Below are 72,089 nucleotides of genomic sequence, written 5' to 3'. Positions count from 1 at the left end.
CGACGGTCTGTTTATTTTAACATGTCAAATTCACGAAATAGACTTCACCAATTTCAGTGAATTGACTAACTCAATTGTTTTTTTAATTGTTGTTAAAGACCCACTCCAAATCCAGATGAAGAGGTACTAAATTTTACAATCTTTTATTGATCTTTAGAGTATCATCTGTCCTTAATACAACACTTATATTTTGAAGCATTTGATGAAGAGTCTCGCACAGTAAAAAGCTGATAGAGGAATGATTGAAAAGATTTCTATGTATGACACTCTACTTTTCTCGAGTTCTTCTTCTTTTGATTTATTTTGTATTTGTGAGGTACTTTTGTACGTGATTAGATAATTCTTGATATTTTTGTTTGGCATTTTTACGATGCAGATGATTGGACAACATTCTTTAATGTCGTTGTAAGGTTTCTAGTACTATTGATGTGTATATTTAAACAACTCGTAATTATAAGTCAATATTAATTATTATTATACTCATAACTTGATATATTTTTAATGTATTTTCATAATAGGATTATAAGGAGAAGCTTAGTGAGCTCTAAAAAACACTAAGTGAGGCAAAGGAGAAAACAAGGTTGAAGAGTCATTCACTCTATTTTTAAATATTCTAAAAAATGTTGCTCTTTTATAACGATTTGTTCCCTTGGACCTGACATTTCTTATGAACCACAAATGGAGAATATCAACACAGTGGAAGAACTTGATGTATATAAGGAGTATCTTCTGGGTGCTATGGAACGGGTTCAACGATCCAAAGTGAGCCTAGTCAAAACTAATACATTTTTTACTTCTATTTCATAAGGCTAGAGACTCCGAATAAACTTAAAGCTCAATGCATGACTCACATGATCATGATGTATACTCTCTTACCAGGCTAACTAAGAATTTCTCAAGAGAAATAGAAATGTCATGGTAAGATTTTTTATTATGTCATATTTTTTTCAAACATCTAGTATGGAAAGTAACTATTAACATTATGATTTCTAGATGACTTCAGTCAACGCTGAGGATATGGCTGCTGCATGTAATAATTAATATCGTTGAATGATATATATATATATATATATATATATTTATCAGTCTCAAACAAGTTTAATGTTGTTTGTCTAAATTTGTAGGAACCAGTAGGGGATGGAAGATTTGATAAAACAAATTGGATCATAGTGCAGACGTAGTTACAGCTGTCCGAACACCTGCAGCAGGAATTATGTTATATTAGTTTATATGTTAAAAACATAGCAGAATCATGAATAACTTGCACCAAGCAAGCAAGCAAAAGTGCAATTAATGTTGCATATGCCTATTATTAATGCAACTTTAATAGTTTATTGTATGATATCAAAACATACATATTGTGTTTTGAATTATAAAACTCAATAATAATTTGAAGTTTCACTGCTCATCAATTGAAGCTTTATATAAAGATATTAATGTTGGAAAACTATATGCACATCAGAAATATATTTTCATCTTTACTGCTTACATGAATAATAGATAAACAATACCTTTATGCTAGATCACATAATGATGCTAGAACACATGAACATACTGAAATTTAATTCGATAAATACCTCTTGCAGCGTGAACAGATACCTTCATGTGAATCCCCAAGATAGAACCTTCAAGCGAATCTACAAGGTAGCTATGATGTTCTACAGTGATTTCAAGTCACATCCGCATTCTCTCAATACTTGGGTGGACAAATATCAAACATAAAATTAATTATCTATCTAAGTATTGAAGAATCCCTTATTATAGAGATTTCTTATCCATGAAAATTTACACGTTAGTTTTCTTTTTATAAGAAAACTAACGCCTCTCCCCTTTTCCCTTTAGAATTAGGATTCTAAGTTCTAGTTAAATATGGGCACTATAGGGACCACAAAATTAATTATTATGGCTTCCTATTATGGAAATAATTTCAAATAATTAATTTGAATTATTTTTACCATAATAAATTGCACATCATTCCACTAGAAATTCGTAATTGCACTCCTCTATTTCGTAATTCCCTATTAAACACTTATTTATTTTCCCATGTTAAGATTTCAGATACTAATCAATAAATTAAATTACTGACGAATTTAACTTAATGGTTCATTTTCTGTAGAGCACTAATTAACTTATTTCATGTGTCGGATTCATAAATGCACTTGCAAATTTGACACGACGAAAACTTACAAGTTTCTCAAAAAGCCATATCAATCAATCTCTATAACGAGACATGAATTCCATCCACTCACTTATTATTTCACCAATATAAATTATTATCATCCAACTTACCAGGCATATTGACCCATCTCAGAATCTCACCTTTTAAGAGATTAAAACTATAATTAATGAATATATATATATATATATATATATATATATATATATATATATATAATAGTTATATCACGATTAAGAATATAAGTATATTTAATAGTTTCGAGAATATATTTTTGTTAGTCAAACTAAAACAATTATCTCTACTCGGTCCCGTTAAATACATACAAAATGTACTAGCACAAGAAGTTGGAAATATACCGGTCCATTATAAAGATAAATTACATATAATCTTGTGCTGCAATCGTACCCGATGGCATGTCCAATTTTTATCCTAGATTGTGAACCAAAACTCTATACTTATAAGAACCAACGATTTAATCCTCTATGATAAGTTAAAACTCTACACACTAAATCATCTATTATATAAGTAAATAGACACCATAAACGAATATATGATATATTGAAATTGAGTAAATATTTATTCTCTAATAAATATTTTTTCTTAACACATGATTTATAGTATATATCCCAACAATTATAAGTTCCTTTCAGAAAGCATAAATACATAAAATTTGTGGGGATAAAAATGCTAAATAAAGGATAAATTTTCCATCGAATAAACATGCTTTGTGATCAATACGAGAAAATATATTATAATTTAATATCGAAATTCTAACTACATAGATGTGAGGTTTATCTTTTCAAAGTTATAACTAACACCCTAATACATTTTCTGGCAGTGTAGTATTAGAGACTCTTTTTTTTGGTAATATATTAGAGACTACATAGTAAACACTTAAATATATTGAACTCAAAAAAAGAGTAGAAAGCTTTTATAAAAAAAATTAAATATACCTTCAGGGTAGAGGTTAGGCATGACTCCTGCAACGTATATTAATAACAACAAAACACAGGTTACTAGATTTATGAAATTCCAATCCTCTTCACAAGTTTCAAGATTGGACATTCCCAATCTTTTACAAAAATTAATTTCTAGTTTAGTTATAGTTATAACAAAATGTAATTGCATAAAGTATACTAAAGGATTATTAATCGAGTTCGCCCTCCTTTCAATTTCTTGAGATCAGAAATAGAGGTCTAACCAACAATTAAACTACACCAACATACTTTTTACACTTATTTTGAAAATTTGGATATGTGCATTATTTATTCATTTGAGGTAGACCTTATACACTTGTTTTGGTAGCTCTCGGAAGTTATGAAAAATGATTTCATTCTAAATTTCATGACTTAGAGAAGCAAGTTTATCCGCTACTTGATTAGCTTCTCTGTGATAAATTTGTCATTACAATCTCTAACTGTTATAATGTACAAAAATGAAGTTTGGTGCAAATTGTAAAAGAAAAATGGTTGAACTAGTTTTCTCTCTACTAAATGGAATTGAATCACTTCTTCATTTAGTATAGGGAAAAATACATAATAGGGAAGAAGTTAAAAAAAAAACAACTCCTAATAAATGAAAGGGTTAGAAAACTGTAGACTTCTTTTCTTATAAAAAAAATTTAATTAAGAAATGAATATCAGCAAACATTTTAAAAGTCAAATAAGAGAAGAAAAAAAAAAGACAAAAAATATCATAAATATCAATGTAAGGGCATTTTAATAGTTCAATTTTTAACTTTAAGGTTTTCAACTTATTAGTTCTTGAATACATTTGTTTTACGTGTATGTCATACTAATCAATAGTATTAATATTTTAAAAATGATATAAATAATAATATGAAGTACGTATGTGATGAAAATTGTAGGAAGAAAATACAACTGTAAATTGATGAATGATAAAATATTGGGCTGATATTTCTTGTCATCGCAGAGCACTAATGTCTTAAAATTCTTTTCAAATTATCAACGTGAGAATATCCTCTATTCTCAGCGGGTGAAATTTGGATTTGTCGGAAAAGATTTTCATTTAGTACCTTCTTCAAATATTGTTCGATCATAATTGTGAGTGGACGAATTAAAAAAAACTACTTAATATATGGTATGCAGGGTGGGGGGGGGGGGGGAGCATTAGCATTCTATCTCTTAAAAACATACTAAAAGTTGCAGATAAAGCTAACTAAATTGTTATCTTTAACTTTTTAATACATTAAAATTAAATAACACTTCATGATCATGATCTTCGCATTTACTAATCTTCTTCGCATTTACTAATCTTTTTTACAATGTTTGAAGCCTAGCGTGCTTAGAGAATATGATTGCTACCATTCAAGTGTTTAGATTTTCATTTGCAAGTTTTGAGTTTTAAGGATTAATAATTTTTCAAGTTATAATAAGATTATACATAATTATGAATAAGAGATTAAAAAATGAAGTAAACTTTGTAACGAAAGCTAGTTTTGTTTGTACTAACTCTTGGAATTTTTTGAAATTAATTTTTTTATAACAAGACCTAAAGAAGCTTCCTTTAACTAGACCTAATGAAGATTTGCAAAACAACATTATTTCGAGAATAGTGAGTGCAACAGAATCAGGTAGATGAGAGGACAACCAAACTATTAATTTCATTATTACATTCCATTATTCGCGAAAAGTAGAAAGATTTGATAAGAATCAACCAATATGGACTCGATAACCCTTTGTAAACATTACCAAAGCCTTCTTCTCCAAGAAGATAATTACTTCGAAAATATTTTTTGCAATTTCTAAATTACGAAATATAAAAAGTCTCGGCAACAATTTGGTTGGGCCCTATCTCTTTATCAACTATTTTTTTATATGTAATGAACTCTTTGCTTTCAACTTATTTGAAGACAAGTAAGAAAAATAGAAAAAAGTATGGCACTGAAGTGAGACAACTGGTGTTCAGAAATAAGGATGATTGACAAGCATGGAAAATGACATCTAATCTTTTTTATTTATTCATCTTATAGTCTTAAAAATTTACCAACTTTGACGTTACTATTTCTTTAATCGTTCAACTACTTGTTTATTAAATGTACTCACTGTTATCACATGTATTAAGTTTAGTCAAACAACACAAAAACAAAAATAAGATGAAATAGACAGAAATGTTTTAATCCAAGTCCACAGAAACACTGTGTTTCTTTGAGAAATTTAATCCCCTCACTGTATCCGAGGTTGCAGTTTGATTTCTCCCAAGATAAAATGGATTAACCTGTTAAAGAAGAAACAGTACCTCAAACTTCAATAACTTCAGCGAACGTAAGAACAGTAACAAGAGCGCACACAGACTTAGTCATCAATAATTTTGTTTATAAGAGAAAATGTATGTAGAGAGGGAAAACATTTCAGTTAGTGAAAAATGAAGAAGCCATCCTTTTTATAGCAATTTTCAGCAAGGAACGTGTCTGGTCAGACCTTTTTTTTACTTCAGAAAGTTGTGTCTTTTGAAAAAAATGAGTTTTCGGAAGAAACACGTCCCTCCAGATCGTTATTACCGTCGCACGCGAATTTCAAATAAATTCCGTTGTGCCAAAATTAAATTTGTTATTTAACTAACATTTTGAATTAATTTATAAGAGAATAGAAATTCATTAACAATATTGATTAAATATATTTTGTCAAATTTTTTTTTATCATTTAATCACATTATTTGCCGAACCCAAATCGGAATCCGAACCTGAAGTCGAAGCCGAGAGAGCAACGATGACGGCGCGATGGGGCACCTTCTTCTTAACCCTTTAAGAAGTAAATGAAATGTTTCCCAATACAAGGACAACAATTTCCTTTCTTTTACCAATATGGGAGAAATGACTTTTCATTTGCACTTTACAAATGACTTTTCATTTTCCCTCCAAAATTATTTCCTCCACTTTTCAATTTTCTCTTTTTTTTTCTCATTCGCATTTTGATAAACATAAAAATCCCCCACATGAATGGTGAATACCTATTGTTAAAAAACATGCATGAAAAAATTGTTTATCTTGTAAGTAAGGGTTAATCGCCATATGGATAAGTAGGTTTCCCTTTAAACTTTCTGTAGTGAACATATATCGGATATACTCTATCAATCGGTAGATTTGATATCTTTGAACCATTGAGTTTTGGTGTATACATATACAACATAAATGACATAATCTACCCTTGAACTGTTCCTAGTTCTAATTGTTTTGTTCGTTTCAGCCATGAACACATCTCGGTTATTAAGTGCTTAGAGAATTGGCCTTACTGGGTTGTCCTTGAAGCGGCTTACACTTCACACTCACATAGGTGGTTTCTAAATGTGATATCCCATAGGTACACTATTTGATATACCCTATATCAAACTTCAAAACCATTAGAAAAAGTGTTATGCCTTTACCTGGATAATGAAATTGTCTCGTCATGAGAATGAACCATAAAATAATTTTGACAATGTTAAAACGTCATCAATGACTTTGTTTTATATCCTTGAACCTAGATCTTGGTATCTCCAGTCTTTTAGGTAGAGTTACTGCCACGATGACTTATTCTCATCCATAGTACCATTCCCGTCGATGATCGCTCAATTCCCACTTTAGAGAGAAGTTATCTAATAGAGTTATGTCTTCGTCTTATGTGGCGAGACTTCCCGCTATACATAACGCTTCCAGCCCTTCCTATTGCAACTTGACTATCACATTGTATGCATATAGGGGTCATTGGTTTGGGCCAAAACAAAATATCTTCTAAGAAATTCCAAAGTAATTCAACTTCTTCACCTGCCCTGCCTAAGGCGGTGAATTCAAACTCCATTGTAGAGCGAGCTATACATGTTTGTTTGGATGATTTCCAAGATATTGCTCCTCCACCAAAAGTGAAAATGTATCCAGTAGTGGATTTTGTTTCAATTTACCTAGTAATCCAATTTGCATCACTATATCCTTTAACAACTACTGGAAATTTGTTATAATGCAAAACATAGTTCTGAGCGTCATCTAAGTACTCCAAAACTCTCTTCATTTCCAAAAAAATGATTTTCATTGGGAGTACTTGTGTATCTACTCATTTTACAGATAGCATAAGCTATGTCTAGTTGTGTATAATTAATGACATTCATCAAACTTCCCAACACTCACGCATAGTCTAATTGAGACTGACTTTCACCTTTATTCTTTGCAAGATGAAGGTTCACATCGATTGGGGTGTTTACCCTTTTGAAATTCAAATTTCTTGAACTTTCAAGTACCTTTTGAATATAATGAGATTGACACAATGCCAAATCATTACGAGTTTTGAGAATCTTAATTCCCAATATTACACCTACAACTCTTAGATCTTTCATATCAAACTTACTAGCGAGCATACGCTTAATAACTTTTACATTGGCAATTTACTTGATTATTATCATCATTTCATCCACATATAGGCATACAATGACTTCCTAATCCAGAGTATCTTTAATGTAAACAGACATATCACATTCGTTGATATTAAATCCATTTGAAAACATGATTTGATCAAACTTTCTATGCCATTATTTCGGTGCTTGTTTAGTCCATAAAGTGACTTAATAAAGTTTGCATAGTTTCTTTTTTTACCACGAACTACAAAAGCCCTCAGGTTGTTCCATGCAAATTTCTTCCTTCAACTCTCCATTTAAGAAGACGGTTTTCACATCCATTTGATTGATTTCAAGACCTTAAACTGCAGTTGGCGCAATTAACATCCGAGTTGATTTAATCATAGTTACTGGAGAGTATGTGTCAAAATAATGAAGATTTTTTTTGTCTAAAACCTTTGACAAAAGGTCTCGTTTTATATTTGTCAATTGTTCCATCATCTTTCATCTTCCTTTTAAAGATCCATTTTGAACACAAGGGTTTGTTCCCTAGAGGAAGACCAACAAACTCCCAGGTATGATTGCTTCGGATTGATTCTATCTCACTATAAACATCTTCCTTCCACGAGGTTGAGTCGCTAGACAACATTGCTTCCTTGAATGTTTCAGGCTCAACTTCAAGAAGGAATGTTACAAAATCAGATCCAATTGAAGTAGTTGTCCTTTGACGTTTACTGCACCTTGGACTATCTTCATTGGTTTCATTCTCTTTTGGTTCTTATTGGGGTTGTTTAGACCCCCTCCCCCACTAGATTACTCAAGTATATCTTCATACGAATAGATATGTTCAAAAAATTCAGCATTATCTGATTCCATTACTATATTATCATGTATATCTAAATGTTCGGATTTATGAAGCAAAAATAAACTTGCCTTACTGTTTGTGGCATATCAAATAAATACACAATCCACAGTCTTAGGCCCTATTTTCATCCTCTTAGGTGTACGAACCTGGACTTTGGCTAGACACTCCTGCACTTTGAAATATTTCAAGTTGGGTTTTCTACCTTTACATTTCTCATATGGAATAACATGTCTCTTCGTGTGAGCAGTATATTATGTATTCAATTTGCTGTTTTATCCAAAAGTTTTGTGGTAAGTCTGAACTTATAAGAAAGACATTCATCATTTCCTTTAAAGTTCGGTTTTTCCTTTCCGCAATGTCATTTGATTGAGTGTAAGGAACAGTAGTTTGAGGGATTATTCCATTTTCCTAAGATATTTCTGCAAATGGAGATTCATATTCTCCGCCTCTATCACTTTTGATCATTTTGATCTTTCTATCCAACTGATTTTCAACTTCAATTTTATATTGCCTAAAAGCATATTTGTTTCATCCTTACCATTTGACAAATAGACATATCAATATCTAGTGCAATCATTAATAAAAGTTATGAAATACTTTTTCCCACCATGTGATGGTGTTGACTTCATGTCACATATAACAATGTGAATCAATTCTAAAGGACTTGAATTCCTTTCAACATATTTATAAGGATTCTTAGCATACTTAGATTCAACGCAAATTTGACATTTTGATTTATTGCACTGAAATTTAGGCAAAATATTTATGTTATTCAGTAGTCATAAGGTTTTGTTATTAACTTGTCCCAAACATTCATGCATAAACATTTAGACTCAAGCAAGTAAGAAGAAGAAAATTTTTATTCATATCAATTACAATTACATTGACTTTGAAAAGTAACACTGAGGTAAACTTTTCCAACATACATTTCATTCTTACTCACTACTACTTTATCATAAACAATACACATTTGAATTCATTCTTAGTCAGTAATGTAATAAAAACTAAGTTCTTTCTTAATTTCGAAGCATACAAGACCCTGTTTAAAGTTCCTCTTGACTGATGTCATCTTTAATAGGACCTTGTCAGTTCCTTCCACCTTTGCAACAACGGAGTTTGCCATAAACAACTTTTTCTCTGTAGGTGCTGGAGTATATGATAAAAATTTTGTTGACACACAAATGGCATGAGACACCAAATTCTATCCACCATTCTCTTGGATTTCCAACCAAGTTACATTCTTAAAGCATTGCACAGAAATAGTCCATTTCTCCTTTGGATTCAGCCGAATTTGCTTGATCCTTCTTATTTTATCCTTCTTGGTACCCCGTCATTCTGTAGCCTTATGACCACGTTTACCACAATTGAACTTCTTCATTCCGACATACTATGCTTCGTACTTCTCTTCTAAAGCATCTCAAAATTCCTTTGAGGTTTTTACATTACTATACACATTTTACAAATCATCTTGTAAGCCACTCAGAATATAATTTTTACACAAAAAATATGAGTGTATGTGTCTATGCATCTGTTACCAAGAATCATTCTTCAGGCGGAATGTCATCCGACATTACATGAACATTCTCATTAATGAACCTCTACAGACTCTACGTAGTGAGATAGAAGAACATCTTCTGTTGCCATCTCTTGGAGTCGACTCCAGAAAACTTTGCAGGTTTTTCAGCCATTGCTAGGGCAGCAGTTGAACGATTTATGTGCAACAGATGTTGTTGCAGTACATACTACTGCAACACTCATTGTTTCAACATTTACTTGACTTGGAATAGTCAATTTTCTTTTACAAATGACAGACGATTTTAGTATGTAAAATACTCACAGTAAAGAATAAATCCTTACACAACCTGTTTCTTATTTAACAATAAAAATTTTATGTTTTTGTTAATCGTTAATCGAATGAATTTTAAAAATTCAAAGCCATAGAGGTTTTAATCTGCAGAGACCCCAAATACAGAAACTATTAAGTTTCTTAATTTTGTTATCACATGTATTAAGTTTAGTCAAACAATACAGTGACAGAAAAAAGATGAAATAAATAGAAAAGTTTGAACCAAGTCCGTAGGAACCACTATTTTCCTTAAGAAATTTAATCCCCTCACTTTACCCGAGGTTGCTGATTAATTTCTCCCAAGATAAAATGGATTAACCTGCTAAAGAAGTAGTGGTATATCAAACATCAATAACATCAGCGAACGTAAGAAAAGTAACAAGAGCACAACAGACTCAATTGATTGACAATTTTGTTTATGAGAGTAAATGTATGCAGAGGGGGAAAATTTTTCAGTTAATGAAAAAAGAAAAAGACCACCTTTTTATAGTCATTTTCGGCAAGGAACATGTCTGTTCAGACAATTCTTTTTAGGACCATTTTTTCCAAAAAATTGTTTATTTTTGAAAAAATAACGACTTTTCGAAAAGAACAGGTCCCTTCAAATCGTTATTACCATTGCACACGAATTTCAAATAAATTCTGTTGCACTAAAATTAATTTTTATTTAACTAAAATTTTGAATTAATTTATAAGAGAAAAGAAATCAATTAACAAGATTTATAAAATAAATTTCGTCCAAAAAAAATTATCAATCAATCACATCAAAATCTGAATCGAAGGACGGCGACGACGCAAGCGACAACAACGGCGCGGGGGGAACTTTCTTCTTAATCCTTTAAGAGGTAAATTGTTTCCTACTATAAGGGTAACAATTTCCTTTTGTTCTACCAATATGGAAGAAAGGACTTTTCATTTGTACTTTGCAAATGACTTTTCATTCCCTCCCCCCTTCCCCCTCCCCTCACTTTTCCATTTTCTCTTATCTTTTGCCATTTATATTTTACTATAACCCAACTCTCATAAATTAATCAACCATTTCATGTCAATTCCATTCCAATATTTCTCAGAGACATCAATGTAACAAAGTTGATAAGACTTGTAGATGATTTTTTTGAAATTGTTGCATTAATTTCCTTTTTTTTTCTTATTTTAACACCAATAGGACTAGCCATCGAAGATTCATAAAGTTAAGATATATATGATGACAACATTATCACCTGAGTCACATCTTGAAGAAATGTTTGCAAAATATTTAAGATGATTGTGGGGTGATCATATTCAACAAGATCTTCGATAATGGTAGGTACATCGATGTGGACAAGTGTTGTATCCAACTTTTGACATTGGGGAAGTAATGTCATCATACTATCATTGAGTCTACTATTGATAGTCCTGCGATAAAGGGAGTGAACAAAACTCTGCAGAAGCGAAGAAACAAACCACAGTGTACCACAAGAGGACTAAGTGGGAAATTCTCTAGTGTCATGGAAATCTAAACTAGGAATGTTTAATGTATTTGCACTACCTAGATTGAAGGGGAGTGTTGTGATGTAAAGAAATAAATCGTATTTAGGTAACACTATTAGAATCAGTTAAGGGCAATACAGTCTGTTCATGAGTTAGTAATAACTAATACTCAAGTTGTTTGTTACAGGAAGATTAGTTACGAACAATAAAGTCATGTATAAATAGCTCCTCCATTCATTGTAATCAGTACGTTTTAATCAATGAATGGATATTCTTCCTCCATTGATATGTTTCTCCCTAAGTTAACGATCAAAAGTATTGGGGGGAAATTTAATGTATGGAGTAGGACAAATGTGGAAAGAGAAAATCAAAGCATAGTTTAATCCTATTGATGATTTATAGAAATTAATGGGAACTCTTTGAAGCCTTGTGAAGTATCCAGAAAAATATAATGTGTTGGGTAAGATGAATGAGGAAAAGAGAAAAAAGGAATAAACAAAAACCTTGTGGATGATGAAGGAAAGTAATGGGAGCTCTTTGAGTCTTGGAAAGTACGCAGGACAATTAGACACGTGAAGTAGTTCGAATGTGTCTAGAATAGAAAGAGTTACGAGTTTTTATATTTAATCTAAAAAAAGAACACATAAAATACGTATAAACATTCCTTGAACTTGAGAATGTTTTTAGGTAGATTGACTGTTGAACTATTACCAAAAAGTGGAGTTTTTCCAATACAAATGATCATTGCTTTTTCACAATAGCTTTATTTGAACAAAGATTCAAGTATTTCTTTGAGGTGATCGCCACATAAGGTAATTGAGTGTGAATTTTTTAAAGTTGACATTTTTTTGGCTTATATGATGTCACTTTAATTATACTCCTTGTTCAAAAAAATATTTAAGTTTAACAACAACTATGTATCTTGCCAAACAACCCAATATATGATATAATGGGAAAACGAGTTTGGTTACTTCAATTCAAAATACAATTTTTTTAAGAAGGGAGTGAACATAGCTTTATTCGTGCAATAATAATAAATGTTTGCATCTTTATTAGTGAGATTGTGACAGTTCACATACAATAATTTTAAGTTTGTCTTTCAATCATAAGTTCACCATTCAGTGTGAGCTGATAATTAATCAAAGGGAACCATGATAAAGTCTTAAGCGATATTTTGAATAAAGAACTCAATTTATGAATTTCCTCTGTTTGTATGGTATTTGGTCGGAGCAAGACATGGTATGAACCCTATCACAAAAAGGGCTGCTATTAGAAGTTATGATCACATATTTTATTGTTAGGTCAAGGGTAAAGTTGATAAACTTGAGACGAGGAAGTCACTCAGCAAAATGATATGACAGATTTTTTTTCTTATACTAATTTTTAGTTGTAGCATTATTAAGTATCATGTTTCGTCATTAGTTAGGCAAATCTACATCATAAGTTATATGTTCAGTAGTACCTCAGAAAGTTTGATTCAAATTCTATATTTGTGTAAAAATCCTCCTAACAATTCTTATATGTTGACCTCAATCGATTTTAAAAGGGAAAATTACATAGGTATACTATAATAAAAAATATTTTACCATTTATAGCAATAACATTTTCTTTTCACTTGACCACTTTTAATTCATTTATAATATTACTTTAATACATATTACAAATATAAATTTATTATTCAAATATAATACACATTTCAATGATGGATAATACATTTATCGCACATTTTAATACACTTATAATACAGTGTGACAGTTTTTTACCAAACAAACAATATATATTTCAAAATCAATTATAATTCAAATATATTGCATATATAATTCACATTTAATATATTAAAGATTTATCATAATATTGCTATAAATGGTAATAAACAAAATGTATCGCTAAAATCAGCAATTATTTTTTTAAAATGTATTTATTCATGTAATTTTTCCATTTTAAAATCCAGAACCTATAAATTTAACATCTTGAATCTGACTTTGACCAAAATATTTTAGTTTCCCTATAATGTAATGCTATAAGCATTTTAAAAGAAATGGTTTTACTCCATGTTGACATAAATTTGTTTTACGAATATACTCCCTCTGCTTCAATTTATGTGACACTTTTCAGAATTCAAGATTCAAACAAGTCTTGAGATGATATTAAAATATACTGGCCTCAATCGATGTCCTTCATTCAAAATCCAGATTCTATAAATTTAAAATCTTGAATCCGACTTTGACCTAGACATTTTAGTTTCTCTATGGTGCAATGCTATAAACATACTAAAAAATAGTTTTACTCCATATTGACATAAATTTGTTTTACTAATATACTCCCTCAATCTAAATTTATATTGCATTTCAATTTTGAGATTCAAACAAGATTATTTTTGACCGTCAATTTTTCATGTATCTTTTAAATATTATGAATTTGCAATTAATGTGTCTTATAATACTTTTTACATCTACATCTACATCTATATCTACATCTATATCTATCTATATCTATATCTATATTACATTACAAATATGAACTCCTAACTTGAATGTTAAATTACAATAATATCCTAACTTAGATTGTGACTTTTTCGATAAGTTGTTACTTTTCTGATAAGGTGTGACTTATGTAAATGAGTTGTGATTTTGTGACTTTTTTAATAAGTTGTGACTTTTCAAAAGGGTTTTGACTTCTTGAAACATTATGAATTTTCAGATAAGATACAAAAGAGACTTGTTCATACTACCCTTTTGTCACACCCCGAGCCTACACACATGAACTGATACTGGAGAACCATTGCTGCCCCCAAGAGAACCCTTGGTCTGACTTACTTACTCTATTGAAGACTTAACTTAACAAGACAATGTCAAAAACATAACTTTAAGAGGGTATAAAACATAGCCAAAACGGCAACAAGAGTCTTTAAACAACTTTTGAGATGATAATGTAAAGACAACTGAACTACTAACTACCTATGAAGCCTCTAAAATAAAGAGGGATGTCGAGACAAGACCCCCGATCATCCTAACAATGAAAATACTGAAAGCAATGTAAAAAGGACTCCTTCGGAATGATAGAAGGCTCACTATCTAACATTGGAGTGCAATCTGGATCAACGGTGCACTATGTGCTAATCTTGGTTACCTGCGTCTACATCATAAGAAGATGAAGGCCAACTGACATCAGTACATTAAATGTACTAGTATGCGAGTTGGAATGCTAAACAAGATATAGGGTCAAATAAATGAACACACACTTACCATGACTCTTCTCAACTTCTGAATAACTTAATTCAAATATAAAGCGATAAAACACATCCAATGTATATAGAACTTACAAAACAGTTGAAAAGAACTTAGTTCATTAAAGAAAATACAATAATAAATTCAGCTTTACTCATATAAGAAAGTAATATAATTTATGTGGGAGATTCTCTAACCGACAACCACCACTACGAGCCTAAGTGGTGATATAACGTCTTGCCCACACTGACATAACTGTCCTATAGTTTGTCCTCATATAGAACTACTTCACTTAGTGGATCCACTATCTATGCTAAAATAATATTAAGGAGTCATCTAAAAAGTATGATCATTTACTACCCACGATGACTACATGGTTTATGGAGACTTGAGTTAATATGAGCTCGCATCCCTATATCAGTGCTCAATACTACTCAAAAATATACTTAGCTCATGGTTTTGTAAAAACAAAACTCTTTCTTTGATTTGAGATAATTAATTAAAACATAGCTTAAAAGCTCTGTTAGAATTGATGTTCCCTTTCTTTCTCAAATGTGAAAACATTTCAAACTTCTTAATACTTAGTTCCCACATACTTCCTTGAAGAAATGAACTTCAAATATTTACTCTTTGATTATCTTGGAACTTAAGTGTTAAAACAAAGTAACAACGTTTATGAAAGACTTTTAAAATCTTTATGAATATCTCTGTACCTACTTCTTAACTTCTAAACTTGATTCTTAACTCTCCTTTAATTGAATTTATGGATCCAAGGATTGTGATTTGTAATAGAAAATGTTTAGGAATGAATTCAGATAGTTAAACATGAGAAAAGATAGAAATATCAATATATGAGGCTAGGTCCGCGACGTGGAGAATTATTTATATGTTTGGTCCGAAAAAAACTTTTGAGGCAGAACAGTACGTGACCGCTCCGGATACGAAGCCATTTTTCCCAAATCTATGTAGCGGTTCCGTGACCGTTTGAAGTTGACATGAGCTCAACTTTTACACACTTAACAAATTTCCAAATTTTTATATTCTCTCGAGAAAATGTATAAGTACCCCTCTAACCTATTCCCAAAATTCCATAGAAACAATTATACTATACTAAGGTCCTATTACCCCCTGAACTTTTTTTATAAATAATTCTCTATCCGTTTTCGGCCTACGTGGCACTAGCTTGAAAAAAATGTCAACACGCGCTGGGCCCACAAGATAATGCCAAATATGCCAAAAAGGGGTTAATTATTTATAAAATAAGTTTAGGGGGTAATAGGACCTTAGTATAGTATAAGTGTGTCTCTGATATTTCGGGTATAGGTTGGGGGAGGGGTACTTGTGCATTTTCTCCATTCTCTCTTATAATGACTACTTTCAATTTCTTGTTTCTTTTGAGTTATTTCAATTTGCGAGATGTTACAATATATCCTCATTAGGAATATTTGTCGTCTAATAAGATTACTCTTAATGGAGTAAGGGTGTAACATCAAGCAGTTCAAACACCCAACAAGCAAATACAAACATCAACATGCTTACTAATAAATTAAAGAGTATTAAGAAGAGAATTTGCACCTTGGTCTGCATTTTCTCTGGATTCAAATAGACGTGGATATCTCTTTTTCATATCCACCTCATCTTCTAAAGAATCTTCCACAATAAAGTGGTCCCTCCAACAAACTTTGACTGATGTTACTTCCTTAGTCCTGAACTTGCGAACTTGGCGATCTAGAATCTGATAGGAATCTCTTCATAAGATAAGCTATTGTTGATCCCAATATCTTAAGTTGATATAATCAATGAAGGATAACCCGTTCACCTCTTCAACATGGAGACGTTAAATACCTTCTGGACCGTTGCTAACTCTTGTGGTAGCTCCAATCCATAAGCTACTTTGCCAATCCTTTTAGAAATTCTGTAAGGACCAATATATCGGGGACTAAGCTTTCCCTTCCTACAAAAGCTCATAACTCCCTTTATGTGTGAAACTTTAAAGTATACCCAATTATATACTTCAAACTCTAATTCCCTTCTCCTAACATCGAAGTAGGATTTCAGATGACTCTGCGCCATTTTAAACCTCTCTTGAAACACTTCACCTTCTCCATAGCTTCATGAACGAAATATGGTCCTATTAACCCAACTTTACCAACTTCAAACAATCCAATAGGGGAATTGCACCTTCTCCCATAAAGAGATTCATAAGGAGCCTTTTTGATGCTAGAGTGAAAATTATTGTAGTAAGAGAACTCAATGAAAGGTTGATGATCATCCCAACTACCTTTGAATTGGATCAGACCCCCCCCCCCCTCAACATATCCTCTAAGATCTGAGTGGTGCACTTTGCTTAACCATCTGTTTGAGGATGAAAAACAGTACTCAAGTCCACATTTGAGTCCAAGCCTTTCAGGAATGAATTCCAAAAATGTGCACCGCTATCAGATATAATCAAAGTAGAGACTTCATGAAGTCTTACCACCTCCTGTATATATAACCTTGAATAATCCTCTGTTGAATGGGTAGTCTTTACCGGCAAAACGTGGGCTGATTTTGTCATCCGATCCACAATCACTAAAACAGAATCATGTTTCTTGTGAGTCCTTGGTAAACAGTTGAAGAAATCCATATTAATCATCGTCTACTCCATTCTGGAAGTTCTATATTCTGAGCATACCATCGGGCCTTTAACTTGTTTATAATTTCTGATATTTAGCAATAAATTCACAATGCCCTTCTTCATACTACTCCACCAATAGACTTTTCTCAAGTCAAGATGCATCTTTGTGGAACCTAGATTTATGAAATATCTGCAGCTATGAGCTTCCTCCATGATCCTCTCTTGGAGTTCATTCACTCTAGGTACATACAATCTTTGATACCTCAACACACCATCTCAGCCTTGTTCAAAAGCCATTACTTTTTGCTTCTGAACATTTTCCTTCATTTTAAAAAAAATGGGATCACGCTTTTGCTTCTCTCCACTAATGATAATTCAGCCCCATTCATCACCACTGCTCCTCCTTTGGTGGAATCCATTAGTCGTACTCCTAAGCTTTCAAGTCTATGCACATATTTCGTGAACTCTCTCTTTTCTTCTTCAACATGGGAGGTACTACCTATAGACAACCTGATCAAAGCATGAACAACAATATTAGCCTTACATGGGTGGTAAAGAATACTCACGTCATAATCTTTGAGTAACTCTAACTACCTTCTCTGCCTAAGATTAAGCTCTTTCTTAGTACGCACATAATGAAGGATCTTGTGATTGGTGAACACATTTACATGCACACCATATAAATAATGATGATGTATCTTCAAAACAAAACTAGGCCAGTCAACTCTCAGTCATGGGTTGGGTAATCTTCTTATGTACCTTCAAATGTCTTGAGGCATGAACTATAACTTTGACATAATGTATTAACACGCAGCCCAAACAAACTCTAGATGCGTCACAATACACTACAAAACCTTGAGTACCTTCCGATAAGGTCAAAACTGGGACAATATTCAACCACTTCTTCGATTTATGAAAACTTTCCTCATAAGCTTCAGACTATTGAAACTTCGCTGTTTTTGGAGGTTAACTTGGTCAAATGGGATGAAATATATGAGAACCTCTCTACGAACCTTCTATAATAGGCACAAAGACCAAGAAACTCTGAATATCAGTTGGAGATGTGGTTCTAGGCAAATTTTGCACTGCATCTATCTTTAGGGTATCGACTCTAATACCATCCCCTGAAATTATATGGCCTAAGAATGCCACAGACTCAGGCAAAAACTCACATGTAGAGAACATAGCATATAACTCCTTATACTTCAAAGTCTGTAGACCGATTGTGAGATGACTAGCATGATCATCTCCATTCCTTGAATAGATAAATATGTCATCAATGAAGATGATAACAAACACATCAAAACAAGGTTTGAAAACTCCATTCATAAGGTCCATGAATGTTGTAGGTTCATTGGTTAAACTGAATGACATGACCAAAAACTTATAATGATCATAACGGGTACTAAATGATGCCCTGGAAATATAACATTCCCTTATTTTGAACTTATAGAGCCAGATCTGAGGTCTATTTTGAAAAAAGGGATGCACCCTAAAGCTAATCGAAAAGTCCATCAATTTTTAGAAGATGATAGTTTTTTTTGCTCGAAATCATGTTCAACTGATAGTAACCTCTACACATCCTAAAAGAACTATCTTTGTTTTGTCACAAATAGTACTAGAGTACCCCAAGGTGAGACATTTGATCAAATTAAACCTTTATCTAGGAGATCTTTCAACTGTTCTTTATGCTATTTCAACTCTGATTGTTCCATTCTATATGGAGGAGTAGATTTAGGACGAGATGTAGAAGAATATCTATACTAAAGTCTATCTTTTTAGGAGGGACACCAGATAGATCATGTGGAAAGACATTTGGAAAATCTTTTAATGTGGGAACTATTTAAATGGTAGGTATCTTAACTCTTGAGTCATTAACTCAAACTAAGTGGTACACACCACCCTTGGAAATAAACTTTGTTGCGTTAACATATGAAATGAAACGACATTTAGGCACTGTTGAACTACTTTTTCACTATAAGTATAGCTCATTAGAAATTGAAATTTGAAAACTCAAGTTCTACAATCAACAGAGGCATAACAGGCATAAATCATGTCTATACCTATCTCAATTAAATCGGCCATGGTATTCTTGTGATTTACCGAATTGGGACAATCACAATAGACTCTCTCTACTAGAATAGAATCACCAATAAGTGTACAAATACTTAATAGTACACTAATCTTCTCATGAAAAACATCGAAATTAATACAAACATATGCAGTTATAAAATATAAACTTGCTCCTAGGTCTAGCGAAACATAAACAGTAATGTAAAAGACTTGGATCATACTTGTGACAACCTTTGGTGAATCTTGTTTATCTTGGATACTATTAATGGTTAGCATATAAGCAGTTTTATCCTCTCCCAGTACCGAATGTAGACCCTCTAGGTGCAAATTTATCTCGTGGAGTAACTTAAGAAGACTAGGCTCCATTGCCCCCATTACTATTATCCTTATCATTATTTAGACACTCCCGCATGAAATGACCATTTTGGTCACAGTTGAAACAACCAATGGAGTCCTCACGACAAGTATCCCAGTGGTCGTACCACACTTAGTACATGCATAAGGCTTACTACCCCCTTGCGCGATGCTACCTTGAGAATAAGTAGGTTTAGCTCTGAAACTTCGGATATTGTACTCACCTTTGTTCTTAGATGCAGGTGAACTGGAAGCTGATGGAGTAGGTCCCTTCTATTTATGTTTGAAGGGTGACAAGTTGACATTACTCTTTTGATGTCCAGACATGTTCCGTGGCTTAACTCTTTTATCCTTAAACACTTTTTTATCCCTTATCTTCTCTTTCTCAACCTGTTGTACATATACCATCAACCTCAGTATATCCATGTCCCCAATAACTATGGCTCCCCTTCCCCTTTTGCATGATAGACGAGACAACCCAATAACAAAAAAAGTCACTCTACTCCTCATATCCGCAACCATCTCTGGAGCATAGCGGGTTAGTTTGGTGAACTTAAAAACATACTCACTAACACTTACTGACTTTTGCTTGAGGATAAGGAATTGTTGTACCTTGGACCTTTTTCAGTTCATGGGAAAGAAACACCCAAAGAAAGCCTCCTAAAAAAAGCCTAACTCTCATGTGGTGCATCCTCATCTCTATCCTCTTTCAACAGATTTTACCAAATACTAGCAACAATCTTTAGTTGATATGCATCTAGCTTAACCCTTTTAATATTAACAACATGCAAAACCTCAAAAACCTTCTTAAGCTCCTTGATAAAGGTCTCTGGATCCTCATTAGTTCTCGAACCCATGAAACTTGGGGGATTCATCCATAGGAACTCTCAGATCTTAAACTATCATTCACTTTATGTCTAACTTCTCTTTGTTTTCCAACTTGATTGAACACAACTTGGCTTAACATTTGTATAGCCTTATGAAACTCATCATTGGCAACTTCTGTTTTAAGTTTTACTTCAAGTGAATTAGGCACCCGTTGCTCTTCTACATTTATCCTAAATGGAGGACCTCTGACTGCTCGTATTGAAGGCATGATTATTTGAAAACACACGCAAGAATGAATTAGAAGGATACTTTTTAGATATCAAACTCTAACGCACTAAATGAGTGTGAAATAAGTGAAAAATTTCCCTAATTGTTGTAGGCTCCGAATTATAGATGTGGTGCGCTTCATATCGTAGTGGACTATACACACACAACTTCATAGAATCCCTGAGACTCTTAAACTCTATATATGATACCAAGTTTGTCACGCCCTAAGCCTACATCCTATATTATGATACAGGAACTCCAGAATCATTACTTGGCTCAAGAGAACTCTTGGCCTCTCTTACTTACTATGCATAAGACTTAACTTATTAGGACAATCTCAAAAACATAACTTTAAGTAGGTATAAAACTTAACCAAAATGGAAACTTGAGTCTTTTACAATATCTGAAATGAAAATGTAGAGACAACTAAACTATTAATTGTCTATGAAGTCTTTTAAATAAAGAGGGAGGTAAGGACACAACCCCCGATCATCGTAACAATGAAAATACTGAAACCAATGTAAAAATGAAGTCCATCGGAATTCACAGAGTCTCACCAACTAACTCTGTAGTGCTCAATGGATTAACATTGCATCGCGTACTAATCCTGGTAACCTGCATCTGCATCATAAAAAGATTCAGGTCAACTGGCGCCAGTACAATGTACGAGTATGGGAGTTAGAATGCTAAACAAGATATAGGCGCGAAAAGAATCTAAAAATACACTTACATTGGCTTATGTCAACTTTTGAATAACTTAACTCAAATATAAAGCTATAGAATCTATGCCATATATATAAAACTTATAACATAATTGAAAAAAAACTTACTTTGTTAAAGGAAATTGAATAAAAAACTCAACTTTATTCGTATAAGAAAGTATAATGATTTATGTGAGAGATTCTCTAACCCGCAAAAACCACTATAAGCCTAAGTTGTGATAGAACGTCTTTCGCACACCGTAATAACTTTCAAATACTATGCCTTCATAAATAACTACTTAACTTAGTGGATCCTCTAGCTTATGCCTAAGCATCTTGAGGAATTATCTAAAAAGTATGATCTTTTACTGACCACGATAATTACATGGTTTATGCAGATTTAAGTTAATTTGAACTTGTATCCCCATATAAGAGCTCAATACTACTACAAAATATACTTAGCTCATGTTTTTGTAAATAAAACTCTTTTTTTTAGATAATTATTCAAAACTTAGCTTAAAAGCTCTCTTGGAAGCAATGTTCCCTTTCTTTCTCAAATGTGAAAACATTTAAAACTTCTTGGGAATACTTAGTTCCAACATACTTCTTTGAAGAAATAAACATCAAATATTTACTCTTTGCTTAACTTGGAACTAAAGTCTTAAAACAAAGTAAAAGCATTTGTGAACGACTTTTGAAAACTTTATAGAATTCGCTTGACTTGCTTTTTAACTTCTAAATTTGACTCTTACCTCTTCTTGAATTGAATTTTTGGATTTGATGAATATGATTTGTGATGGAAAGATCTAATGATATTTATGAATGATTTTAGATAGCTAAACTCAAAAAAGGATTAGAAAATAAGTAATTCAATATATATGGGTGGGTCTGCAACGCGTAGAAGCATTTATAATATTTGTTTTAAAACAACTTCTGAGGTAGAACAATTTGTGAATGCTCTATGATGCAAAACCAGTTTCGTGAAATTTAGGAAGTAGGTATACAACGGGGAGGCACTGGACAGATTTTGTCAACAAAGTTTCTCTTTTGTTTTCTATCCCAAATTTTGTTCTTTTCCCCAAATTCTTTTTAGATGCAGATATCCCAACAATTGTATTTAAGAAACAGCTCAAAAATACTCTATATTTCGATGTGATGATATCAAAAACTCCTCAATATCATCCCGAACGACATTAAAATAAAGAAAAAAAATCAAAAACATTAACTTTAAAACACCTTTAGAAGAATACACGCTGAAATAAACATATTTTGCATGTGGGTGAACGAACCCAATGTTATAAAAGCCTCACATACATTTTATGATTGAATCCTCGGTAAAATTCACAACTAGATTGAACGATCTTAACAAATCTTTCCATTTCTTGTTCTTTCTCAAGTTTTCTCCTTTCTCTAACCCCTAGCGTAGATTTCCAAATCTCTATACTGAAAAAACTGATTTGACCCACATTAAACTCCTAAAAATTGATTAAAACAATAGGTCTTTGAAAAGACGAAAGTACCTTTCCAAAATCAAGATTGGACTTTCCTTAATATAACAACTCAACTTCCAACGGGCGTATCTCACTTATACAAACTCTGAATCGCGCACACTCTGCGATGTTGGAAAGATAATCCCAGGATCTTTCCAACCATATCTAGAAACACATATCACTCATCCTGGGCTAGAATTTATGACCATTTGAAGTTGACCAAATCTTAATTTTTACACACTTTTATATATTGTATATTCTTCTCAAATATGACTATTTCCAATTTCTAGCTTCCTTCTAGTTATTTGAATTTGCGAGATGTTAAAATATCTCCAACTTAGGAACATTTTTTCTCGAATGATATTATTCTTACTACGCTAGGGGTGTAACATCATTCAGTGCAAGCACCCATCAAGAAAATACAAACATCAACATGCTTACTCATAAATTAAAGTGTACTAAGAAGAGAATTAGTACCTTGGTCTGCATTTTCTGTGTATTTGAATAGATGTGAATATCTCTTGTTCATATCCTCTTCAACTTTCCAAGTAGTTTCCTCAAAAAATTGGTTCCTCTAAAAGACGTTGATTGATGCTACTTCCTTAGTCTTCAACTTGTGAACTTCTCTATCTAGAATTTGAACAGGAATCTCTCCATAAAATAAGCTATCCTTGATCGCAATATCTTTAGTTGGCATAATAAATGAAGAATCACCCATGAACTTCTGCAGCATGAAGACATGAAATATCGGATAGACCGCTGTTAACTCTTGTGGTAGCTCCATCCATAAGTTACTTTGCCAATCCTCTTAGAAATTTTATAAGGACCAACATACCGGGTACTAAACTTCCCCTTCTTACCAAACCTCATAACTTCCTTAACGGGTAAAACTTTCAAGTATACCGAATAATCTACTTTAATTTCTAACTCCCTTCTCCTAACATTAGTGTAGAATCACTTTCACCTTATCCATAGCTTGATGAACTAAATCTCATCCTATCAACCCAGTTTCACCAACTTCAAACCATCCAATATGAGATCTACACATTCCCCCATAAAGTTCTTCATAAGGATCCATTTGGATGCTACAGTGATAACTATCATTGCAAGTCAACTCGATGATAGGTAGGTGATCATCCAAATTACCTTTGAAGTCGATCACGCACGCCATTAATATATCCTCTTAGGTATGAATGGTGCGCTTTTCTTGATCATCGCTCCGAGGATGAAAAACAGTGCTTAAGTTCACCTTTGAAACCAAGCCTTTCTAGAATAACTCCAAAACTGTGTACTAAATTGTGCACCCTTATCCGATATAATCGAATCAGGGAATCCATGAAGTCTTAAAAACTCTTAAATATATAACTTGGCATAATCCTATGTTGAATGGGTAGTCTTTATCGGCAAAAAATGGGCTGATTTGGTCATCTGATCCATAATAACCAAAATAGAATGTCACGCCCTGAACCTACACCTTAGACGTGGCCGACACCCAATGATCATTGTTAGCTAGTGAACCCTTGGCATGGCTCACTTAACACGGTGGAAGACTTAACTTAACTCAAATATAAAGATGGAACATTATCACGAGAAAATACTTTAAATAATTGTCTTTGCCAAAATGGCGCTCAAGACTCAAAGTTAAAACATCTAACATGTAATATAAAAGCGACTAAATCTGAACTATCTGACTATCTATCTTACTATGAAATCTCTACTACTAATAATATGAATGTTTGGACAAAACCCACAATATTCAATAAGGAAAGTACGAAAGAAAATCAATGAAAGAGTTCTCCGAGATGCAAGGATGCTCACCACAAACTTTAAATTTTCAAGCTGGATCAACCAGGCGCTGGATGTTTTTCCTGGTTACCTGCATCTGCATCATAAGATGATGCAGGACAACTGGCATCAGTACCTTGAATAAACACGAGTATGCGAGTTAGAACGTTAAACAACAACTATTAATCTTGAAAGGATTAAGAATGAGCTAACATTGGCTCAACTCAAGAAGTCATAACTCAATATAAAGCATTAAAGTTTCACATCTACATGCCATTTTTAGGAATTGCGTAAATTCCTTAATTTTTCGTACGTATTAGCTCATGGATATGGTGCCTCAAGCACCAAAATTTCTCTTTCAAAAAATTGATAAGGACATATGTATAGAGTTAAGAAATCATCATGTATACTCAAATTATTTTTTCACATCCATTTCGTCATCTACATGCCTTTTCTAAGAATCACTCAAATTTGTCAACTTTTAGAATGAATTAATTAGACCATTAATCTGGCGCCCGAAATACCCAAATAAAGTTTCTCAAAAACTTTTATGAAGACCTACATATTGAGTTGGGGAACCATCAAATATACTCACATCACTTTTGAATCAACTTTTCCTTTTTAAGAAATTGCGCAAATTCCTTAATTTTTTCTGTGTCTATTAGCCATGGATCAAGTGCTCGGAGAACCCAAAATATTTTTATCATTAAAATTTATGAGGACCTCTGTATTGATTTGGGGAACTATCACGTATACTCCCATTATTTCTCACATCCATATCCGCATCCAGAGGCACTATTTAGGAATCGCACAAATTCCTCAAATTTTTGTTGCTTTTAGGCCATGGATATCGCGCCAAAGAGCACCCAAAAGTTTTTGGTCAAAAAACTTTATGAGGACCTCTTTATTAAATAGGAGAACTATCACATATAGTCATGCCTTTTTTTTCATGCTCATTTCTGCATTCAGAGGCCTTTTTTATGAATTGCGTAAATTTATCAATTTTTCGTATGTATTAGCCCATAGATCTGGCGCCTGTAGCATCCTAATTTTTTTTTGGAATTGCACAAATTTCTCATTTTTTCGTGTGTATTATCTCATTGATCAGGTGCGTGGAGCACCCTAAATACTATTTTCTAAAAACTTTATGAGGACCTCTGTATTGAATTGGGGAACCGTCATGTATATTTACATCAAAATTTTTACTCCCATTTCTGCATCTACAAGCCCTTTTTAGGAATTATGCAAGTTAGTCAAGTTTTCTTGTGTAATTAGCCTATGGTTCTGACCTATGGAGTACCTAAATTGTTTTTCTCAAAAAAATATTATGAATACCTCAATATTGAATTTTGGGATTTATTATGTATTTTCGTACTATTTTTCACACTAATTTTCACATCTTGAGGCCATTTTTTAAAAAGCGCGTAAATTTCGCAATTTTTCGTGTGTATTAGCACATAGATAGATCAACCGACCGAATCGCCTCAAATATATTTCTCTTAACTATAGTTACTTAAGTTCAAGTAGTAGACGGGCGAGGCACACAGTTCTCCTATCATATTTTAAGTAATGTCTCTATATTATGAGTTTGAAGTCAAATGGCAAAAAACAAATTTGAGTAACATTTCTATAAAAAGGGCAATAGAATTAAGTATGAAATCAAAATGGTCATTTGAACAACTCCATCCTAATGTTGCTCTTTAGTGTACATAATAATTCATGATATTGTTCATAATCTTACATACTGTTAGTTATAGCATAGGTTCAGCTAAACTATCTTAGCAGCAGTAATATAGCATAACAGAATATCTGTTCAACTATGTCAGAAGCCCATCAAACCAAAGTAAATTTTTCAATTTTTCGTGTTTATTAGCACATAGATCAACCGACCGAATCGCCTTAAATATCTTTCTCGTAACTGTAGTTACTTAAGTTCAAGTAGTAGACAGGCGAGGCCCACATTTCTCCTATCACATTTTAAGTAATGTCTATATATTATGAGTTTGCCGTCAAATTTAAAAAAAATTGAGTAACACTTCTATTAAAAGGGCCATAAAATTAAGTATGAAATCAAAATTGTGATTTGAACAATTCCATCCTAATGTTGCTCTTTAGTATACATAATAATTCATGAGATTGTTCATAATCTTACATACTGTTAGTTATAGCATAGGTTCAGCTAAACTATCTTAGCAGCAGTAATATAGCATAACAGAATATTTGTTCAACTACGATGGGCTAGAATATCAGAAGCCCATTAAAACCAAAGATTAAACTAGATTTGGTTGGGGCCACACGAACGCCGGCCCCCTCAGCAACAAATTATGACGTACGCTGAACCACTTGGGCCCACCTTAGGCAAGCACCCCTCTAAAGTGCAATGAAGGTCACAAGCCTAGGCCATGGATCTTCACGATCACCCATTGACCCCATTCAGGTAAGTAATTAAAAAAAAGGGATAATGCCCAAGTACCCCCTCAACCTATGTCCGAAATATCAGAGATACACTTATACAATACTAAGGTCCTATTACCCCCCTGAACTTATATTATTAATAATTTTTTACCCCTTTTTAGCTTACGTGGCACTATCTTGTGGGCCCAACGATGGTTGACTTTTTTTTTGAACTAGTGCCACGTAGGCTAAAAAGGGGTAGAAAATTACATATAAAATAAGTTCAGGGGGGTAATAGGACCTTAGTATAGTATAAGTTTGTCTCTGGGATTTCGGGCATAGGTTGAGGGGGTACTTGGGTATTTTCCCATAAAAAAAGATAAAACATAAATTTAGATAATTGTCTCAACGATTGTAGCCTTAGCCAACATTAAAAGATGAACGCACTTTAAGATACAAACTAAATAAAATTACTTCGTGATTAGTGCTCTCAATTCCCAAACTATTACTACTTCCACTCATGTCTATAACTATGGTTCATTTAAGGCTTGTAGAGTTTCATATGATTGTTTTTTAAACTGCTTTATATCTAAAACTAGGATTAGGAAGTTTACCGAGTTCTTCAACTACTAAGTAAGTCGGTATATTTCGCCAAAAAGGAATGATTATGCATTGATTAGTTGCAAGCTAAGTATGCTCGTTACAGTCTTACACAAACATCATCAGTCTAGTTTAAGTCTTTAATTAATACTACTCTTTTTTATCCTAACTTGCATTGCATACCCGATACTCTCATGAAGCCCACACACAAACTTGGTACCCGAGACAACGATGATGATTTGACAAAAATCTCAAATAACTTTTGATGATGAAAACATGAACCAGGTTTACATGCATGTTCCAAAAATAAAATAAAGAGGTGGGAAGAGATCACTCATTAAATAGGAAAACATGTTCAAAACATCAATCCAAGTTATATTGGGAGAAGAATGAAGGTGAACGACTCTTCTGTGGAAAAGTAAGGAGACAAACAAGTTCCCTAAGGAAAAAGATTATTTTTCTAAGGAAAATTAATTTCTTTTCTTGTAGAAGCCGACTAAGGTTTAATCAAACTCTATAAAAGCACAAAGCTAAAGAAGAAAACAATTGTCTTTCGCAAAATCAGAAATCAAAAGAATTTTTCTAGTGAAGGCCAAACATTCAACAAGATCAATAAAGCGGAAGAAATAAGTACTAGAGTTGGGATTTCTTTATGATGTTTTGGCTCATCTTGGAATTAGTGTTTAGGACTTCTTTTCTCAAGTTATCATTCATGGCAAGCTTCCAACTCCAGCCTTTACTGCAATCCATTGTTTTTAATGGAGAGGAAATCTTTGTTAGCATTGGTAAGATAATAGCTACCCCTTGGTAAAAGTTGTCACGTTCTTCACAAGAATTTTGGAGTCTGTAAGGGGGAGGTCATTCAGAATGGATAATATAGATATTGGTGAGACTCTACACATACATTATAAAGTAAGTGCTATCATAGACTCCAAATAAAAATCCACTACCATCACCATCACCATGGAATTAAAGTACATACAATTTCTAGCAAGGATTAACCTTGAAAAGTCTCTAGCCCCAAATGACAGTAATCAGACACTAAACAACAGAGCACAAGTTGATAATGTCATAAGTTGTAGTAAATTTAAAAAGAAATTTAAACAATTTGATCTGACAAGCAACTTTATTTTCAAACTGCTAAGCAGCAGCTACAGTTAATATACATGATCAGAGAAACACGCTTGCATCATAACTTCGCTCTCAAAACATGGCAAGTCCTACAAAAAAGTATAGTTCCAAAATTTAGTAAATTTTTATAACCATATGTCATGGTCATCGATATTAAAAGGGTCAAGTGCACCAAAGGTTTGTACCTGTAAATACACATAGTTTCAACATTTTCAACGATTCCCTCCACCTGACCTAACTGACCTCGCACCAGGATTGCGAGCAAATTGCAGCAATAAGTTTCCTGAATCATGCTTACCAAGGTCGAATTTATAACCTGCAAGATTTAATTAGTTTTACTACGCCATTCCAACAAATTTTTCTGTCATAGATCGGTGTACACCAGAAAATTGTCTGACAATTTTCTTTCAAGCAGCAATCGATTCATTAAATGACGAGTCAAAGGCACATGTAAAGCAGCTTCCACACTTGTATGAAATTTTGAAGACCAAAATTTTAGAATATTCACACAACACAAATTTTGTTTAGTACTCTAGTTAATTATAAATTTAGCATTCATAATTATGAGGTAAAAAGAAGAGAATGTGAAGCTCACCTTGTAAGGCATCCATTGCAGCAGCTGCATGAAGCGGACTCAGAAAATCAACAAAGCAAAGAATCAAGGTATTGGCTCCAGGCTGCATATATAATTAATTAAGTTGATAATCCAAAATAACAGTAGACAGAATTTTTAATCAGAAAATGATGATTTGAAACGTATATATTCTTACATATATTGATGGTTTAGGTACGAGCCTAACTTCTTTGTAACCTCCAAAATGGCGGAATATGTCTGCAAAAATTGATGTAAAGGAAAAAACTAAAATGGGCATAAATAAAACAAGAATCTAATTTCCTCATAAGAAAAGGATACGTGCCACCTCTCTTGTTGTACAGTCCTCAGGCAAACCCTCTACATACAATGTACTGCTAGCATTTGGAGGAAGCATATCTTCTGGTACCATTCCAACATCCTCAATGCCCATAATTACACTAAGTATGGACTCATAGGACAAAGTTTCCTGGAAATTTTACCACTATATTATACCTATACAGTATTACGTACGGAACTAACCTCAAAAGAAAATAAAAACTAATTACCCCAGTACGGAGGTAGTGTTCATAGGATGCTTCGATAGAAGTTGTGCTTCTAAATCTCATCATTTCCCATTCATCATCACTGTCATAATAGAAAGGACTACTTGGAGCTTCTAAAAAGGGGAAAATCAGCACAAACAAATATCATTTAGCACTGAAACCAAACAAGAAAAGAATAGTAAAATTAAGTGCAACAAATATCAGCATCATAACCAAATAAGGCTTAGTATATATGTATTAAAAAGAATTCCTAAATATTTATATACATATATGATTGTGAACTTAGTAATCTTTTTAGTGCTTTTCATGATTTAGACCCCCCCCCCCCTCTCTCTCTTTTGATTTTGTTAAACATATTTTTCATTATTTTTTCTACAATTACTGTAATGCTACAAAAAAAAGATAATTATAGATTTTTGTGATCTAACTTAGGTAGATAATTAAGTTTGTTAAAATTGAGTTGTATCAAGAAGTGAAGATAATAGTTTGATAAATTATATACTAAAATCGTATTATATAATAATTGAATTATTTTACTTGAAATTTAGTGCAATAAATTAAAGTTGTTAACCTACTTCGAGAATCATTCTCATGAAAAAACATGAGCTGTAATCAGTGGTCGATGCAGAATTTTAACTAAATGGATTCAAAAAATAAAAATTCAGTGCATGAAATTTGAACTTGAAAGCTCAAGATAAATTTTAAACCCCTAAATCTTGAGTAAACCTCTAATCTTGTGTTTAGGCGATTCAAAATAAATTTATCTATATATATATATATACCCTAGAAAAAACCCCTAGATCCACCCTTTGATTGCTAAAATCTCTATTTTAATATCGATTTTTCTTGTATTTTGAAGAATTTTTTGATACATATATTAGCATTTCAAATTGAAGATTTGCTTATATGTATTGTCATTGTAGAAGGTCTACTTTAGTCTTTCTTTAAAATGTGTGCTAGTCTTTCTTTCTTTATAAAATGTGCTCTTCTTTGGTGAAGCAAACACTTCGCTTCACTCAAAGTGAAGCAAGACATTGTTGATTTTATTCGCTTCATGCTCCCTTCAACAGTAGTTCTAACTACCTAGCCCTAATTTAAACTCTCTTGGACTATCGTCTTTTATCATCATATGCCCATGACGATTGAAATCATTTCCTAGCTATCTTGCAGCACATCAGGGACAGATGATTTGTTTATGATGCAGGAATCGTTGCTAACATACACGAATCCTTGCTAGTATCGAGGTGACAATGTGATCGAATTCTCTCCTCTTTTTAGTTAGTTTTACAATGACTGTCAATCTCAATGGGATACTATAGATTCACCAAATAAGCCTTTACACCAAAGGTTCATCTAATGTATAAAAGCTACTAAAATATCTCTAATATTCAGCCCAAAGAAATTGCATTGCCTTATTCACGCGCACTACAAACATATACTACAACTTTGTCTTTTATTTCTTCCACTTACTTCAGTAATACCAAAGACTTTCTCGATGAGTATACAGGACATTCTTGGTGATTATTCTAAATTCCTATCATAACTATATTACACCAACCACAACAAAAAGCATAAAAATTAAGTTTTTAATTGAAAAGGCAAATGAACAAACTCTTTTTTCAACAAGCCATAAAATTATGTTTTGACTGATTTAATAAACCCTTGTATCTACAAGTCATAACAATTAAGTTTCTGACTGAAAAAGTATATGAATAAATCCTAGTTTCTACAAGTCATAAAAATTAAATTCTTAACTAAAAAATAAATGTCAAAACCCTAATTTCTACAGATCCGCCCTATTGAGCAAAAAATATGTAGAAATCCTAATTGTCTCTTCTTTCTCAATAGGATTTTAAACAGATACAAAGTTGATTTGATACCATATTCGTTGAGAGGGATTTTCGGAAAGAGAGGAGTAACATCCGGCGACATCACTTCCAGCTGAATAGTGTTGGTGTCCTTTCGGTAAGCACCCGCCGCCATATGTTAGTCCACCTGAGAGAAAATGAGTTTTCACTAAATTTGAAAGAGAAAGGAAAAGGAGTGCTCACTATTTAAGGAAAGACAAAAAATGCATTGTAAAGAAAGATCCTCCCAATTACAATAATGAATTTACTTAAAAGGAAAATCTTCTATATTAAGTAAATGTAGAAGTATGACATGTTGCAAAGTGGCAGCCAAATGTTAACAAAATTGGCGATGATTGTCTAATTGAAAAATTATGCATATTGAGATACACTCTGTAAATAGAAAAAAAATCTTTATTATTTTACTTTTTTATTTCATATTATTACTTTTAGATTCATGTTATTAACATGCGATTCAAAGATTAAAAATAAAATATATTCACAAAATCATTTTAGGAAAAAGGTTGAATGAATAACTCTCTTTATTTATTTTTAGTATAGGTATAAATTTCTTTTCACAGTAAATCATTTCAGGAAAACTTAGAATGACTAACCATCCATTACTCATCTCTAATATATGAATTTTGTTCACTTTTTTCATTATATTTGAATATGGCAAAGGAAATTTATGTAAATTAAATAGTCTGTAAACGTAACAAACCTAATCTTGTAAATAAGTCAATTTCAAGCGAAAATAATTCTTTTGTTGACTATTCATATATTAGCTAAGATAGAGATTCTATCCTTAATTATTTTTAAAAGTTTTTTTTTATTATTACACTAGTTTAATAATAGTTCTTCTATTTTCCAAAGATGATAAATTTGTATGAACAACCTATACATGATATATACAAAAATTAGCTAAAGTTTATTATTCATTTGTTATAAACTATTAAAATACTTAATTTATGGGTCAATAGTTAGTTAAATAGCAATTTTCAATAGATTATATTATTTCACAATGCAAATTATGTAACATGTAAGCAACCGCCAAATTACACGACAAAGAGAGAAATATATGAGCGCCACCACTTATATACCTTCACTTTCTCTAAATTTGATCAATTTAAGGGGAGAATAGAAAACTTGATGACGTTCTTGATCGATGATAAAGTCGTTATATTGAGCAAAATAGATGTGAATTGACTCACTAAATTTTTTTGGTTGGTTGCTTCTTTAAATTTTGCACGCCCTTCCAAAAATGTTGGCTCCACCATCTTGGGTGGACTTACAGTTGGTCAAGTGAGGTCATTTGAGCCCACTTTGTTATGTATTACATTTTTACTCCATTTTGCATAAATTTGATGTTTCGCTTTAGCGGAGAAGAGGGTTCATTTTGTCCACCAACGCTTAGGGGTGTACAAAATCGAATCGATAACCGAAACAACCACAAAATGAGTCAAACCGAAAAAAACTTGGATAGTGGTTTGGTTTGATTTAGTTTTGTATCTAAAACAGAACCCGACTATATATGGGTTGGTTTGACTTACAGTTTTAGTATTTGTTTTATTAAAAGTTTCTTTATTTCATAATACTAGTTCTTGACACGTGCCTTGCACATTAGTCCCACGAATATATATATGGGTTGGTTTGACTTACAGTTTTAGTATTCGTTTTATTAAAAGTTTCATTATTTCATACTAGTTCTTGACATGTGCGTTGCACATTAGTCCCACGAATATATATATATATATATATATCAAAATCATTATTATTTCCCTTAAAATTACTACTATTATGTATATATTTAAATTACTTCTATTTAAACAAAAGCATATTTTGCATAAACTATTCAAATATTATCAAATTCATCATGTATTATATTAATAGAAGTTTTGTCAATTAAATATCACTTAAAAGCATAATAACACAAATACAAAGAAATTTTTTTCACAACAATACAAGTACATAATTATATAAAAATATGGGTTGCATACCAAATCCATTTTGGATAACCATACCTTAACTCCAAAATGAAAACGAAAAACATAAAATCTTAATCTAACATAAAAAAGATCTAAAGAAATATATAAGTCATATATTATACTGTTAAGTTTAACCGTTGAATTATACTGTAAGAAAACTTTTCTTGCTTGTCTTTTAATTTCAGAATAAATTAAAGCTATTTGTTCTTCTCCCCAGTTAGCATCTTGACGACATGTACTCATATCATAATTTAGGAAGAAGAAAAGAGAATAGTATATGATAGAAAAAAAAGGAATGTGATGACCTAGGAAGCAATTAACTGGCATTTATAATGATATTTGATTGCCTTTTCATCTACCAAAATTTTTTAATGAGGCACATAAAATCATTATAGATACATTTATTTTAGTTTCTAAATTCAAAGAATCACAAACTTTGAAGAGTTTTATACATTATTGTTTTATGATAAGATAAATTTATGTTAATTTCAAAATTGGAAGAGTTCCATACATTATTGTTTTCTACTCTAATTTAACCTATTTATTTACAATTATAATGCCATAACTAAAAAACTTAAGTGTAGTTGTTGGATTTCATATTATACCATTATGTAATTAAATATTAGTATTTAAAAATAAATTAATCTATTTTGATTTAGTGGAGGGGCAAAATGATAATCCAACTTTGAAGGTTGGAGCTTCCAATTTATAATAATATATATGATTTACATATCTTTAGTATGATTAGTATTAAATAATATATATATCCTGAGATTGCTCATGTTCTTACCTTCTGTTAGTTTTAGCATATGTTCAGTTAAAACTATCTTAGCAGTTATGTAAATTAAACTACATTCGGTTAGAGAGTGGACACTTAGCAACACAAAAATTATTTAGATCCACAGCCCACCAAAGAATAAACAAGAATTGGTAGGGGCCACGCGAAAGCAGGCCCCCTCAGCAACAAATTATAATGTAGACTCGACCACTTGGGCCGACATTAGGCAAGCACCACTCCAAAGTGCAATGAAGGCAACAGGCCTAGGACATGCCTTAATGATCACCAAATGACCCCATCCAGTTAAGTTGTTACTTTATTCTAGTTGGCCCATTATTATACCTTTTCCTTCCATCTCTATCTTTTTTATTTGCCGATATGGGATATTTGGATTCTTCTTTATACATATTCAAGTTTTCATTGTTCAATGGATTAGTTATTAGAAAAAATAAAACTGTAGTCTTACCTAACAATAAGAGATAAACACACTTTAAGATACGAACTACTATAAGTACAAATTACAAAATATAAGTACTTCATGTTTCATGCTCCCAAACAATTATATTTGTAAATATGATTCAATTAAAGCTTGTCGAATTTCATATTGACAGATTTTTTAACTGATTTATATATGAACATATATAGGATTAGAAAGACTGATGAGTTCTTCAAGGTTTTGCACAAACTTGAACTGTATAGTTTAAGTCTTTAATTAAAACTACTCTTTTTAACCTACTTTGCATTGCATATTCTTTATATAACTTTCAATGTTGCTAAAGCATCTCCATTAATTCCATGTTTTATGTTACGGAAATCACATTTGAGAACGTAAATAGTTTCTGGGTAACCAAAAGAAAGTATAAGATATTAAAATCATCGATGATAAAGGAAATTGAATAAGGTCATCTTTTCTTTTAATTGAGTTGGAAAATCATCACATATACTCGCACTAATTTTTTCACGCGTATTTCCGCATTTACATGTCTTTTCTAGAAATCGTGTAAATTTCTCAATTTTTGTGTGTAATTAGCTAATGTATCTGGCTCCTAGAGCACCCAAAATCTTTTTTTCTCAAAATAATTTATGAGCACCTCCGTATAGAGTGGGGGAACCATCACTTATACTCACATAATTTTTTCATGTCCATTTTTGCATCTACAGGCCCTCTTTTAAAAATCACGTAAAAATTCCTCAATTTTTCGTATGTATTAGCCCATTGATATGATGCCCAGTGCACCCATTTTTTTTCTCAAAAAGCTTTATGATGACCTCTATATTGAGTAGGGAAACAATCACGTATATACTCGCACCATTTGTTCATGCCCATTTTGCATCTACAAGCCCTTTTAAGGAATCACAAAAAAATCCTCAGTTTTTCATGTGTATTAGCCCACAATTCTGGCTCCCAGAGCACCAATTTTATTCAAAAACAAATATGAGTACCTCCTTATTGAGTCCAGGAGTTAGCAGGTATACTCACACCATTTTTTCAAAATCATTTTTACATCTACAAACCCCTTTTTTAGGAATTGCGCAAATTTCTCAATTTTTCGTGTTTATTAGCCCATGGATCTGGCATAGAAGCACCCAAACAAAATTTTCTAAAAAACTTTATGAGGACCTCTATATTATATTTGTAGCCATCACATGTACTCATACCTATTTTTTCACGTCCATTTCATCATCTACAGACTTTTTTTAGGAATCATGCAAATTTCTCAATTTTTCATGTATATTAACTTATGGATCTGGCGCCGAGAGCACCCTAATTTTACTTCTAAAAAATCTTTATGAGGACCTCCATATAGAGTTGGAGAAACATCACGTATACTCACACCATTTTTTTATGCCTAGTTCCGTATCTACAGGCCCTTTTTTGGGAATCATATAAATCTTTCAATATTTCATGTGTATTGACCCATGGATCTAGTGTCTAGAGCACCCAATTTTATTTTTCAAAAAACTTTATGAGGAACTCCGTGTTGAGTTTGGGAACAGTCACGTATATTAACTTCATTTTTTCACGCCTATTCCGCATATACATACCCTTTTTATGAATTACAAAAATTTCTCAATTTTTTATTGTATTAGTCCACGTTTCTAGCGCTCGGAGCACCCAAAATTTTATTCTAAAAAAATGTATGAGGACCTCCTTATTGATTTGGGGAATCATCATCTATACTCACACTATTTTTTTGTAGCCTATTTTCGTATGTACAGACATTTTTTTAGAATTTGTGCAATTTATATCATTTTTTTTCATGTATACCCTATGGATCTAGCGCCAGGAGCACCTACATTTTTTTCTCTCAAAAAGGTTTATGAGGACCTCCGTATTTAGTTGGGTTATCATATAACGTATACTTTCACCATTTTTTCACGCTTATCTTCGCATTTACATGTCTTTTTTCAGAAATCGCGCAATTTACTCAATTCTTCGTGTGTATTAAGACCAAGGATCTGGCGCTAGAACACCTAAAATATTTTTTCTCAAAAAAAATTATAAGGACCTCTGTATCGATTTGGGAAATATCATGTATAATCTCACCATTTTTTTCATGTTCGATTCCGCATTTCTAGGCTCTTAATATATGAATTGAACTAATTTCTTGATTTTTTACATGTATTAGCCCATGGATCTGGCGCCAGAAGCAACCAAAAATTTATTTTTAAAAACTTTTATGAGGACCTCCGTGTTGAGTTGGGGATTATAAAATATACTTGCATCATTTTTTTCACACTCATTTTCCATTTACATGTCTTTTTTTTTTTGGGAAGTTGTGAAAATCCCTTAATTTTCTATATTTGAAGCCAATGAATCTAGTACCTATAGCAGCCAAAATATTTTTTCTCAAAATAATTTATGAGGACCTCTTTATTGAGTTGGAGAACCATCACGTATACTAACACATTTTTTTATGTCCATTTACGCATGTACAAGCTCTCTTAAAAATCTTTTGTGTGTTCTGCCAAGGGCACCTAAAAAACTTTTCTTAAAAAATTTACGAGGACCTCTATTATTGACTTGGGAACAATCACGTATAGTCGTACTATTTTTTTTTGCACCCATATCCGCATCTACACATCGTTTATTAGAAATGACGCAAATTCCTTACTTTTTTGTGTGTTAATGCCCATAAATCTGGCTTCCGAAGCACCAAAAATTTTTATTTTCAAGAAACATCAGTAGGAAATCATTATTGAGTTGGGAAACTATCACGTATTCTCATACTACTTTTCAAGCTTACTTTCGCATTTATAGGCCTTTTTTAGGTATTGCACAAATTTCTCTATTTTTCGTGTGAATTAGACCTTGGATCTGGCTTCTGCAGCACCCAAATTAATTTTATTCGGAAAACCTTATGAGGACCTTCATATTGAGTAACCGTCATGTATACTCACATCATTTTTCATGTTCATTTCTACATCTAGAGGGCCCTCTTTAGGAATTGCACAAATTTCTCAATCTTTCATTTGTATTAGCCGATGGATCTAGTGCCTGGAGCACCAATTTTTTTTCTCAAACTATTTTATGAGGACCTCCGCATTTAGTTGGGGAACAATCAAATATACTTGCACCATTTTTTTACATGCAATTCTACATCCACATGCCATTTTTAGGAATCATGCAAATTCCTCAATTTTTTGGTGCGTAATAGCCCACAGGTTTGAAGCTCATAGTACCCATATTTTTATTCTGAAAATTCTTTTTGAGGACCTCCTTATTGAGTCAGGAAACCATCATGCATACACACATTTTTTTTCAAGCCAATTTGCTGCATCTACAGGCCGTTTCTGGGAATTGCTAAAATATCTCAATTTTTCATGTGTATTAGCCGATGGATGGATTTGGCGCCTGTAGATCCCAAAAAAATTCTCAAAAAACACTATGAAGATCTCCTTATTGAGTTGGAGAACCATTACACATACGCACACCATTTTTTCACTTCTATTTCCGCATCTACCGACCCTTTTTTAAGAATCACACAAGTTCCTCAATTTTTCATGTGTAGTAGCCGATGGATCTGGCGCTCGGAGAACCCAAATTTATTTTCTCAAAAAACTTTACGACAACCTCTGTATTGAGTAGCAGAAGCATCATGTATACTCACAGAATTTCTTTTATGGTCATTTCCGCATCTAGACGCCTTTTTTTAGGAACCACGCAGATTCATCAATTTTTCGTGTGTATTATCCCATGGATAAAGAACCTAGAGCACCGAAACTTTTTTCTTAATAAAATTTATGAGAAAAAAAGAGGGATATATGGTATAAGTGGCTTACAGAGATCTCCCAAGCCTACTATCATTATAATCTATCTATACGATTGACGGATTCAGCCCCTATACCTAAATGTATTAAATCGTCTTCTAATTCATCCTATTATACTAGATTAGATAAGTACCATGGGGAAATACGTAAATGGATAGATTACCCGTATATTTATAGTTTGCACTTATGAATAAGACTAACACATCAATGATGCGGTCTAAGATTTTTAGGAAAAGACCTTACAGTACCAGGATTAGTATGGACTACTACGTATTTATATGGAGAACCAACTTGTATACTCAAACAATTTTTTTTCATGTCATTTCCGCAGCTATAGGCTTTTTTAAGGATTCACACAAATTCTTCATTTTTTCATGTCTATTAGTCCACAGATCTGGCGCTCGAAACACCCTAATTTTTTAACAAAAAAACAGTACGAGTACCTCCGTATTGAGTTGGGAAACAACACGTATACTCACACCATTTTTTAGGTATGTTTCCGCATCTAGAGGGCCTTTATAGGAATTGGGCAAAGTCCTCAATTTTCAAGTGTATTAACCTATGGATCTAGAGCCTAGAGCACCAAAAAAAAATTCAAAAAAACTTTATGAGGACATCCGTATTGAGTTGGAAAGCAATCATATATACTCGCACTTATTATTTCACTCCCACTTCCACATCTTCAAGCCCTTTTCAGAAATCGCCTAAATTCCTTATTTTTTCGTGTGTTGATGCCAACGGATCAAGGGCCTGGAGCAACAACAAAATTTTGTGAGGAACTCCTTATTAAGTTCGGTAACCATCATGTTTACTCACATTATTTTTTCAAGCACATTTTTGTATTTACTAATCCTTTGCTCAAATTCCTCAACTTTTCATGCGTATAAGACCATGGATTTGGCGCCAGAGCACCCTAAATTTTTTTCTCAAAAAAATTATGAGGGCGTCGTATTGAATTGGGGAGCTATAACGTATACTTGCACCAATTATTTCACGTCCATTTGTGAATTTATAAGTCCTTTTTAGAAATCACAAATATTCCTAAATTTTCCTATGTATAATCTCATTGATATGGAGCCTAAGTCACCCAAATTGTCTTTCTTAAAAAAAATTTATGAGGACCTCCATATTGAGTTGGGGAACTATAACTTATACTCACACCATTCTTTCACGTCAATTTCATCATCTACAGGCCCATTTTTAGAATCTCACAAATTGCTCAATTTTCGGGTGTATTAGCCCGTGTGTGTCTGGAGCCCGAAGCACCAAATTCTTTTTATCAAAAGCATTATGAAGAACTTAGTATTGAGTTTAGGAACCATCACGTATACTCACACTATTTCATTCACACACATTTCCGTATCTACAGGCCCTTTTATTGGAATCATGCAAATTTCTCAATTTTTCGTGTGTATTAGCCCACTGATCTGGCGCACAAAACACCCCAATTTTTTCTTAAAAAACATTATGAGGACCTTTGAATTGAGTTGGACACATTCATGTATACTCACGCCATTTCTTGAAGCTCATTTGCGCATTTACATGCCTTTTTTTAGGAATCGCATAAGTTCATCATTTTTCATGTGTATTACTTCACGGATCTGGATCCCGAAGCACCCAAAATTATTTTTCTCAAAATACTGTATGAGGACATACTTATTGAGTAACCATCATGTATATTCACACTATTTTTTTTATATCCATTTCCTCAATTACTCGCCCTTTTTTAGTAATTGCATAAATTTCTCAATTTTCTGTTTGTATTAGCCGATGAATATGGCTTTCGGAGAGCCCAATCTTTTTTCCCAAAAAGCATTATAACAACCTCCATATTGAGTTGGGGAACCATAACATATAATCACACTAAAATTTTCACCCCCATTTCTGCATCTACAAGCCCTTTATTTAAAATTGTGCAAATTCATCAATTTTTGCGTGTATAAGCCCATGGATCTGGCGTCAGGAACTCCAATATTTTTTCTCAAATAATTTTATCAGGACCTCCGTATTGAGTTGGGGAACCATCAGGTATACTCACACAATTTTTTTCATGCCCATTTTTTTATTTGATGGACTTTTTTTTGGAATCGTGCAAATTTCTCAATTTTTATGTGTATTAGCTCATGGATCTAGCGTTTGAAACACCCAATTAGTTTCCCAAAATTATTTAAAAGAACGTCTATATTGAGTTGGGGAACCATCGCGTATAATCTCACATATCTATTTTCTCGTCCATTTCCGCATTCACATATCTTTTTTGAAATCGCAGAAATTCCTATGTTTTTCGTGTGTATTAGCCTATTGATCTAGTACCCAAAGCACTCAAAACAAATTCTCAAAAAATCTTTAAGGACTTCTATATTGAGTTGGGAACCGTCGCACATATTAAAACCATTTTTTTCACATCCATTTCAGCATGTAGAGGCCCTTTTTTAGGAATTACGCAAATTACTCAATTTTTTGTATGTATTAGCCTGAAGAATTGGGGATCGAAACACTCCTTTTTTTCTCAAAGAACATTAAGAGGACTTTCGTATTTAGTTGGGAACCATCCTGTATAGTCACACATTTTTTTTCACTCTTATTTTCGCATCTACATGCCATTTTTAGGAATTGCGTGAATTCCTTAATTTTTCGTATGTATTAGCCCATGGATATGGTGTCTCGAGCACCCAAATTTCTCTTTCAAGAAATTTATAAGGACCATTATATAGAGTTAGGGAATCATCATGTATACTCAAATTATTTTTTCACGTCCATTTCCTCATCTACAGGCCCTTTTTAGGAATCACGCAAATTTGTCAACTTTTAGAATTTATTAGTTAGCCCATAAATTTGGCGCCCTAAGCACCCAAATAAAGTTTCTCAAAAACATTTATGAGGACCTACATATTGAGTTGGGGAACCATCAAATATACTCACACCACTTTTGAATCAACTTTCTCTTTTTAAGAAATTGCGCAAATTCCTTAATTTTTTCTGTGTCTATTAGCCATGGACAAAGTGTTGGGAGAACCCAAAATATTTTTATCAATAAAATTTATAAGGGCCTCTGTATTGAATTGGGAACTATAACGTATACTCGGATTATTTGTCACATCCATATCTGCATCCACAGGCACTATTTAGGAATCGCACAAATTCCTCAAATTTTTGTTGTTATTAGGCCATGGATCAGGCGCCACATAGCACCCAAAAGTTTTTGGTCAAAAAAATTTATGAGAACCTCTTAAATAGGAGAACTATCACATATACTCATACCTTTTTTCCACGTCCAATTCAGCATCCAGAGGCCTTTTTTATGAATCGCGTAAATTTATCAATTTTTCGTATGTATTAGCTTATAGATCTGGCGCCTGTAGCACCCTAAATTTTTTTTTGAAACTACGCAAATTCCTCATTTTTATTTTATCAGGTGCGGGAGCACTCTAAATACTATTTTCTAAAAACTTTATGAGGACCTCTGTATTGAGTTGGGGAACCATCACGTATACTTACGTCAATATTTTTACACCAATTTCTGCATCTACAAGCCCTTTTTAGGAATTACGCAAGTTAGTCAATTTTTGTTGTGTAATTAGCCTATGGTTTTGGCCTACGGAGTACCGAAATTGTTTTTCTCAAAAAAAAACTTTATGAGTACCTCCATATTGAATTTTGGGAACCATTACGTATTCTAGTACTATTTTTCACGCTAATTTCCACATCTAGAGGCCATTTTTTAAAAAGCGCGTAAATTTTTCAATTTTTCATGTTTATTAGCACATAGATCAACCGACCAAATCACCTCAAATATCTTTCTCCTAACTGTAGTTACTTAAGTTCAAGTAGTAGACAGGCGAGGCCCACATTTCTCCTATCACATTTTAAGTAATATTTCTATATTATGAGTTTGAAGTCAAATTGCAAAAACCAAATTTGACTAACATTTCTATTAAAAGGGCAATACAATTAAGTATGAAATAAAAATGGTCATTTGAACAACTCCATCCTAATGCTACTTTTTAGTATACATAATAATTCATGAGATTGTTCATAATCTTACATATTGTTAGTTATAGCATAGGTCCAGCTAAACTATCTTAGCAGCATCAATATAGCATAACAGAATATCTGTTCAACTACGTTGGGCTAGAATATCAGAAGTCCATTAAAACCAAAGATTAAACTAGAATTGGCCCGAGCCGCACAAACGCAGGCCCCCTCATCAACAAATTATGACGTAGGCTCAACCACTTGGGGCGACCTTAGGCAGGCACCCCTCCAAAGTGCAATGTAGGTCACAAGCGTAGTCCATGGATCTTCATGATCACCCATTGACCCCATCCAGGTAAGTATGTTATTCATCCTACTTGACTCACTATTATACCTCCTTTCGTCTCCATCTTCTTTATTGGTCGATGTGGGATAACTGGGTTCTTTTGTGTCCATATTTAAATTTTCATTGTTAAATCGAGTAGATATTAAAAAGAAGATAAAACATAAATTTATCTAATTATCTCAACGATTGTAGCCTTAGCCAACATTAAGAGAGAAACGCACTTTAAGATATAAACTAAATAAAATTACTTCGTGATTAGTGCTCTCAATTCCCAAACTATTACTACTTTCACTCGTGATATAAACTGCTTTCTATCTAAAACTAGGATTAGAAAGTTTACTGAGTTCTTCAATACTAAGTAGCTTGGTATATTTCGCCAAAAAGGAAAAATTATGCATTGATTAGTTTCTAGCTAAGTTTGCTCGTTACAGTCTTACAGAAACTCCATCAGTCTAGTTTAAGTCTTTAATTAATACTACTCTTTTTTATCCTAATTTGCATTGCATACCCGATACTCTCATGAAGCCCCCACACAAACTTGGTACCCGAGACAACAATGATGATTTGATAAAACTCTCAAATAACTTTTGATGATGAAAACATGAACCAGGTTCACATACACGTTCTAAAAATAAAATAAAGAGGCGGGAAGAGATCACTCATAAAATAAGAAAACATGTTCAAAACATCAATCCAAGTTAAACCGGGAGAAGAATGAAGGCGACTTAAGTTTAATTAAACTCTACACAAGCATAAAGCTAAAGAAGAAAACAATTGTCTTTCGCAAAATCAAAAATAAAGAGAATTTTTCAAGTGAAGGCCGAACATTCGACAATATCAATAAAGCGGAAGAAAGAAGTACTAGAGTTGGGATTTCTTTCTGATGTTTTGGTTCATCTTGGAATTAGTGTTTAGGACTTTTTTTTTCTCAAGTTATCATTCATGGCGAGCTTACTACTCAAGACTTTACAGCAATCCATTGTTTTTAATGGAAAGGCAATCCTTGTTAGCATTTGGTAAGATAATAGCTACCTCTGGGTAAAAGTCGTTACGTTTTTCACAAGGATTTTTAGACACTGTAAAGGGGAGGTCATTCAGAATGGATAATATAGACATTGGGAGACTCTACATATAAAATATATAGTAAGTGCTTTCATTGACTACAAATAAAAATCCACAAACCATCACCATCACCATGGAATTAAAGCACATACACTTTCTAGCAAGGATTAACCTTAAAAAGTCTCGAGACCCAAATGATAGCAATCAGACACTAAACAACAGAGCACAAGTTGATAATGTTGTAGCGAATTTAAAAAGAAATTTAAACAATTTGATCTGACAAGAAACTTTGTCTTCAAACTACTAAGCACCAGCTACAGTTAATATACATGATCCGAGAAACACGCTTGCATCATAACTTCGCTCTCAAAACATGGCAAGTCCTACACAAAAGTATAGTTCCACAATTCAGTAACTTTCTATAACTGTATGTTATGGTCATCGATAATAAAAGGGTCAAGCGCACCAAAGGTTTGTACCTGTAAATACACATAGTTTCAACAATCTCCTCTAGCTGATGTCACACAAGGATTGCGAGCAAATTGCAGCATTAAGTTGCCTGAATCATGCTCATCAGGGTCGAATTTATAACCTGCAAGATTTGATTAGTTTTACTACACCAATATCCCAACAAATTTCTCTTTCATAGATCGATGTACACTACCAAATTGTCCGACAATTTTGTGTCAAGCATTCATGAAATGTCCTTCAACTTGTACGAAAGTTTAAAGACCAAAATTTTGGAATATTCACATAACATTGATTTTGTTTAGTACTCTGATTAGTTATAAATTGAGAATTCCTAATTATGAGGTAGAAAAAAGAGAGTGTGAAGCTCACCTTGTAAGGCATCCATTGCAGCAGCTGCATGAAGCGGACTCAAAAAATCAACAAAGCAATGAATCAAGGTGTTGACTCCAGGCTGCATATAAGTTGATAATCAGTAGACAGAATTTTTAATTAGTTGATGATGATGTGAAACGTATATATTCTTACATATATTGATGGTTCTGGTACGAGCCTAACTTCTTTGTAACCTCCAAAATGGCGGAATATGTCTGCAAAAACTGAAGTAAAGGGAAAAACTAGAATGGGCCATAAATAAAACAATAAGCTATTTCCACACAAGAAAAGGATACGTGCCACCTCTCTTGTTGTACAGTCCTCAGGCAAACCCTCTACATACAATGTACTGCTAGCATTTGGAGGAAGCATATCTTCTGGAGCTTGTAAAAAGGGGAAAATCAGCACAAACAAATATCATTTAGCACTGAAACCAAACAAGAAAAGGATAGTAAAATTAAGTGCAACAAAATATCAACATCAACCTAAATATATATATACATATACATATATGATTGTGAACTTAGTAATATTTTTAGTGCTTTTCATGATTTAGAGCGCTGTCTCTCTCTCTTTCTTTTGATTTATTTAAACATATTTTCATTACTTTTTCTATAATTACTGTAATGCAACAAAAAAAAAAGATAATAATATATTTTTATCATCTATATATATATATATATATATATATATATATATACCCCCTAGAAAAAACCACTAGATGCACCCTTGGATTGCTTAAGTCTCTATTTTAATATTGATTTTTCTTGTATTTTGAAGAAATTTGTGATACATATATTAGCAATTAAAATTAAAGATTTCCTTATATGTATTGTCATTGTATAAGGTCTATTTTAGTCTTTCTTTAAAATGTGTGCTAGTCTTTCTTTCTTTATAAAGTGTGCTCCACTTTGGTGAAGCAAACACTTCGCTTCACTCAAAGTGAAGCAAGACATTGTTGATTTTATTCGCTTCATACTCCCTTCAACACTAGTTCTAATTTAAACTCTCTTGGACTATCACCTTTTATCATCATCTGCCCATGATGATTGAAATCATTTCCTAGCTATCTTGCAACACATCACGACTGATGTGAATTGTTTAAGATGCAGGAATCGTTGCTAACATACAAGAAACCTTGCTAGTATCCAAGTGACAATGTGATGGAATTCTCTTCTCTTTTTAGCTAGTTTTACACTGACTATCAACCTCAATGGGATACTATAGATTCACCACTACTAAATAAGCCTTTACACCAAAGGTTCATCTAATGTATAAAAGCTACTAAAATAGCTCTAATATTCTGTCCAAAGAAATTGCATTGCCCTATTCACGCGGACTACAAACATTTACTACAACTTTGTCTTTTATTTCTTCCACTTACTTCAGTAATACCAAAGACTTTCTCGATGAGTATACAGGACATTCTTGGTGAGTATTCTAAATTCCTATCATAACTATATTACACCACAAACAACAAAAAGCATAAAAATTTAAGTTTTTAATTGAAAAGGCAAATGAACAAACTCTATTTTCAACAAGCCATAAAATTAAGTTTTGACTGATTTAATAAACCCTAGTATCTACAAGTCATAACAATTAAGTTTCTGACTGAAAAAGTATATGAATAAATCCTAGTTTCTACAAGTCATAAAAATTAAATTCTTAACTAAAAAATAAATTTTAAAACCCTAATTTCTACAGATCCACCCTATTGAGCAAAAAATATGTAGAAATCCTAATTGTCTCTTCTTTCTCAAGAGGATTTTTAATAGATACAGGGTTGATTATATACAATATTCATTGAGAGGGATTTCTGGAGAGAGAGGAGTAAGATCCGGCGACATTACTTCCAGCTGCACAGTGTTGGTGTCTTTCCGATAAGCACCCGCCGCCATATGTTAGTCCACCAGAGAGAAAATGACCTTCCACTAAAATTGAAAGAGAAAGGAAAAAGAGTGCTCACTATTTAAGGAAAGACAAAAAATGCATTGTAAAGAAAGATCCGCCCAAGTACAATGATGAATTTATTTAAAAGGAAAATCGTCTATATTAAGTAAGTGTAGAAGTATGACATGTTGCAAAGTGGCAGCCAAATGTTAACAAAATTGGCGATGATTGTCTAATTGAAAAATTATACATATTAAGATACACTTTGTAAATAGAAAAAAATCTTTATTATTTTACTTTTTTATTTCATATTATTACTTTTAGCTTCATGTTATTAACATGCGATTCAAAGATTAAAAATAAAATATATTCATAAAATCATTTTTGGAAAAAGGTTGAATGAATAACTCTCTTTACTTATTTTTGGTATAGGTATAAATTTCTTTTCACACTAAATCATTTCAGAATGACTAACCATCCATTATTCATCTCTAATATTTTGTTCATTATTTTCATTATATTTGAATATGGCAAAGGAAATTTATGTAAATTAAATAGTCTGTAAACGTAACAAACCTAATTTCTTAAATAAGTCAATTCCAAGAAAAAATAATTCTTTTGTTGACTATTCATATATTAGCTAAGATAGAGATTCTATCCTTAATTATTTTTAACAGTTTTTTTTTATTACACTAGTTTAATAATAGTTCTTTGATTTTCCAAAGATGATAAATTTGTATGAAGAACCTATAGATGACATATACAAAAAGTAGCTAAAGCTTATTATTCATTTATTATAAACTATTAAAATACTTAAATTATGGGTCAATAGTTAGTTAAATAGCAATTTTCAATAGATTATATTATTTCACAATGCAAATTATGTAACATATAAGCAACCGCCAAATTACATGACAAAGAGAGAAATATATGAGCGCCACCACTGATATACCTTCACTTTCTCTATATTTGATGAATTTAAGGGGAGAATAGAAAACTTGATGAGGTTCTTGATCGATTATAAAGTCGTTATATTGAGCAAAATAGATGTGAACTGACATACTAAATTTTTTTGGTTGGTTGCATCTTTAGATTTTGCATGCCCTTCAAAAAATGTTGGCTCAACCATCTTGGGTGGACCTATAGTTGGTCAAGTGAGTTCATATGATCCAACTTCGTTATGTATTAGATTTTTACTCCATTTTGCATAAATGTGATGTTTCGCTTTAGCGGAGAAGAGGGTTCATTTTGTCCACCAACGCTTAGGGGTGTTGTAACGACGTGTTTAGTCGTTTTGAGCAGCAAATTTTATTCTGGAAAAATTTTCTTGGTCGACGGATCCCACGACGAACCGTCATGGGCACGACGAACCGTCGAGGGGGTCTCGTTCCAAAACACATAGAATTCTGAAATTTGGGTACTGAAATCGACTCTCTGAACTTCGTGACGAAGTGGCAGGACGGACCGTCATAGGCATGACAGGCCGTCACAGATCCTCTAGTAAAAATTCAGTCTCTAAACTCTGTGACGACTCAGCAGGACAGACCGTTGCAGGCACGACGGCCCGTCACAGACTGCGTAATCCCAAGCTGGGTCGGATTTCTGTTAAATGTTTTAAGGGGCGTTTTGGACTATTCCTGCTTATAATAATAATGTTAGTGGTTGAATATTAATAATCCAATTTCTTGAGGGTTAAAAGAGATAACCTTGAATTAATTAATGGGTTAATTCACCATCTTTTATACTTAATTTTATGCTAATTAGGTTAAAAGAAAGAGCGTTTGAATAAGAAAAATAGAAAGAACAAGGAGAGGGAAAGAGAACAATCAAGAGAAGAGGGAAACGAAGAGGAAACAAAGCTTTGGGAAATTGCTTGCTTGATCACGAATCTTCGGTGGAGATAGGTTATGGTTTTTATGCTATTCGTAGTAGACTCTTAATAGCGAATGATATGTGTTGGGTAGTATTATGAAACCTTCTATATGCTTAATTGTGTGCTTACATGATGTGATTATATAATTGTGATGAATAAGCATGATGAGTCTATTGAATCTCTAATCCTAAATTTACCTTGTTAATGATGATGCCTTGGTATAAAAGAAGGCTTGATGAACTAAAGTAATGAGGTCGATGATGCCTTGGTATAAGAGAAGGCTTGATGAACTAATGTAATGAGGTTGATGATGCCTTGGTATAAAAGAAGGCTTGATGAATTAATAGAATGAGATTAGTGGAGCGGGTGTCACGAACCGTCACGTAGAATTAGGGGATCGGATGTCACGAACCGACACGTAGAAATCAGGGGATCGGGTGTCACGAACCGACACGTAGAATTAGGGGATTGGGAGTCACGAACCAACACGTAGAAATTAAGGGATCGGGTGTCACGAACGGACACGTAGAATTAGGGGATTGGGTGTCACGAACCGACACGTAGAATTAGGGGATCGGAGTGTCATGTACCGACACAAGAGGAATAAAGATAATAAATCTTAAAATTATGTTAATAAATTCGAATAAAAAGAACCTATATCCCAAATGAGTATGGTGTGGAGACTTGAGTTCTCATAGGTGTATTTGATGTGGTTACGCATGATTTGTGAACTTTTTGGTTTCACCTGTTGAGGAATATGGTTAATTTTATGTTATTATCTGATATATACTGTTTTCTATTTTGAGTTGGCCGATGATACCTACTCAATACTTATGCCTTGTACTGACCCCTACTTGTATTTGTTTTCTTGATTATTTGTGGAGTGCAACAAACGTGCCGTAGCCTTCAACTCAACCGCAACTCTAGCCAGTCTTCATTACACCAGTTTTGAGGGTGAGCTAATGCTTCTAGCTTGGACTAGATCTTCCTCTTCATGTCTTGATGCCTTGAACTTCCGGCATGGACTAGCTTTTTACTTATTTTAGCTTCTTAGATACTCTTAGATTAGTAATTTGAGGATAGATGTTCTTGTGATGATGACTTCCAGATTTTGGGAATAATAAGTATTGAGTTTTAGAAGTTATTTATTGATTTCGTTAATGAGTTTTAAGTCTTCCGCATTGTATTTTTTTTATTATGGTTAAAACGTTGGGGTTTAGATTGGTTGGTTCGCTCACATAGGAGGATAAAGTTAGGTGCCACTTACGACGCGTTTTGGGTCGTGACAAACTACAAAATCGAATCAATAATAGAAACAACCACAAAATGAGTCAAATCGGAAAAAACTTGGATAGTGGTTTGGTTTGATTTAGTTTGGTATCGAAAAAAGAACCCGACTATATATGGGTTGGTTTGACTTACAATTTTAGTATTCGTTTTATTAAAAGTTTCTTTATTTCATAATACTAGTTCTTGACACGTGCCTTGCACATTAGTCCCACGAATATATATATATATATATATATATATATATATATATATATATATATATATATATATATATATATATATATATATATATATATATATATATAAATTACTTCAATTTAAACAAAAGCATATTTTGCATAAACTTTTCAAATATTATCAAATTCATCATGTATTATATAAATAGAAGTTTTGTCAATTAAATATCACTTAGAGTGTGTTTGGTATGAAGGAAAATGTTTTCTGGAAAATGTTTTCCAATTTTCGCATGTTTGGTTGGGGCAAAAGTTTTGGAAAACGTTTTCCAAATCAACTCATTTTCCTCAAAATTAAGGAAAATTACTTCCCTTACAAAATTTAGGAAAACATTTACAAAGCTCTCCTGCAATTTCAAAATATTTTTTTTTTCGAAAAAACATCAATTTTATCAATTTCAAAATTTTATTTTTTCACCCGATTCCTAACCACCTCCCGTCCCCCCCAACCACCCTCTCCAAAAAATTAATTTTGCTTTTTAAAAATATTTTCAACTTTAAATTTTTATTTTTAAACTCCTACCTCCCCCTACTCCCCCCCTACCAGCCCCCTCAACCCCCAACTCCAACCCCCAAAAAAATTATTTTTGCTTTTTAAAAATACTATCAATTTCAAATTTTTATTTTTTCACTTCTACCCCCTCCCCCTGCCCCCACCCCCACTATCCCCCCATACCCCCACCACTACTACCCCAAAAAAAGTATTTTTAAAAAATATTTTCAATTTCATAAATTATTTTCTACTCTAGTAAAAATAAAAGATGTTCCTCAAAAACATTTTTCATTCATAAATTAAACACTAAAAATCATTTTCAGAAAATATTTTCTGCGCACCAACCAAACATGAGAAAATAAGTCCAAAATCTACTTGTTTTCCAAGAAAACATTTCATAGGAAAACATTTTCCTTCATACCAAACACACCCGTAAAAGCATAATAACACAAAATACAAAGAAATTTTTTTTCACAACAATACAAGTACATAATTACATAAAAATATGGGTTGCATAGCAAATCCATTCTGGACAACCATACCTTAACTCCAAAATGAAAACGAAAAACATAAAATCGTAATCTAACATAAAAAAGATCTTAAGAAATATATAAGTCATATCTTATACTGTTAAGTATAACCGTTGAATTATACTGCAAGAAAACTTCTCTTGCTTGTCTTTTAATTTCAGAATAAAGCTATTTGTTCTTCTCCTCAGTTAGGTTCTTGACGACATGTACTCATATCATAATTTAGAAAGAAGAAAAGAGAATAGTAGATGATAAAAAAAAAGGAATGTGATGACCTATGAAGCAATTAACTGGCATTTATATTGACATTTGATTGCCTTTTCATCTACCAAAATTTTTTAATGGGGCACATAAAATCATGATAGACACATTTATTATAGTTTCTAAATTCATAGAATCACAAACTTTGAAGAGTTTTATACATTATTGTTTTATGATAAGATAAATTTATGTTAATTTCAAAATTGGAAGAGTTCCATACATTATTGTTTTTTACTCTAATTTAACCTATTTATTTACAATTATAATGTCATAACTAAAAAACTAAAGTGTAGTTGTTGGATTTCATATTATGCCATTATGTAATTAAATATTAGTACTTAAAAATAAATTAATCTATTTTGATTTAGTGGAGGGGCAAAATGATAGTCCAACTTTGAAGGTTGGAGCTTCCCATTCATAATAATATATATGATATGATTTACATATCTTTAGTATGATTAGTATTAAATAATATATATGTCCTGAGATTGCGCATGTTCTTACCTGCTGTTAGTTTTAGCATAGGTTCAGTTGGAACTATCTTAGCAGTTATATAAATTCAACTACATTGAGTTAGAGAGTGTCCACTTAGCAGCACAAAAATTATTTAGATCTACAGCCCACCAAATAATAAAAGAGAATTGGTAGGGGCCGCGCGAAAGCAGGCCCCCTCAGCAACAAATTATAACGTAGACTCGACCACTTGGGCCGACATTAGGCAAGCACCACTCCAAATTGCAATGAAGGCAACAAGCCTAGGACATGCCTTAATGATCACCAAATGACCCCGTCCAGTTAAATATGTTACTTCATTCTAGTTGGCCCATTATTATACCTTTTCCTTCCATCTCCATCTTTTTTATTTGCCGATATGGGATATCTGGATTCTTCTGTATACATATTCAAGTTTTCATTGTTCAATGGATTAGTTATTAAAAAAATAAAACTGTAGTCTTACCCAACAATAAGAGATAAACACACTTTAAGATACGAACTACTATAAGTACAAATTACAAAATATAAGTACTTCATGTTTCATGCTCCCAAACAATTATATTTGTAAATATGATTCAATTAAAGCTTGTCGAATTTCATATTGACTGATTTATTAACTGATTTATATATGAACATATATAGGATTAGAAAGACTGATGAGTTCTTCAAGGTTTTGCACAAACTTGACCTGTATAGTTTAAGTCTTTAATTAAAACTACTCTATTTAACCTACTTTTCATTGCATATTCTTTATATAACTTTCAATGTTGCTAAAGTATCTCTATTAATTCCATGTTTTATGTTAAGGAAATCACATTTGAAAATGTAAATAGTTTCTGGGTAACCAAAAGAAAGTATAAGATATTAATATAATCGATGATAAAGGAATAAGGTCATCTTTTCTTTTAATTGAGTTGGAAAATCATCACATATACTCGCATCATTTTTTTCACGCGTATTTCCGCATTTACATGTCTTTTCTAGAAATCGTGTAGATTTCTCAATTTTTGTGTGTAATTAGCTCATGTATCGGGCTCCTAGAGCACCCAAAATCTTTTGTTCTCAAAATAATTTATGAGCACCTCCGTATAGAGTGGGGGAACCATCACTTATACTCACACAATTTTTTCATATCCATTTTTGCATCTACATTCCCTCTTTTAAAAATCACGTAAAAGTTCCTCAATTTTTCGTATGTATTAGCCCATTGATATAATGCCCAGTGCACCCATTTTTTTCTCTCAAAAAGCCTTATGATGACCTCTATATTGAGTAGGGAAACAATCACGTATATACTCGCACCATTTGTTCATGCCCATTTTCGCATCTACAAGCCCTTTTAAGGAATCACACAAAAATCCTCAGTTTTTCATGTGTATTAGCCCTAAATTCTGGCACCCAGAGCACCAACGATTTTATTCAAAAAAAATATATGAGGACCTCCTTATGGAGTCCAGGAATCAGCAGGTATACTCACACCATTTTTTCAAGATCATTTTCACATCTACAAAACCCCTTTTTAGGAATTGCGCAAATTTCTCAATTTTTCGTGTTTATTAGCCCATGGATCTGGCATAGAAGCACCCAAAAAAAATTCTAAAAAACTTTATGAGGACCTCTGCATTATATTTGTAACCATCACATATACTCATACCTATTTTTTCACGTCCATTTCATCATCTACAGACCCTTTTAGGAATCATGCAAATTTCTCAATTTTTCATGCATATTAACTTATGGATCTGGCGCCGGGAGCACCCAAATTTTATTTCTAAAAAATCTTATGAAGACCTCCAAATAGAGTTGGAGAAACATCATGTATACTCACACCATTTTTTTATGCCTAGTTCCGTATCTAAAGGCCCTTTTTTGGGAATCATATAAATCTTTCAATATTTCATGTGTATTGACCCATGATCTAGTGTCTAGAGCACCCAATTTTATTATTCAAAAAACTTTATGAGGAACTCCGTGTTGAGTTGGGGAACAATCACGTATACTCACTTCATTTTTTCACGCCTATTCCGCATATACATACACTTTTTATGAATTACACAAATTTCTCAATTTTTTTATTGTATTAGTCCACGGTTCTAGCGCTTGAAGCACCCAAAATTTTATTCTAAAAAAATGTATGAGGACCTCCTATTTTCGTATGTACAGACATTTTTTAGAATTTGTGCAATTTATATTATTTTTCATGTATATCCTATGGATCTAGCGCCAAGAGCACCCAAATTTTTTTCTCTCAAAAAGCTTTATGAGGACCTCCGTATTTAGTTGGGTAATCATATCATATACTTTCACCATTTTTTCACGCTTATCTTCACATTTACATGTCTTTTTTTTGAAAATCGCGCAATTTACTCAAGTCTTTGTGTTTATTAAGCCCAAGGATCTGGCGCTAGAACACCTAAAATAATTTTTCTCAAAAAAATTTATAAGGACCTCTGTATTGATATAGGAAATATCATGCATAATCGCACCATTTTTTCATGTTCGATTCCGCATTTCTAGGCTATTAATATATGAATTGCACTAATTTCTTGATTTTTTGCATGTATTAGCCCATGGATCTGGCGCCAGAAGCAACCAAAAATTTATTTTTAAAAACTTTTATGAGGACCTCTATGTTGAGTTGGGGATTATAAAATATACTCGCATCATTTTTTTCACACTCATTTTCCATTTACATGTCTTTTTTTTTGGAAATTGTGCAAATCCCTCAATTTTTCTATATATTAAGCCAATGGATCTAGTGCCTAGAGTAGCCAAAATATTTTTTTTCAAAATAATTTATGAGGACCTCCTTATTGAGTTGGGGAACCATCACGTATACTAACACAATTTTTTATGTCCATTTACGCATGTACAAGCTCTCTTAAAAATCTTTTGTGTGTTCTACCTGGAGCACCAAAAAAACTTTTCTTAAAAAATTTACGAGGACCTCTAATATTGACTTGGGAACAATCACGTATAGTCGTACTATTTTTTTTTTCACCCATTTCCGCATCTACACATCGCTTATTAGAAATGACGCAAATTCCTTACTTTTTTGTTTGTTAATGCCCTTAAATCTGGCGTCCAAAGCACCAAAAATTATTATTTTCAAGAAACATCAGTAGGACATCATTATTGAGTTGGGAAACTATCACGTATTCTCATACTACTTTTCAAGCTTACTTTCGCATTTATAGGCCTTTTTTAGGTATTGCGTAAATTTCTCTATTTTTCGTGTGTATTAGACCATGGATCTGGCTTCCGCAGCACCCAAATTAATTTTATTCGGAAAACTTTATGAGGACCTTCATATTGAGTAACTGTCATGTATACTCACATCATTTTTCATGTTCATTTCTACTTCTAGAGGCCCCTCTTTAGGAATTGCGCAAATTTCTCAATCTTTCATTTGTATTAGCCGATGGATCTAGTGCCTAGAGCACCAAATTGTTTTCTCAAATTATTTTATGAGGACCTCCGTATTAAGTTGGGGAACAATCAAATATACTTGCACCATTTTTTACATGCAATTCTGCATCTACATGCCATTTTTAGAAATCATGCAAATTCCTCAATTTCTTGGGGGCGTAATAGCCCACAGTTTTGAAGCCCATAGTACCTATATTTTTATTTTTAAAAAACTGTATGAGAACCTCCTTATTGAGTCAGGTAACCATCATGCATACGCACACTATTTTTTTCAAGCCCATTTGCTGTATCTACAGGCCGTTTCTGGGAATTGCTAAAATATCTCAATTTTTCATGTGTATTAGCCGATGGATGGATTTGGCGCCTGTAGGTCCCAAAAAAATTCTCAAAAAACATTATGATAATCTCCTTATTGAGTTGGAGAACCATTACGTATACGCACACCATTTTTTCACTTCTATTTCTGCATCTACCGACCCTTTTTTAAGAATCACACAAGTTCCTCAATTTTTCATGTGTAGTAGACGATGGATCTACCGCTCGGAGAACTCAAATTTATTTTCTCAAAAAACTTTAAGACAACCTCTGTATTGAGTTGCAGAACCATCATGTATACTCACAAAATTTCTTTTATGCTCATTTCCGCATCTAGAGGCCTTTTTTTAGGAACCACGCAGATTCCTCAATTTTTCGTGTGTATTATCCCGTGGATACCAACCTAGAGCACCGAAACTTTTTTCTCAATAAAATTTATGAGACAAAAAAGAGGGATATATGGTATAAGTGGCTTACAGATATCTCCCAAGCCTATTATCATTATATTCTATCTATACGATTGACGGATTCAACCCCTGTACCTAAATGTATGAAATCGTCTACTGATTCATCCTATTATACTATATTAGATAATTACTGCGGGGAAATACGTAAATGGATGGATTACCCGTATATTTATAGTTTGCACTTATGAATAAGACTAACACATCAATGATGAGGTCTAAGATAACTAGGAAAAGACCTTATAGTACCAGGATTAGTATGGATTACTCCGTATTTATATGGAGAACCAACTTGTACACTCAAATAATTTTTTTCATGTCATTTCGCAGCTATAGGCTTTTTTAAGGATTCACACAAATTCTTTATTTTTTCATGTCTATTAGTCCACAGATCTGGCGCTCGAAGCACCCTAATTTTTTAGCAAAAAAAGCATTACGAGTACCTTCGTATTGAGTTGGGAACCAACACGTATACTCATCCATTTTTCAGGTCTGTTTCTGCATCTAGAGGCCCTTTATAGGAATTGGGTAAAGTCCTCAATTTTCGTGTGTATTAACCTATGGATCTAGAGCCTAGAGCACCAAAAAAAAATTCAAAAAAACTTTATGAGGACATCCGTATTGAGTTGGGAAGCAATCACATATACACGCACTTATTATTTCACTCCCATTTCCACATCTTCAAGCCCTTTTTAGAAATTGCCTAAATTTCTTAATTTTTCATGTGTTGATGCCAACGGATCAAGGGCCTGGAGCAACAAACAATTTTCTCAAAAATTTCGTGAGGACCTCCTTATTAAGTTTGGTAACCATCATGTTTACTCACATTATTTTTTCAAGCACATTTTTTTATTTACTAATCCTTTGCTCAAATTCCTCAACTTTTCATGCGTATAAGACCATGGATTTGGCACAAGAGCACCCTAAATTTTTTTCTCAAAAATATTATGAGCACTTCGTATTGAATTGGGGGCTATAACATATAATCACACCTATTATTTCACGCCCATTTTTGAATTTATAAGTCCTTTTTAGAAATCACAAATATTCCTAAATTTTCCAATGTATAATCTCATTGATCTGGCACCTAAGTCACCCAAATTGTCTTTCTCAAAAAAAATTATACGGACCTCCGTATTGAGTTGGGGAACTATAACTTATACTCAAACCATTTTTCACGTCAATTTCATCATCTACAGGCCCACTTTTAGAATATCACAAATTGCTCAATTTTCGGGTGTATTCGCCCGTGTGTCTCTGGAGCCCAAAACACCCAAATTCTTTTTATCAAAAGCATTATGAAGAACTTAGTATTGAGTCTGGGAACCATCACGTATACTCACACTATTTCATTCACACACATTTCCGTATCTAGATGCCCTATTGGAATCATGCAAATATCTCAATTTTTCGTGTGTATTAGCCCACGGATCTGGCGCACAAAACACCCAAATTTTTTCTTAAAAAACATTATGAGGACCGGAAACAGTCATGTATACTCACACAATTTTTTGAAGCTTATTTGCGCATTTACATGCCTTTTTTTAGGAATCGCATAAGTTCATCAATTTTTCGTATGTATTACTCCATGGATCTGGATCCCGAAGCACCCAAAATTATTTTTCTCAAAATACTTTATGAGTACATACTTATTGAGTAACCATCATGTATATTCACACTATTTTTTATATCCATTTCCTCATTTACTAGCCCTTTATTAGTAATTGCATAAATTTCTCAATTTTCTGTTTGTATTAGCCGATGAATATGGCTTTCGGAGAACCCAATCTTTTTTCCCAAAAAGAATTATAACAACCTCCATATTTAGTTGGGGAACCATAAAATTTAATCACACTAAAATTTTCACGCCCATTTCTGCATCTACAAGCCCTTTATTTAAAATTGCGCAAATTCATCAATTTTTGCGTGTATAAGCCCATGGATCTGGCGTCAGGAACTCCAATATTTTTTCTAAAATAATTTTATCAGTACCTCTGTATTGAGTTGGGGAACCATCAAGTATACTCACACCATATTTTTTCACGCCCATTTTTTTATTTGATGGACTTCTTTTTGGAATCGCGCAAATTTCTCAATTTTTATGTACATTAGCTCATGGATCTAGCGTCCGAAACACGCAATTAGTTTCCCAAATTTTTTTATATGAACGTCTATATTGAGTTGGGCAACCATCGCGTATAATCTCACATATTTATTGTCACGTCCATTTCCGCATTCACATACCTTTTTTGGAATCACAGAAATTCCTATGTTTTTTGTGTGTATTAGCCTATTGATGTGGTGCCCAAAGCACTCAAAAAAAATCTCAAAAATCTTTATGGACTTCTATATTGAGTTGGGAACCATCACGCATATTAAAACCATTTTTTTCACATCCATTTCAGCATCTAGAGGCCCTTTTTTAGGAATTACGCAAATTACTCAATTTTTTGTGTGTATTAGCCTGAAGAATTGGGGATCGAAATACTCCTTTTTTTCTCAAAGAACATTAAGAGGACTTTCGTATTAAGTTGGGAACCATCCTGTATAGTCACACATTTTTTTTACTCTTATTTTCACATCTACATGCCATTTTTTAGGAATTGCGTGAATTCCTTAATTTTTCGTATGTATTAGACCATGGATATGGTGTCTCGAGCACCCAAATTTCTCTTTTAAAAAATTAATAAGGACCTTTGTATAGAGTTAGGGAATCATCATGTATACTCAAATTATTTTTTTACGTCCATTACCTCATCTACAGGCCCTTTTTTAGGAATCACGCAAATTTGTAACCTTTTAGAATGTATTAATTAGCCCATAAATTTGGCGCCCGAAGCACCCAAATAAAGTTTCTCAAAAACATTTATGAGGACCTACATATTGAGTTGGGGAACCATCAAATATACTCACACCACTTTTGAGTCAACTTTCTCTTTTTAAGAAATTGCGCAAATTCCTTAATTTTTTCTGTGTCTATTAGCCATGGACAAAGTGTTGGGAGAACCCAAAATATTTTTATCAATAAAATTTATAAGGGCCTCTGTATTGAATTGGGAACTATAACGTATACTCGGATTATTTCTCACATCCATATCTGCATCCACAGTCACTATTTAGGAATCACACAAATTCCTCAAATTTTTGTTGTTATTAGGCCATGGATCAGGCGCCACAAAGCACCCAAAAGTTTTTGGTCAAAAATTTTTATAAGAACCTCTATATTAAATAGGAGAACTATCACATATACTCATACCTTTTTTTCACGTCCAATTCTGCATCTTGAGGCCTTTTTTATGAATCGCGTAAATTTATCAATTTTTCGTATGTATTAGCCCATAGATCTGGCGCCTGTAGCACCCTAATTTATTTTTTAAATTACGAAAATTCCTCATTTTTATTGTATCAGGTGCGGGAGCACCCTAAATACTATTTTCTATAAACTTTATAAGGACCTCTATATTGAGTTGGGGAACCATCACGTATACTTACGTCAATATTTTACACCAATTTCAACATCTACAAGCCCTTTTTAGGAATTACGCAAGTTAGTCAAGTTTTCTTATGTAATTAGCCTATGGTTTTGGCCTACGGAGAACCTAAATTGTTTTTCTCAAAAAAAACTTTATGAGTACCTCCATATTGAATTTTGGGAACCATTACGTATTATCGTACTATTTTTCACGCTAATTTCCACATCTAGAGGCCATTTTTTAAAAAGCGCGTAAATTTTTCAATTTTCATGTTTATTAGAAGATAGATAAACCGATCGAATCGCCTCAAATACCTTTCTCCTAACTGTAGTTACTTAAGTTCAAGTAGTAGACAGGCGAGGCCCACATTTCTCCTATCACATTTTAAGTAATGTTTCTATATTATTAGTTTGAAGTCAAATTGCAAAAAACCAAATTTGATTAACATTTCTATTAAAAGGGCAATACAATTAAGTATGAAATAAAAATGGTCATTTGAACAACTCCATCCTAATGTTGCTCTTTAGTATACATAATAATTCATGAGATTGTTCATAATCTTACATATTATTAGTTATAGCATAGGTCCAACTAAACTATCTTAGCAGCAGTAATATAGCATAACAAAATATTTGTTCAACTACGTTGGGCTAGAATATCAGAAGTCCATTCAAACCAAAGATTAAACTAGAATTGTCTTTGGCCGCACAAACGCAGGCCCCCTCATCAACAAATTATGACGTAGGCTCAACCACATGGGCCGACCTTAGGCAGGCACCCCTCCAAAGTGCAATGTAGGTCACAAGCGTAGTCAATGGATCGTCTTGATCATCTATTGACCCCATCCAGGTAAGTATGCTTATTCATCCTACTAGGCTCACGATTATACCTCCTTTCGTCTCCATCTTCTCTATTGGCCGATGTGGGATAACTAGGTTCTTCTGTATCCATATTTTAATTTTCATTGTTAAATCGATTAAATATTAAAAAGAAGATAAAACATAAATTTAGCTAATTATCTCAACGATTGTAGCCTTAGCCAACATTAAGAGAGAAACGCACTTTAAGATATAAACTAAATAAAATTACTTCGTGATTAGTGCTCTCAATTCCCAAACTATTACTACTTTCACTCGTGTCTATAACTATGGTACATTTAAGGCTTGTAGAGTTTCATATGGCTGTTATTTAAACTGCTTTATATCTAAAACTAGGATTAGAAAGTTTACTGAGTTCTTCAATACTAAGTAGCTTGGTATATTTCGCCAAAAAGGAAAAATTATGCATTGATTAGTTGCAAGCTAAGTATGCTCGTTACAGTCTTACACAAACTCCATCAGTCTAGTTTAAGTCTTTAATTAATACTACTCTTTTTTATCCTAATTTGCATTGCATACCCGATACTCTCATGAAGCCCACACACAAACTTGGTACCCGAGACAACAGTGATGATTTGACAAAACTCTCAAATAACTTTTGATGATGAAAACATGAACCAGGTTCACATACATGTTCCAAAAATAAAATAAAGAGGCGGGAAGAGATCACTCATAAAACAGGAAAACATGTTCAAAACATCAATCCAAGTTAAACTGGGAGAAGAATGAAGGAGACTAAGGTTTAATTAAACTCTATACAAGCATAAAGCTAAAGAAGAAACCAATTGTCTTTCGCAAAATCACAAATCAAGAGAATTTTTCAAGTGAAGGCCGAACATTCAACAATATCAATAAAGCGGAAGAAAGAAGTACTAGAGTTTGGATTTCTTTCTGATGTTTTGGTTCATATTGGAATTAGTGTTTAGGAATTTTTTTTCTCAAGTTATCATTCATGGAGAGCTTCCTACTCCAGCCTTTACTGCAATCCATTGTTCTTATTGGAAAAGCAATCCTTGTTAGCATTTTGTAAGATAATAGCTACCTCTGGGTAAAAGTCGTTACGTTTTTCACAAGGATTTTTAGAGACTGTAAGGGGGAGGTCATTCAGAATGGATAATATAGACATTGGGAGACTCTAAATATACAAAATATAGTAAGTGCTTTCATTACCATCACCATGAAATTAAAGCACATACACTTTCTAGCAAGGATTAACCTTAAAAAGTCTCGAGACCCAAATGATAGCAATCAGACACTAAACAACAGAGCACAAGTTGATAATGTCATAAGTTATAGCGAATTTAAAAAGAAATTTAAACAATTTGATCTGACAAGCAACTTTGTCTTCAAACTGCTAAGCACCAGCTACAGTTAATATACATGATCAGAGAAACACGCTTGCATCATAACTTCGCTCTCAAAACATGGCAGGTCCTACACAAAAGTATAGTTCCACAATTTAGTAACTTAATATAACCGTATGTTATGGTCATCGATAATAAAAGGGTCAAGCGCACCAAAGGTTTGTACCTGTAAATACACATAGTTTCAACAATCTCCTTCAGCTGATGTCACACAAGGATTGCGAGCAAATTGCAGCATTAAGTTGCCTGAATCATGCTCATCAAGGTCGAATTTATAACATGCAAGATTTGATTAGTCTTACTGCACCAATATCCCAACAAATTTCTCTTTCATAGATCGATGTACACTAGCAAATTGTCCGAAAATTTTCTGTCAAGCATTCATGAAATGTCCTTCAACTTGTACGAAAGTTTAAAGACCAAAATTTTAGAATATTCACACAACATTGATTTTTTTAGTACTCTGATTAATTATAAATTGAGCATTCATAATTATGAGGTAGAAAAAAGAGGGTGTGAAGCTCACCTTGTAAGGCATCCATTGCAGCAACTGCATGAAGCGGACTCACAAAATCAACAAAGCAATGAATCAAGGTATTGACTCCAGGCTGCATATAAGTTGATAATCAGTAGACAGAATTTTTAATTAGTAGATGATGATGTGAAACGTATATATTCTTACATATATTGATGGTTCTGGTACAAGCCTAACTTCTTTGTAACCTCCAAAATGGCGGAATATGTCTGCAAAAACTAAAGTAAAGGGAAAAACTAGAATGGGCCATAAATAAAACAATAAGCTAATTTCCACACAAGAAAAGGATACGTGCCACCTCTCTTGTTGTACAGTCCTCAGGCAAACCCTCTACATACAATGTACTGCTAGCATTTGGAGGAAGCATATCTTCTGGAGCTTCTAAAAGGGAAAATCAGCACAAACAAATATCAGTTAGCACTGAAACCCAACAAGAAAAGAATAGTAAAATTAAGTGCAACAAAATATCAACATCAACCTAACATAACCAAATAAGGTTTAGTATATATGTATTAAAAAGAATTCCTAAATATTTATATACATATACATATATGATTGTGAACTTAGTAATATTTTTAGTGCTTTTCATGATTTATAGCGCTTTCTCTCTCTCTTTCTTTTGATTTATTTAAACATATTTTCATTACTTTTTCTATATTTACTGTAATGCAACAAAAAAAAGATAATAATATATTTTTATCATATATATACCCCCTGGAAAAAACCCCTAGATCCACCCTTGGATTGCTGAAGTCTCTATTTTAATATTGATTTTTCTTGTATTTTGAAGAACTTTGTGATACATATATTAGCAATTAAAATTGAAGATTTCCTTATATTTATTGTCATTGTATAAGGTCTATTTTAGTCTTTCTTTAAAATGTGTGTTAGTCTTTCTCTCTTTATACAGTGTGCTCCACTTTGGTGAAGCAAACACTTCGCTTCACTCAAAGTGAAGCAAGACATTGTTGATTTTATTCGCTTCATACTCCGTTCAACACTAGTCTAATTTAAACTCTCTTGGACTATCACCTTTTATCATCATCTTCCCATGATGATTGAAATCATTTCCTAGCAATCTTGCAACACATCAGGACTGATGTGAATTGTTTAAGATGCAGGAATCGTTGCTAACATACAAGAAACCTTGCTAGTATCCAGGTGACAATGTGATGGAATTCTCTTCTCTTTTTAGCTAGTTATACACTGACTATCAACCTCAATGGGATACTATAGATTCACCATTACTAAATAAGCCCTTACACCAAAAGGTTCATCTACTGTATAAAAGCTATAAAAATAGCTCTAATATTCAGCACAAAGAAATTGCATTGCCCTATTCACGCGGACTTCAAACATATACTACAACTTTGTTTTTTATTTCTTTCACTTACTTCAGTAATACCAAAGACTTTCTCGATGAGTATAAAGGACATTCTTGGTGAGTATTCTAAATTCCTATCATAACTATATTACACAAACCACAACAAAAAGCATAAAAATTAAGTTTTTAATTAAAAAGGCAAATGAACAAACTCTATTTTCAACAAGCCATAAAATTAAGTTTTGACTGATTTAATAAACCCTAGTATCTACAAGTCATAACGATTAAGTTTTTGACTGAAAAAGTACATGAATAAATCCTAGTTTCTACAAGTCATAAAAATTAAATTCTTAACTAAAAAATAAATGTCAAAACCCTAATTTCTATAGATCCACCCTATTGAGCGAAAAATATGTAGAAATCCTAATTGCCTCTTCTTTCTCAATAGGATTTTAAACAGATACATGGTTGATTATATACCATATTCATTGAGAGGGATTTCCAGAGAGAGGAGTAAGATCCGACGACATCACTTCCAGCTGCACAGTGTTGGTGTCCTTCCGATAAACACCCGCCGCCATATGTTAGTCCACCAGAGAGAAAATGACTTTCAACTAAAATTGAAAGAGAAAGGAAAAGGAGTGCTCACTATTTAAGGAAAGACAAAAAATGCATTGTAAAGAAAGATCCGCCTAAGTTTAATGATAAATTTACTTAAAAGGAAAATCTTCTATAGTAAGAGTAGGAGCAAGACATGTTGCCAAGTGGCAGCCAAATGTTAACAAAATTGGTGATGATTGTCTAATTGAAAAATTATACATATTAAGATACACTTTGTTAATAGAAAAAAATCTTTATTATTTTACTTTTTTATTTCATATTATTACTTTTAGCTTCATGTTATTAACATGCGATTCAAAGATTAAAAATAAAATATATTCACAAAATCATTTTTGGAAAAAGGTTGAATGAATAACTCTCTTTACATATTTTTAGTATAGGTATATATTTCTTTTCACACTAAATCATTTCAGGAAATATTAGAATGACTAACCATCCATTACTCATCTCTAATATATGAATTTTGTTCACTATTTTCATTATATTTGAGTATGGCAAAGGAAATTTATGTAAATTAAATAGTCTGTAAACGTAACAAACCTAATTTCTTAAATAAGTCAATTCAAGCAAAAAGAATTCTTTTGTTGAGTATTCATATATTAGCTAAGATAGAGATTCTATCCTTAATTATTTTTAAAAGTTTTTTTTTTCTTACACTATATAAATAATAGTTCTTCTATTTTCCAAAGATGATAAATTTGTATGAAGAACCTATAGATGATATATACAAAAATTAGCTAAAGCTTATTATACATTTGTTATAAACTATTAAAATACTTAAATTATGGTTCAATAGTTAGTTAAAAAGAATTTTTCAATAGATTATATTATTTCACAATGCAAATTATGTAACATGTAAGCAACCGCCAAATTACATGACAAAGAGAGAAATATATGGGCGCCACCACTGATATGCCTTCACTTTCTCTAAATTTGATGAATTTAAGAGGAGAATAGAAAATTTAATGACGTTCTTGATCGATGATAAAGTCGTTGTATTGAGCAAAATAGATATGAACTGACTCACTAAATTTTTTTGGTTAGTTGCTTCTTTAAATTTTGCACGCCCTTCAAAAAATGTTGGCTCCACCATCTTGGGTGGACCTACAGTTGGTCAAGTGAGTTCATATGAGCCCACTTCGTTATGTATTACATTTTTACAGCATTTTGCATAAATGTGATGTTTCGCTTTAGCGGAGAGGAGGGTTCATTCTGTCCACCAACACTTAGGAGTGTACAAAATCGAATCGATAACAGAAACAACCACAAAATGAGTCAAATCGGAAAAAAACTTGGATAGTGGTTTGGTTTGATTTAGCTTGGTATCGAAAAAAGAACCCGACTATATATGGGTTGGTTTGAATTACAGTTTTAGTATTCATTTAATTAAAAGTTTCTTTATTTCATAATACTAGTTCTTAACACGTGCCTTTCCCATTAGTCCCACGAATATATATATATATATATATATATATATATATATATATATAAATTACTTCTATTTAAACAAAAACATATTTTGCATAAACTATTCAAATATTATCAAATTCGTCATGTATTATATTAATTGATGTTTTGTCAATTAAATATCACATAGAGTTTGTTTGGTATGAAGGAAAATGTTTTCCAATTTTCACATGTTTGGTTGGGGCAAAAGTTTTGGAAAATGTTTTCCAAATCAACTCATTTTCCTCAAAATTATGGAAAATGACTTCCCTTAAAAAATTAAGGAAAACATTTTCCAAAGCTCTCCTCCAATTTCAAAATAATTTTTTTTTCGAAAAAACATCAATTTTATCAATTTCAAAATTTTATTTTTTCACCCGATCCTTAACCACCTCCCCTCCCCCCCAACCACCCTATCCAAAAAATTAATTTTGCTTTTTAAAAATATTTTCAACTTTAAATTTTTATTTTTAAACTCCTACATCCCCCTACACCCCCCCTACCAGCCCCCTCAACCCCCAACCTCAACCCCCGAAAAAAATATTTTTGCTTTTTAAAAATACTATCAATTTCAAATTTTTATTTTTTCACTTGTACCCCCTTCCCCTGCCCCCACCCCCACTATCCCCCCACACTCCCATCACCACTACCCCAAAAAAAAGTATTTTTAAAAAATATTTTCAATTTCATAAATTATTTTCTACTCTAGAAAAAATAAAAGATGTTCCTCAAAAACATTTTTCATTCATAAATTAAACAATAAAAATCATTTTCCGAAAATATTTTCTGCGCACCAACCAAACATGAGAAAATAAGTCCAAAATCTACTTGTTTTCCAAGAAAACATTTTCTAGAAAAACATTTTCCTTCATACCAAACACACCCTTAAAAGCATAATAACACAAAATACAAAGAAATTTTTTTTCACAACAATACAAGTACATAATTACATAAAAATATGGGTTGCATACAAAATCCATTTTGTACAACCATACCTTATCTCCAAAATGAAAACGAAAAACTTAAAATCGTAATCTAACATAAAAAAGATCTAAAGAAATATATAAGTCATATCTTATACTGTTAAGTATAACCGTTGAATTATACTGTAAGAAAACTTCTCTTGCTTGTCTTTTAATTTCAGAATGAAGCTATTTGTTCTTCTCCCCAGTTAGCTTCTTGACGACATGTACTCATATCATAATTGAGGAAGAAGAAAAAAAAGTAGATGATAGAAAAAAAAGGAATGTGATGACCTAGGAAGCAATTAACTGGCATTTATAATGATATTTGATTGCCTTTTCATCTACCAAAAATTTTTAATGGGGCACATAAAATCATGATAGATACATTTATTTCAGTTTCTAAATTCAAAGAATCACAAACTTTGAAGAGTTTTATACATTATTGTTTTATGATAAGATAAATTTATGTTAATTTCAAAATTCAAAGAATCACAAAATTCGAAGAGTTCCACACATTATTGTTTTCTACTCTAATTTAACCTATTTATTTACAATTATAATGTCATAACTAAAAAACTAAAGTGTAGTTGTTGGATTTCATATTATACCATTATGTAATTAAATATTAGTATTTAAAAATAAATTAATCTATTTTGATTTAGTGGAGGGGCAAAATGATAATCCAACTTTGAAGGTTGGAGCTTCCCATTTATAATAATATATATGATATGATTTACATATCTTTAGTGTAATTAGTATTAAATAATATATATATCCTGAGATTGCTCATGTTCTTACCTGCTGTTAGTTTTAGCATAGGTTCAGTTAAAACTATCTTAGCTGTTATATAAATTCAACTACATTGGGGTAGAGAGTGGCCACTTAGCAACACAAAAATTATTTAGATCCACAGCCCACAAAAGAATAAACAAGAATTGGTAGGGGCCGCACGAAAGCAGGCCCCCTCATAAACAAATTATAACGTAGACTCGACCACTTGGGCCGACATTAGGCAAGCACCACTCCAAATTTCAATAAAGGCAACAAGCCTAGGCCATGCCTTAATGATCACCAAATGACCCCATCCAGTTTAGTATGTTACTTCATTCTAGTTGGCCCATTATTATACCTTTTTCTTCCATCTCCATCTTTTTTATTTGCCGATATGGGATATTTGGATTCTTCTGTATACATATTCATGTTTTCATTGTTCAATGGATTAGTTATTAAAAAAAATAAAATTGTAGTCTTACCCAACAATTAGAGATAAACACACTATAAGATACGAACTACAATAAGTACAAATTACAAAATATAAGTACTTCATGTTTCATGCTCCCAAACAATTATATTTGTAAATATGATTCAATTAAAGCTTGTCGAATTTCATATTGACTGATTTTTTAACTAATTTATATATGAACATATATAGGATTAGAGTGACTGATGAGTTCTTCAAGGTTTTGCACAAACTTGACCTGTATAGTTTAAGTCTCTAATTAAAACTACTCTTTTTGACCTAATTTGCATTGCATATTCTTTATATAACTTTCATTGTTGCTAAAACATCTCTATTAATTCCATGTTTTATGTAAAGGAAATCACATTTGAGAACGTAAATAGTTTCTGGGTAACCAAAAGAAAGTATAAGATATTAATATCATCGATGATAAAGGAATAAGGTCATCTTTTCTTTTAATTGAGTTGGAAAATCATCACATATACTCGCACCATTTTTTTCACGCGTATTTCCGCATTTACATGTCTTTTCTAGAAATCGTGTAAATTTCTCAATTTTTGTGTGTAATTAGCTCATGTATATGGCTCCTAGAGCACCCAAAATCTTTTTTTCTCAAAATAATTTATGAGCACCTCCGTATAGAGTGGGGGAACCATCACTTATACTCACACAGTTTTTTCATGTCCATTTTTGCATCTACAGGCCCTCTTTTAAAAATCACGTAAAAATTCCTCAATTTTTCGTATGGATTAGCCCATTGATATGATGCCCAATGCACCCATTTTTTTCTCAAAAAGCTTTATGATGACCTCTATATTGAGTAGGGAAACAATCACATATATACTCGCACCATTTGTTCATGCCCATTTTCGCATCTACAAGCCCTTTTAACGAATCACACAAAAATCCTCAGTTTTCATGTGTATTAGCCCACAATTCTCGCGCCCAGAGCACCAACGATTTTATTCAAAAAAAAATATGAGGACATCCTTATTGAGTCCAGGAGTCAGCAGGTATACTCACACCATTTTTTCAAGATCATTTTCACATCTACAAACCCTTTTTTTAGGAATTGCGCAAATTTCTCAATTTTTCATGTTTATTAGCCCATGGATCTGGAATAGAAGCACCCAAAAAAAATTCTAAAAAACTTTATGAGGACCTCCGTATTATATTTGTAACCATCACATATACTCATACCTATTTTTTCACGTCCATTTCATCATCTACAGACCTTTTTAGGAATCATGCAAATTTTCAATTTTTCATGTATATTAACTTATGGATCTAGCGCCGGGAGCACCCAAATATGATTTTTAAAAAATCTTTATGAAGACCTCCATATAGAGTTGGAAAAACATCACGTATACTCACACCATTTTTTTATGCATAGTTCCGTATCTACAGGCCCTTTTTTGGGAATCATATAAATCTTTCAATATTTCATGTGTATTGATCCATGGATCTAGTGTCTAGAGCACCCAATTTTATTTTTCAAAAAACTTTATGAGGAACTCCGTGTTGAGTTGGGGAACAATAACGTATACTCACTTCATTTTTTCACGCCTATTCCGTATATACATACCCTTTTTAAGAATTACACAAATTTCTCAATTTTTTTATTGTATTAGTCCACGGTTCTAGCGCTCGGAGCACCCAAAATTTTATTCTAAAAAAATGTATGAGGACCTCCTTATTGATTCGGGGAATCATCATCTATACTCACACTATTTTTATGTAGCCTATTTTCGTATGTACAGACATTTTTTTAGAATTTGTGAAATTTATATTATTTTTCATGTATATCATATGGATCTAGCGCCAAGCACCTACATTTTTTTCTGTCAAAAAGCTTTATGAGGACCTCCGTATTTAGTCGGATAATCATAAGTATATATATAAACCTTGTAAAACAATGTAAACACTTAGTTCATGAAAGGAAATGGAATAATAAACTCAACTTTACTTAGATATGAAAGTAATATACTTTCTGTTATAGACTTTCTAACCGTCAACTATCACTATGAGCCTAAGCGATGGCACAACATCTTACCTCACGTTGCAGCAGGACCTCCCTATACCTTGCTGTCGGAATAGCTACTGAACTACTAAGTGGATCCACTAATTTATTCTAAAAAGCACTAAGGAATCATGTAAAATGTATGATTCTTTATCCGTTAAAGCTGGCTACATGGTTTATGGATAATTGAGTTGATATGAACTCGTGTCCCTATATCAGTGCTCAATACTACTCCCAAAATACGTAGCTCATATGTTTTTAAAACAACTTCTTCTCTTGTTTGAGGTAATTACTCAAACATAGCTTTAAAACCTCCCTTGGAAATCATAGTTCCCATTTTCTAAAACTAGCCAAAGGCTTTGTGGAAGTCTAGATTCATTTCTTTCTCCAAATGTGAAAACATTTATACTCTAAGGGACTACTTAGTTCCCTTATAGATATTGATAAATGAACTCACTCTTTGATCTTTACTTTACTTGATACTTAACTCTTAGCGAATACTTAGCTCCCTTACAACTTTTGAGATTTAAACGCAAATAATTACTCTTTGCTCAACCTGTAGCATGAGCCTCAAAACAAAGTAAATTTTTTTGTTTAAGAGTCTTTAAAACTTTTAAAACTCACTTTTACTTTCTTTTTAACTTTTAGACTTAACTCTTAACTTCTTTGACTTTGATCTTAACTTTCCTTGAATTTGATTATGGATGCAAGGAATGTGATCTCATGTTTATTGATGATTTCTTGATGTTTAGATATACTTTAGAGTGTTGGATTCAACTAGGAATTGTAGGTACATCACTTAGGAACTCGTACAAAAATATGGGGGAAAATGGGATCTCCACGTGACCCTGGCGCTCTAAGAGGCGGGGGCCGCCAAAGCTTGAAGGGCAGAGACTATCCTGAGAATCTCTAGCTGGCGCACTGTGCAAGGCCCTGTTAAATAGAGTTTCCCTGAGGGGAAATGGTAGGCGCGGCGCCCCAGGGCTTGTCAGACGAGATTTCTTACTTTTCTTCTCCGATTCTCAATTCTAAACCTTCTAAAATCCCATGGATCTCACCCCAATTACTTAGGATCACTAATATCCTCAATACCCAATAGTTTAGACACTCAAAACAGCCCGGAACCATGAATCAAACAACCAAACGTATACTACAATTTAATCAACAAGAATTCAACCATTTTTCATCAAGAACATCAATGTTCATCATTAAATTTACTTTAATTGCATTGAATTAAAAGTATTGTTGTGTGGGTGGAAGAACCAAACACAAAAATTCTCACATACCTTAAAAGGTATCACCCCCAACGAAACTCATCAAAGATCTTGGCGAAATCTTGGTCTTTTCTTCTTTCTCATTCTTCTCTTCTCCTTTCTCCTAGCCCTAAATGTATTCAATCTTCTAAAAACTGATATAAGGCTTAGTTTTACCCCTAATAAACCCTTAAAACAAATTAGGAAATAGTAAGGTAAAACGACCACTTAACCCTTAAAAAAATCCGGATTGGATTTACCTCAATCTAATAGCCGAACTTTCATTAGGCATATCTCCCTCAT

General features: G+C 32.7%; 1 protein-coding gene, 2 long non-coding RNA genes and 6 other non-coding genes across 9 annotated transcripts; 1 reads left to right on the top strand and 8 right to left on the bottom strand.

Annotated features, from left to right (window-relative positions):
- Positions 1–27,309: 27,309 nt before the first annotated feature.
- On the bottom strand, positions 27,310–27,469 carry LOC112941751 (U1 spliceosomal RNA). The gene has a single exon (XR_003247323.2). It is a non-coding gene; the product is annotated as a U1 spliceosomal RNA (small nuclear RNA).
- A 1,463-nt stretch (positions 27,470–28,932) lies between these two features.
- On the bottom strand, positions 28,933–32,357 carry LOC101252189 (RNA-binding protein 1-like). The gene is made up of 7 exons (XM_010323713.4): positions 32,167–32,357; positions 30,290–30,399; positions 30,063–30,210; positions 29,920–29,981; positions 29,745–29,826; positions 29,335–29,465; positions 28,933–29,238 (listed from the first exon to the last, which is right to left on the bottom strand). The coding sequence occupies exons 1-6, from the start codon at positions 32,267–32,269 to the stop codon at positions 29,362–29,364; spliced, it is 609 nt and encodes a 202-aa protein (XP_010322015.2). The 5' UTR covers positions 32,270–32,357; the 3' UTR covers positions 28,933–29,238; positions 29,335–29,361.
- Positions 32,358–35,049: 2,692 nt separating this feature from the next.
- Positions 35,050–35,207, bottom strand: LOC112941757 (U1 spliceosomal RNA). Its single transcript, XR_003247329.2, has one exon. It is a non-coding gene; the product is annotated as a U1 spliceosomal RNA (small nuclear RNA).
- Positions 35,208–40,911: 5,704 nt separating this feature from the next.
- Positions 40,912–45,949, top strand: LOC109120502 (uncharacterized). The gene is made up of 2 exons (XR_002027911.3): positions 40,912–41,196; positions 45,413–45,949. It is a non-coding gene; the product is annotated as an uncharacterized lncRNA (long non-coding RNA).
- LOC112941750 (U1 spliceosomal RNA) lies at positions 43,347–43,506 on the bottom strand. The gene has a single exon (XR_003247322.1). It is a non-coding gene; the product is annotated as a U1 spliceosomal RNA (small nuclear RNA).
- A 6,659-nt stretch (positions 45,950–52,608) lies between the features above and the next one.
- Positions 52,609–52,767, bottom strand: LOC112941755 (U1 spliceosomal RNA). The gene has a single exon (XR_003247327.1). It is a non-coding gene; the product is annotated as a U1 spliceosomal RNA (small nuclear RNA).
- An 8,073-nt stretch (positions 52,768–60,840) lies between these two features.
- On the bottom strand, positions 60,841–60,997 carry LOC112941756 (U1 spliceosomal RNA). The gene has a single exon (XR_003247328.1). It is a non-coding gene; the product is annotated as a U1 spliceosomal RNA (small nuclear RNA).
- A 1,911-nt stretch (positions 60,998–62,908) lies between these two features.
- On the bottom strand, positions 62,909–64,915 carry LOC104647870 (uncharacterized). The gene is made up of 4 exons (XR_003247050.2): positions 64,722–64,915; positions 63,209–63,298; positions 63,065–63,126; positions 62,909–62,990 (listed from the first exon to the last, which is right to left on the bottom strand). It is a non-coding gene; the product is annotated as an uncharacterized lncRNA (long non-coding RNA).
- A 3,296-nt stretch (positions 64,916–68,211) lies between these two features.
- Positions 68,212–68,370, bottom strand: LOC112941759 (U1 spliceosomal RNA). The gene has a single exon (XR_003247331.1). It is a non-coding gene; the product is annotated as a U1 spliceosomal RNA (small nuclear RNA).
- Positions 68,371–72,089: the final 3,719 nt, after the last annotated feature.

Source organism: Solanum lycopersicum, chromosome 6 (assembly GCF_036512215.1).
Source record: "Solanum lycopersicum chromosome 6, SLM_r2.1".
Classification (NCBI taxonomy): Eukaryota; Viridiplantae; Streptophyta; class Magnoliopsida; order Solanales; family Solanaceae; genus Solanum; species Solanum lycopersicum.
This window is presented reverse-complemented; position numbering and strand designations above follow the sequence as displayed.

What these genes read in the sequence shown, in the direction of transcription:
- LOC101252189 (XM_010323713.4), bottom strand. Translation starts at nt 32,269, where the DNA reads ATGGCGGCGGGTGCTTACCGAAAGGACACCAACACTATTCAGCTGGAA. An exon ending in TACCTAAACCATCAATATAT is followed by an intron (nt 29,827 to 29,919) that starts GTAAGAATATAT and finishes TTATATATGCAG; the next exon opens with CCTGGAGCCAATACCTTGAT. An exon ending in TGCAATGGATGCCTTACAAG is followed by an intron (nt 29,466 to 29,744) that starts GTGAGCTTCACA and finishes TAAATCTTGCAG; the next exon opens with GTTATAAATTCGACCTTGGT.